This window comes from Salvelinus namaycush, unplaced genomic scaffold (assembly GCF_016432855.1).
Source record: "Salvelinus namaycush isolate Seneca unplaced genomic scaffold, SaNama_1.0 Scaffold625, whole genome shotgun sequence".
In the NCBI taxonomy this organism is placed as follows: Eukaryota; Metazoa; Chordata; class Actinopteri; order Salmoniformes; family Salmonidae; genus Salvelinus; species Salvelinus namaycush.
Window position 1 is genome coordinate 1 of NW_024061337.1, and position 68,623 is coordinate 68,623.

General features: G+C 44.2%; 3 protein-coding genes across 3 annotated transcripts; 2 read left to right on the top strand and 1 right to left on the bottom strand.

Annotated features, from left to right (window-relative positions):
- Nucleotides 1-2,452: 2,452 nt before the first annotated feature.
- LOC120042161 (kunitz-type serine protease inhibitor bitisilin-3-like) lies at nt 2,453-10,738 on the top strand (the record flags this gene model as incomplete). The annotated part of the gene is made up of 4 exons (XM_038987023.1): nt 2,453-2,659; nt 7,983-8,159; nt 9,194-9,238; nt 10,656-10,738. Coding segments are annotated over 4 exons (512 nt in total), but the record flags the coding sequence as incomplete, so codon positions are not given.
- An 11,509-nt stretch (nt 10,739-22,247) lies between these two features.
- commd4 (COMM domain containing 4) lies at nt 22,248-26,130 on the bottom strand. The gene is made up of 8 exons (XM_038987022.1): nt 26,048-26,130; nt 25,685-25,756; nt 23,769-23,834; nt 23,646-23,685; nt 23,367-23,486; nt 23,048-23,128; nt 22,574-22,750; nt 22,248-22,468 (listed from the first exon to the last, which is right to left on the bottom strand). Exons 1-8 carry the CDS (start codon nt 26,048-26,050, stop codon nt 22,428-22,430), a joined length of 600 nt encoding a protein of 199 aa, XP_038842950.1. The 5' UTR covers nt 26,051-26,130; the 3' UTR covers nt 22,248-22,427.
- A 10,263-nt stretch (nt 26,131-36,393) lies between these two features.
- Nucleotides 36,394-43,002, top strand: LOC120042158 (immunoglobulin superfamily containing leucine-rich repeat protein 2-like). The gene is made up of 2 exons (XM_038987020.1): nt 36,394-36,630; nt 40,918-43,002. The coding sequence occupies exons 1-2, from the start codon at nt 36,394-36,396 to the stop codon at nt 42,820-42,822; spliced, it is 2,142 nt and encodes a 713-aa protein (XP_038842948.1). The 3' UTR covers nt 42,823-43,002.
- The last annotated feature ends 25,621 nt before the right edge of the window (nt 43,003-68,623 follow it).

Here is a 68,623-nt window from a genome sequence, read left to right on the forward strand (position 1 = left end):
TCAATAAAATACAGGGACGTTGGGCTGTGGTTAGGGTTAGGGTTAGGGTTAGACCATCTTGGTTTCAGTTCTCTCTGGAGTTCTAGACCATCTTGGTTTCAGATCTCTCTGGAGTTCTAGACCATCTTGGTTTCAGATCTCTCTGGAGTTCTAGACCATCTTGGTTTCAGATCTCTCTGGAGTTCTAGACCATCTTGGTTTCAGATCTCTCTGGAGTTCTAGACCATCTTGGTTTCAGATCTCTCTGGAGTTCTAGACCATCTTGGTTTCAGTTCTCTCTGGAGTTCTAGACCATCTTGGTTTCAGATCTCTCTGGAGTTCTAGACCATCTTGGTTTCAGATCTCTCTGGAGTTCTAGACCATCTTGGTTTCAGATCTCTCTGGAGTTCTAGACCATCTTGGCAAAGGGACATCTTTCTACCAATGGAATCTGGTTTGGATTGGATGGAATCTGTGTTGCACTATAAGGGATTGGATACATACGTCCATAACGCTCTCGATACCATAGAACAATAATTAGACCGTACATACGTCTCTGTGCTGGATACCCTCAATTTGACTTGCTTTAAAAACAAGTAGCCAGAAAGACTCTAGGCTGCCATTTTGAAAATGTGGGACTGAGGAGGGAGTTGAGGGTGGGACTGAGGAGGGAGTTGAGGGTGGGACTGAGGAGGGAGTTGAGGGTGGGACTGAGGAGGGAGTTGAGGGTAGGACTGAGGAGGGAGTTGAGGGTGGGACTGAGGAGGGAGTTGAGGGTGGGACTGAGGAGGGAGTTGAGGGTGGGACTGAGGAGGGAGTTGAGGGTGGGACTGAGGAGGGAGTGGTGAAACTGTAGATGACATTATGTTTACAGCCATCATAAAAACTAGGAGTGGGCCTCTCTGGTGACAGAGTTAGTTAAACATTTACATTCTCAACATATTGCACGATAATCATCTGCATTCAATCGTACTCAATGTATGTAGTGCATACTCAATCGTAGTGCCTGTATGTAGTGCATACTCAATCGTAGTGCATGTATGTAGTGCATACTCAATCGTAGTGCATGTACTGTTTGCAGTGCATATTGTTTGTCTGTCTAATTCTCCACCTCATAGTGGGACATTACAACATTAGAAATACAATTGGTAATTGTACAATTGGCAATTTTCATCTTAAAATATTATATTTTTCTAAATGCATCCAACCCCTAAATGTGTACTGTCTGCTGAGTTCTCTCTACCTCTCTGATCTAATTTATCTCCATCTCTCCATGGTCCAGCAGCACACAGGATGTTCTCAGTTCTCTCTACCTCTCTGATCTAATTTATCTCCATCTCTCCATGGTCCAGCAGCACACAGGATGTTCTCAGTTCTCTCTACCTCTCTGATCTAATTTATCTCCATCTCTCCATGGTCCAGCAGCACACAGGATGTTCTCAGTTCTCTCTACCTCTCTGATCTAATTTATCTCCATCTCTCCATGGTTCAGCAGCACACAGGATGTTCTCAGTTCTCTCTACCTCTCTGATCTAATTTATCTCCATCTCTCCATGGTCCAGCAGCACACAGGATGTTCTCAGTTCTCTCTACCTCTCTGATCTAATTTATCTCCATCTCTCCATGGTCCAGCAGCACACAGGATGTTCTCAGTTCTCTCTACCTCTCTGATCTAATTTATCTCCATCTCTCCATGGTCCAGCAGCACACAGGATGTTCTCAGTTCTCTCTACCTCTCTGATCTAATTTATCTCCATCTCTCCATGGTTCAGCAGCACACAGGATGTTCTCAGTTCTCTCTACCTCTCTGATCTAATTTATCTCCATCTCTCCATGGTCCAGCAGCACACAGGATGTTCTCAGTTCTCTCTACCTCTCTGATCTAATTTATCTCCATCTCTCCATGGTTCAGCAGCACACAGGATGTTCTCAGTTCTCTCTACCTCTCTGATCTAATTTATCTCCATCTCTCCATGGTCCAGCAGCACACAGGATGTTCTCAGTTCTCTCTACCTCTCTGATCTAATTTATCTCCATCTCTCCATGGTCCAGCAGCACACAGGATGTTCTCAGTTCTCTCTACCTCTCTTTTGTAATTTTCCCTTTATCTTCTGTGGTCCAACAGCGTACTGTAGTCTATGTTCTAACCCTCCCTCTCTCTCTCCATTTTTCTCTTTGTTCCAACAACATACTGTTTCCTACCACAGGATGAGGGTACAGCTCCCTCTCCTCTCCTCTCCTCTCCTCTCCTCTCCTCTCCTCTCCTCTCCTCTCCTCTCCTCTCCTCTCCTCTCCTCTCCTCTCCTCTCCTCTCCTCTCTACAGTGTTCTGTTCTTGTCTTCTAATCTCCTCTCCTCTCCTCTCCTCTCCTCTCCTCTCCTCTCCTCTCCTCTCCTCTCCTCTCCTCTCCTCTCCTCTCTACAGTGTTCTGTTCTTGTCTTCTAATCCCCCTCCTCTCCTCTCCTCTCCACAGATTACTGTCTCCTACCACAGGATATGGGTACAGCTCCAGCCTCCGGAGCAGAGGACTTCCAGATCCTGCTGTATTATGACGCAGCTAAAGACCTGTGCTACCCCTTCAAGTACCTGGGGGAGGGGGGCAACGCTAACCGCTTCCCCCTGGAGAGGGTCTGTATGAGGAACTGTTCAGCCAAGGCAGAGGAGATCTATCCCGTGGATGGTGAGATAGGACACATTTAAAGTAGAACTGATAACATTTTAGCAACATAACATCTGATTAAAGTCTGTTCATATACAGCCCCACGAAAAATTTTACACCTTTTTTATTATTCTCTGACAAGTGAGTAGTTAGATATTTGTGGCATTTGTGAAAATTCTATATCAACAAACGCTGACACTATATCTGACCAAATGGTGGAAGACAAGCATTGTAATTTTGAATTACGTAAAGTCAGTGTGGAAGAGGGGAAAAAATTATTGTTATCTATCAACAATGACAAGTCACCAGGGTCTGACAACTTGGATGGAAAATTACTGTGGATAATAGCGGACGATATTGCCACTCCTATTTGCCACATCTTCAATTTAAGCTAACTGTGTGCCCTCAGGCTTGGAGGGAAGCAAAAGTCATTCCGCTACCTAAGAATAGTAAAGCCCCCTTTACTGGCTCAAATAGCCGACCAATCAGCCTGTTACCAACCCTTAGTAAACTTTTGGAAAAAATTGTGTTTCACCAGATACAATGTTATTTTACAGTAAACAAATTGACAAGAGACTTTCACCACGCTTGTAGGTAAGGACACTCAACAAGCACAGCACTTACACAAAATACTGATGATTGGCTGAGGGAAAATTATGATAAAAATATTGTGGTGGCTGTTTTGTTAGATTTCAGTGTGGCTTTTGACATTATCGATCATCGTCTGTTGCTGGAAAAACGTATGTGTTATGGCTTTACACCCCCTGCTATGGATAAAGAGTTACCTGTCTAACAGAACACAGAGGGTGTTCTTTAATGGAAGCCTCTCCAACATAATCCAGGTAGAATCAGGAATTCCCCAGGGCAGATGTCTAGGCCCCTTACTTTTTTCAAACTTCACTAATGACATGCCACTGGGTTTCAGTAAAGCAAGCGTGTCTATGTATGCGAATGAATCAACACTATGCATGTCAGCAACTACAGCAACTGAAATGACAACAACACTTAATAAAGGGCTGCTGTTAGTTTCAGAATGGTTGGCAAGGAATAAGTTAGTCCTAAATATTTCAAAAACTTAAAGCATTGTATCTGGGACAAATCATTCACTGAACCCTAAACTAAATCTTGTAATGAATATTGTTGAAATTTAGCAAATTGAAGAGATTAAACTGCTTGGAGTAACTCTGAATTGTAAACTGTCATGGTCGAAACATATCGATACAACAGTAGCTAACATTGGGGAGAAGTCTGTCCATAATAAAGTGCTGCTCTGCATTCTTAACAACACTATCAACAAGGCAGGTCCTACAGGCCCTAGTTTCCACCTTCTTAACAACACTATCAACAAGGCAGGTCCTACAGGCCCTAGTTTCTACCTTCTTAACAACACCATCAACAAGGCAGGTCCTACAGGCCCTAGTTTCTACCTTCTTAACAACACTATCAACAAGGCAGGTCCTACAGGCCCTAGTTTCTACCTTCTTAACAACACTATCAACAAGGCAGGTCCTACAGGCCCTAGTCTCTACCTTCTTAACAACACTATCAACAAGGCAGGTCCTACAGGCCCTAGTTTCTACCTTCTTAACAACACTATCAACAAGGCAGGTCCTACAGGCCCTAGTCTCTACCTTCTTAACAACACTATCAACAAGGCAGGTCCTACAGGCCCTAGTTTCTACCTTCTTAACAACACTATCAACAAGGCAGGTCCTACAGGCCCTAGTTTCTACCTTCTTAACAGCACTATCAACAAGGCAGGTCCTACAGGCCCAAGTTTTGTCACACCTGGACTACTGTTCAGTCGTGTGGTCAGGTGCCACAAAAAAGGACTCAGGAAAATTGCAATTGTCTCAGAACAGGACAGCACGGCTGGCCCTTGGATGTACACAGAGAGCTAACGTTAATAATATGCATGTCAATCTCTCCTGGCTCAAAGTGGAGGAGAGATTGACTTCAACACTACTTTTATTTATGAGATGTATTGTACATGTTGAATGTACCGAGCTGTCTGTCTAAACTACTGGCACACAGCTTGGACACTCATGCATACCCCACAAGACATGCCACAAGACGTCTCTTTACAGTTCCCAAGTCCAGAACAGACTATGGGAGGCACACAGATAAAAATACACCTCATGGAACAGCGGGGACTGTGAAGCAACACCCACATGCATAAAAAACACATGACAACATATGCACTCTCAACGTCAACAGTGACGAGGCGACTCCGGGATGCTGACCTTCTAGGCAGAGTTCCTCTCCCCAGTGTCTGTGTTCTTTTGCTCATCTTAATCTTTTATTTTTATTGGCCAGTCTGAGATATGGCTTTTTCTTTGCAACTCTGCCTAGAAGGCCAGCATCCCGGAGTCGCCTCTTCACTGTTGACGTTGAGACTGGTGTTTTGCGGGTACTATTTAATGAAGCTGCCAGTTGAGGATTTGTGAGGCGTCTGTTTCTCAAACTAGACACTCTAATGTACTTGTCCTCTTGCGCAGTTGTGCACCGTGGCCTCCCACTCAAATCAAATCAAATGTATTTATATAGCCCTTCTTATATCAGCTGATATATCAAAGTGCTGTACAGAAACCCAGCCTAAAACCCCAAACAGCAAGCAATGCAGGTGTAGAAGCACGGTGGCTAGGAAAAACTCCCTAGAAAGGCCAAAACCTAGGAAGAAACCTAGAGAGGAACCAGGCTATGAGGGGTGGCCAGTCCTCTTCTGGCTGTGCCGGGTGGAGATTATAACAGAACATGGCCAAGATGTTCAAATGTTCATAAATGACCAGCATGGTCAAATAATAATAATCACAGTAGTTGTCGAGGGTGCAACAGGTCAGCACCTCAGGAGTAAATGTCAGTTGGCTTTGCATAGCCGGTCATTGAGAGTATCTCTACCGCTCCTGCTGTCTCTAGAGAGTTGAAAACAGCAGGTCTGGGACAGGTAGCACGTCCGGTGAACAGGTCAGGGTTCCATCGCCGCAGGCAGAACAGTTGAAACTGGAGCAGCAGCAAGGCCAGGTGGACTGGGGACAGCAAGGAGTCATCATGCCAGGTAGTCCTGAGGCATGGTCCTAGGGCTCAGATCCTCCGAGAGAGAGAAAGAGAGAATTAGAGAGAGCATCCTTAAATTCACACAGGACACCGGATAAGACAGGAGAAATACTCCAGATATAACAGACTGACCCTAGACCCCGACACATAAACTACTGCAGCATAAATACTGGAGGCTGAGACAGGAGGGGTCAGGAAACACTGTGACCCCATCCGATGATACCCCCGGACAGGGCCAAACAGGCAGGATATAACCCTACCCACTTTGCCAAAGCACAGCCCCCACACCACTAGAGGGATATCTTCAACCACCAACTTACCATCCTGAGACAAGGCCGAGTATAGCCCACAAAGATCTCCGCCACGGCACAACCCAAGGGGGGGCGCCAACCCACTCCTCTTTCTATTCTGGCTAGAGCCAGTTTGCACTGTTCTAGTAGTACATAGCGTTTTACGAGATCTTCAGTTTCTTGGCATTTTCTTGCATGGAATAGCATTCATTTCGCAGAACAAGAATAGACTGACGAGTTTCAGAAGAAAGGTCTTTGTTTCTAGCCATTTTGAGCCTGTAATTGAACCCACAAATGCTGATGCTCCATGCTCCAGGTACTCAACTAGTCTAAAGCAGTTTTTTTGCAGTTTTCAGCTGTGCGGTCATAAACAAGGACTTTATTGTGGTGTGGTCATAAACAAGGACTTTATTGTGGTGTGGTCATGAACAAGGACTTTATTGTGGTGTGGTCATAAACAAGGACTTTATTGTGGTCATGAACAAAGACTTTATTGTGGTCATAAACAAGGTATTTATTGTGGTCATAAACAAGGACTTTATTGTGGTCATGAACAAAGACTTTATTGTGGTCATAAACAAGGTATTTATTGTGGTCATAAACAAGGACTTTATTGTGGTGTGGTCATGAACAAGGACTTTATTGTGGTGTGGTCATAAACAAGGACTTTATTGTGGTGTGGTCATAAACAAGGACTTTATTGTGGTGTGGTCATAAACAAGGACTTTATTGGGGTCATAAACAAGGACTTTATTGTGGTCATGAACAAGGACTTTATTGGGGTGTGGTCATAAACAAGGACTCTATTGGGGTGTGGTCATAAACAAGGACTCTATTGGGGTGTGGTCATAAACAAGGACTTTATTGTGGTCATAAACAAGGACTTTATTGTGGTCATAAACAAGGTATTTATTGTGGTGTGGTCATAAACAAGGACTTTATTGTGGTGTGGTCATGAAGAAGGACTTTATTGGGGTCATAAACAAGGACTTTATTGGGGTGTGGTCATGAACAAGGACTTTATTGGGGTGTGGTCATAAACAAGGACTTTATTGTGGTGTGGTCATAAACAATGACTTTATTGTGGTGTGGTCATAAACAAGGACTTTATTGTGGTGTGGTCATAAACCCTTTGGAGTAGTGTATGTATAGCGGAAGAGGTTTTCATTGCTCTGTGACTCAGCAGGGAGGGAGAGAAGGAGAGTGGGGGAGAGGTGGAGGGAGGGAGAGAGGGAGAGAGGGGGGGGAGAGAGGGGGGGAGAGAGGGGGGGAGAGAGAGGGAGAGATGGAGGGAGAGGTGGAGGGAGGGAGAGAGGGAGAGAGGGGGGGGAGAGAGGGGGGGAGAGGTAGAGAGGGACAGCGAGAGGGAGAGATGGAGGGAGAGGTGGAGGGAGGGAGTGAGGGAGTGATTGAGTGAGTGAGAGAGAGAGAGAGAGATGGAGGGAGGGAGGGAGGGAGAAATAAGTAACTAATACAACGATCAGTATAGAACTCAGGGATTACATTATAAAGAACTAATGCAACTGTAAAGAACTAATGCAACTGCAAGGGAGGGAGGGAGGGAGGGAGGGAGAGAGGGAGAGAGGGAGAGAGGGAGAGAGAAATAAGTAACTAATACAACGATCAGTATAGAACTCAGGGATTACATTATAAAGAACTAATGCAACTGTGTTCAAATGTGGGGCTGTGCATTTTACCGTAATTGCAATGTGCCACCATGTGGCAAAACATAGTACTACATCCTCTACAATAAAATTTGAGGACAACTTTGTATTGGACAAATATAACTATGATCAAATATAACTGGACAAGTATAAATATTGATCTGTGTGAAACCTCAGAATTGAACATACATGGTAGTCCCATCCCATCTTCTGAAAACATGTGGTCTCTCCCCCATGATTAATAGCTCTCTCATGGTCTGTTCTGTTGTGCTCGTGAACACATCTTAGTGTGTAATTAATGCTATCTCTCTGTACCCAACCCTTGTCCTTCCCCAGAGACAAAAGCCTGCCACTTCAAGAAGGCTCTGGGTGAATGCTTCGGCACCTACCTGCGTTATTACTACGACCCCATCCATCAGAAGTGTAAGAAGTTCCACTGGACTGGCTGTGTGGGAAACGGGAACAGGTTCATCGACCATCAGGCCTGCAATGCCACCTGTGCTGGGATTCATGGTGAGATGACATGACATGACATAAAATGGCATAGCATTACATAGCATAACAAAAAATGTATTAATGAATGATAAAATATCAAATATTCTTGTAGTTTTAAATTATACTTAAAACTAACTACAGATCAATGTCATATTGAATAATAAACTGATATTATATCTATATTAATCTGATAATATAACATCTATAATAATCTGATATCATAATAATATCTATAAAAATCTGATACTATAATATCTATAAAAATCTGATATTCTAATTTATATAACAATCTGATATTATAATATCTATAATAATCAGATATTATAATATCTATCATAACAATCTGATTTTATAAATCTATAATCTGACAATATAATTTCTAGAATCTATAATAATATGATATTATCATATCTATAATAATCTGATATTATAATTTCTATAATAATCTGATATTATAATTTCTATAATAATCTGATATTATGTTGTCTATAATAATCTGATGTTATGTCTATAAAAATCTGATATAATTTCTATAATAATCTGATATTATAATATCTATAAAAATCTGATATTATCATATCTATAATAATCTGATATTATAATTTCTATAATAATCTGATATTATAATATCTATAATAATCTGATGTTATGTCTATAAAAATCTGATATAATTTCTATAATAATCTGATATTATAATATCTATAAAAATCTGATATTATAATTTCTATAATAATCTGATATTATAATTTCTATAATAATCTGATATTATAATATCTATAAAAATCTGATATAATTTCTATAATAATCTGATATTATAATATCTATAAAAATCTGATATTATAATTTCTATAATAATCTGATATTATAATTTCTATAATAATCTGATATTATAATTTCTATAATAATCTGATATTATAATATCTATAATAATCTGATATTATAATTTCTATAATAATCGGATATTATTATATCTATAATAATCTGATATTATAATTTCTATAAGAATCTGATATTATGTTGTCTATAATATTTCTGACATGTTCTGTCATCAGATGAGGGTACTGAAGTTGAGGAGGATGAGCCCGATACTCCTGTTGGTGAGTAGAGAAATACACTACATGACCATATGAATGTGGACACCTGTCCAACATCTCATTCCAAAATTATGGGCATTAATATGGAGTCGGTCCCCCTTTGCTGCTATAACAGCCTCCACCCTTCTGGGAAGGCTTTCCACTAGATGTTGGAACATTGCTGCGGGGACTTGCTTCCATTCAGCCACAAGGGCATTAGTGAGGTCGAGCAGTGTGCTCGATGTTATACACCTGTCAGCAAACGGATGTGGCTGAAATAGCCAAATCCAATCATTTGAAGTGGTGTCCACATACTTTTGTATTGTACAGTGCATTCGGAAGTATTCAGACCCCTTAACTTTTTCCACATTTGTTACGTTACAGCCTTATTCTAAAATTGATTAAATAGTTTTTTTCCTCAACTGTCAACACACATTACCCCATAATGACGAATCAAAACCGTTCTTAAGAAATCTGTGCAAATGTATTAAAAATAAAAAACGGAAATATCACAATTATTTAAGTATTCAGACCCTTCACAGGGTTCATCAAGGATCTCTCCGTACTTTGCTCCGTTCATCTTTCCCTCGATCCTGACTAGTCTCCCAGTCTCTGCCGATGAAAACATCCCCAAAGCATGATGCCTCCACCACCATGCTTCATCGTAGGGATGGTGCCAGGTTTCCTCCAGACCTGGCGCTTGGCATTCAGTTAAATTTTGGTTTCATCAGACCAGAGAATCTTGTTTCTCATGGTCTGAGAGTCCTTTAGGTGCCTTTCGGCAAACTCCAATAGGGCTGTCATGTGCCTTTTACTGAGGAGTGGCTTCCGCCTGCCCACTCTACCATCAAGGCCTGATTGGTGGAGTGCTGCAGAGATGGTTGTCCTTCTGGAAGGTTCTCCCATCTCCACAGAGGAACTCTGGTGCTCTGTCAGCGGGACCATCAGGTTCTTGGTCACCTCCCTGAGTCTTGATGATTCCAAACTGTGGGACCTTATATAGACAGGTGTGTGCCTTTCCAAATCATGTCCAATCAGTTGAATTTACCACAGGTGGAATCCAATCAAGTTGTAGAAACATCTCAAGGATGATCAATGGAAACAGGATTCACCTGAGCTCAATTTCGAGTCTCATGTTTGAGTCTCATATATAATTTTTTTAACATTTGCAAAAATGTCTAAAAAACCTTTTTCACTTTGTCATTATGGGGTATTGTGTGTAGATTAATGAGAAAATAAATACTTTAATCAATTTTAGAATAATGCTGTGAAGTAACAAAATGTGGAAAAAGTCAAGGGTTATGAATACGTTCCAAAGGCACTGTGTAGTGTAGGTCTATTAAAAAACAATGTACTGTAGGCCTGTTCAACAGTTTGGACTTACTATTAATTTATTATCTTCTGTTAATTAAACACTGACCTGTTATTCTGTTTCCTGCAGCCCTGATTCTAGGAGTGGTATTTGGGATCACTGGAGTAATACTCATCATAGTCATTGTTGTCCTGGCCATACAGAGCAAGTAAGTACACTATTCATCATTCTCTTCTGTAATCTCTTCTGTTAGGAAACTAGTAGAACAGGAAAATTAGAATTACTCAGTTTGTTCAATTTTAGTTTTTTAGCATAATTATGCTACAAATAACTAACTGTTATTTTATATCAAATATCAGGAAGAATCACAAAAGTGAACCAAAGAAAGTGAAAGAAGTCAAGCAAGAGACACCACTGCAAGAAGAACCAATTGAGATGGCGTAGAGGAGAGGAGAGGAGAGGAGAGGAGAGGAGAGGAGAGGAGAGGAGAGGAGAGGAGAGGAGAGGAGAGGAGAGGAGAGGAGAGGAGAGGAGAGGAGACATGCATGAAAGGAACTTAGAATGACTAGAAGGCATGATTTCATTCAAGTCAACGTCCATGAGGAGTTGACGGGCAGCCATATTGAGTGTACCCATGCCAGTCATTTTAATTGTAGGGGGAAAACCAGCTAGGGCCCTCACCTGAATGGCCCCTCTCAGGGCGATATCATAGAGTAACATAGGCCTACAGTTGCAACTAACAAACTTTACATTCAATATGTTTACCTCATTTGTTGTTATCAAACTATTCACAAATCATTTGTTTCTGGGTTGACAATATCGTATCTGACTTCCCCATCACAAATGTACGCCAGGCTATTTTCCTCATGGTTATGTTTGACATCTCAGTTATTTTACAACATTTATAATGTTTTTTGTACACTCCTCTTTTACAATAAGAATGTATGTTTATTTCAGGTAAATTTGGTAACTACTCAAATATTCTCCACAGATTTGAAAGAATAAGCACTATTTTTATCAATTAGATTCAAGTTTGTATTGTCTGTTATTGAACTACTGAGTGTGCAACAAGATTTTTCTGATATTTTAATGGTTTTTAATGTCTTTTCTTGTGTTTGGTCTGTATCAACATTATAATAATAATAATATCAGCATTCACATAGGTTTTGTAGAAGCTACTACATGGTATGTTTTTGTAGGACATGATATGAGAATAAACCAATACACTGTTTAAAAACATGTTGTCTCCCATGGGACTGCTATGACATCGTACTGTACCAGGTTATCACCAACGATAGCGAGGGTGTCCAACAAGGGAGGTTTTCCTGTCCATCAGGGGGTTGTTCCTGTTAATCAACGTGGTGTTACTGTCACAAGGGGGTTTGTCCTGTCTAACAAGGGGGTTTGTCCTGTCCATCAGGGGGGTTGTTCCTGTTAATCAACGTGGTGTTACTGTCACAAGGGGGTTTGTCCTGTCCATCAACGTGGCGTTACTGTCACAAGGGGGTTTGTCCTGTCTAACAAGGGGGTTTGTCCTGTCCATCAACGTGGCGTTACTGTCACAAGGGGGTTTGTCCTGTCTAACAAGGGGGTTTGTCCTGTCCATCAACGTGGCGTTACTGTCACAAGGGGGTTTGTCCTGTCCATCAGGGGGGTTGTTCCTGTTAATCAACGTGGCGTTACTGTCACAAGGGGGTTTGTCCTGTCCATCAACGTGGCGTTACTGTCACAAGGGGGTTTGTCCTGTCTAACAAGGGGGTTTGTCCTGTCCATCAAAGTGGCGTTACTGTCACAAGGGGGTTTGTCCTGTCCATCAGGGGGGTTGTTCCTGTTAATCAACGTGGCGTTACTGTCACAAGGGGGTTTGTCCTGTCCATCAACGTGGCGTTACTGTCACAAGGGGGTTTGTCCTGTCCATCAGGGGGGTTGTTCCTGTTAATCAACGTGGTGTTACTGTCACAAGGGGGTTTGTCCTGTCCATCAACGTGGCGTTACTGTCACAAGGGGGTTTGTCCTGTCCATCAAGGGGTTTGTCCTGTCCATCAACGTGGCGTTACTGTCACAAGGGGGTTTGTCCTGTCCATCAAGGGGTTTGTCCTGTCCATCAACGTGGCGTTACTGTCACAAGGGGGTTTGTCCTGTCCATCAAGGGGTTTGTCCTGTCCATCAACGTGGCGTTACTGTCACAAGGGGGTTTGTCCTGTCCATCAAGGGGTTTGTCCTGTTAATCAACGTGGTGTTACTGTCACAAGGGGGTTTGTCCTGTCCATCAAGGGGGTTGTTACTGTCTAACAAGGAGTTCCTATCCAACAAGGGGAGTGTTCCTGTCCAACAAGGGGAGTGTTCCTGTCCAACAAGGGGAGTGTTCCTGTCCAACAAACAGGGTGTGTCCTTGTCCACCAAGGGGTGTGTCCCTGTCCAACAAGGGGTGTGTCCCTTTCCAACAAGGAGGGTGTTGCTGTCCAACAAGGGGAGTGTTCCTGTCCAACAAGGGGAGTGTTCCTGTCCAACAAGGGGAGTGTTCCTGTCCAACAAGGGGAGTGTTCCTGTCCAACAAGGAGGGTGTTGCTGTCCAACAAGGGGAGTGTTCCTGTCCAACAAGGGGAGTGTTCCTGTCCAACAAGGGGAGTGTTCCTGTCCAACAAGGGGAGTGTTCCTGTCCAACAAGGGGAGTGTTCCTGTCCAACAAGGGGAGTGTTCCTGTACAACAAGGAGGGTGTTCCTGTCCAACAAGGGGAGTGTTCCTGTCCATCAAGGGGTTTGTCCTGTCCATCAACGTGGCGTTACTGTCACAAGGGGGTTTGTCCTGTCCATCAGGGGGGTTGTTCCTGTCCATCAACGTGGCGTTACTGTCACAAGGGGGTTTGTCCTGTCCATCAAGGGGTTTGTCCTGTCCAACAAGGGGAGTGTTCCTGTCCAACAAGGGGAGTGTTCCTGTCCAACAAGGAGGGTGTTGCTGTCCAACAAGGGGAGTGTTCCTGTCCAACAAGGGGAGTGTTCCTGTCCAACAAGGGGAGTGTTCCTGTCCAACAAGGGGAGTGTTCCTGTCCAACAAGGGGAGTGTTCCTGTCCAACAAGGGGAGTGTTCCTGTCCAACAAGGGGAGTGTTCCTGTCCAACAAGGGGAGTGTTCCTGTACAACAAGGGATGTGTTCCTGTCCAACAAGGGGAGTGTTCCTGTCCAACAAGGGGAGTGTTCCTGTCCAACAAGGGGAGTGTTCCTGTCCAACAAACAGGGTGTGTCCTTGTCCACCAAGGGGTGTGTCCCTGTCCAACAAGGGGTGTGTCCCTTTCCAACAAGGAGGGTGTTGCTGTCCAACAAGGGGAGTGTTCCTGTCCAACAAGGGGAGTGTTCCTGTCCAACAAGGGGAGTGTTCCTGTCCAACAAGGAGGGTGTTGCTGTCCAACAAGGGGAGTGTTCCTGTCCAACAAGGAGGGTGTTCCTGTCCAACAAGGGGAGTGTTCCTGTCCAACAAGGGGAGTGTTCCTGTCCAACAAGGAGGGTGTTGCTGTCCAACAAGGGGAGTGTTCCTGTCCAACAAGGGGAGTGTTCCTGTCCAACAAGGGGAGTGTTCCTGTCCAACAAGGGGAGTGTTCCTGTCCAACAAGGAGGGTGTTGCTGTCCAACAAGGGGAGTGTTCCTGTCCAACAAGGGGAGTGTTCCTGTCCAACAAGGGGAGTGTTCCTGTCCAACAAGGGGAGTGTTCCTGTCCAACAAGGGGAGTGTTCCTGTCCAACAAGGGGAGTGTTCCTGTACAACAAGGAGGGTGTTCCTGTCCAACAAGGGGAGTGTTCCTGTCCAACAAGGGGAGTGTTCCTGTCCAACAAGGGGAGTGTTCCTGTCCAACAAGGGGAGTGTTCCTGTCCAACAAGGGGAGTGTTCCTGTCCAACAAGGGGAGTGTTCCTGTCCAACAAGGGGTTTGTCCCTTTCCAACAAGGAGGGTGTTGCTGTCCAACAAACAGGGTGTGTCCTTGTCCACCAAGGGGTGTGTCCCTGTCCAACAAGGGGTGTGTCCCTTTCCAACAAGGAGGGTGTTGCTGTCCAACAAGGGGAGTGTTCCTGTCCAACAAGGGGAGTGTTCCTGTCCAAGAAGGGGAGTGTTCCTGTCCAACAAGGGGAGTGTTCCTGTCCAACAAGGGGAGTGTTCCTGTCCAACAAGGGGAGTGTTCCTGTACAACAAGGAGGGTGTTCCTGTCCAACAAGGGGAGTGTTCCTGTCCAACAAGGAGGGTGTTGCTGTCCAACAAGGGGAGTGTTCCTGTCCAACAAGGGGAGTGTTCCTGTCCAACAAGGGGAGTGTTCCTGTCCAACAAGGGGAGTGTTCCTGTCCAACAAGGAGGGTGTTGCTGTCCAACAAGGGGAGTGTTCCTGTCCAACAAGGGGAGTGTTCCTGTCCAACAAGGGGAGTGTTCCTGTCCAACAAGGGGAGTGTTCCTGTCCAACAAGGGGAGTGTTCCTGTCCAACAAGGGGAGTGTTCCTGTCCAACAAGGGGAGTGTTCCTGTCCAACAAGGGGAGTGTTCCTGTCCAACAAGGGGAGTGTTCCTGTCCAACAAGGGGAGTGTTCCTGTCCAACAAGGGGAGTGTTCCTGTACAACAAGGAGGGTGTTCCTGTACAACAAGGAGGGTGTTCATGTCCAACAAGGGGGTGTTCCTGTCCAACAAGGGGAGTGTTCCTGTCCAACAAGGGGAGTGTTCCTGTCCAACAAGGGGAGTGTTCCTGTCCAACAAGGGGAGTGTTCCTGTCCAACAAGGGGAGTGTTCCTGTCCAACAAGGGGAGTGTTCCTGTCCAACAAGGGGAGTGTTCCTGTACAACAAGGAGGGTGTTCCTGTCCAACAAGGGGAGGTTCCTGTCCAACAAGGGGAGTGTTCCTGTCCAACAAGGGGAGTGTTCCTGTCCAACAAGGGGAGTGTTCCTGTCCAACAAGGGGAGTGTTCCTGTCCAACAAGGGGAGTGTTCCTGTCCAACAAGGGGAGTGTTCCTGTCCAACAAGGGGAGTGTTCCTGTCCAACAAGGGGAGTGTTCCTGTACAACAAGGGATGTGTTCCTGTCCAACAAGGGGAGTGTTCCTGTCCAACAAGGGGAGTGTTCCTGTCCAACAAGGGGAGTGTTCCTGTCCAACAAACAGGGTGTGTCCTTGTCCACCAAGGGGTGTGTCCCTGTCCAACAAGGGGTGTGTCCCTTTCCAACAAGGAGGGTGTTGCTGTCCAACAAGGGGAGTGTTCCTGTCCAACAAGGGGAGTGTTCCTGTCCAACAAGGGGAGTGTTCCTGTCCAACAAGGAGGGTGTTGCTGTCCAACAAGGGGAGTGTTCCTGTCCAACAAGGAGGGTGTTCCTGTCCAACAAGGGGAGTGTTCCTGTCCAACAAGGGGAGTGTTCCTGTCCAACAAGGAGGGTGTTGCTGTCCAACAAGGGGAGTGTTCCTGTCCAACAAGGGGAGTGTTCCTGTCCAACAAGGGGAGTGTTCCTGTCCAACAAGGGGAGTGTTCCTGTCCAACAAGGAGGGTGTTGCTGTCCAACAAGGGGAGTGTTCCTGTCCAACAAGGGGAGTGTTCCTGTCCAACAAGGGGAGTGTTCCTGTCCAACAAGGGGAGTGTTCCTGTCCAACAAGGGGAGTGTTCCTGTCCAACAAGGGGAGTGTTCCTGTACAACAAGGAGGGTGTTCCTGTCCAACAAGGGGAGTGTTCCTGTCCAACAAGGGGAGTGTTCCTGTCCAACAAGGGGAGTGTTCCTGTCCAACAAGGGGAGTGTTCCTGTCCAACAAGGGGAGTGTTCCTGTCCAACAAGGGGAGTGTTCCTGTCCAACAAGGGGTTTGTCCCTTTCCAACAAGGAGGGTGTTGCTGTCCAACAAACAGGGTGTGTCCTTGTCCACCAAGGGTGTGTCCCTGTCCAACAAGGGGTGTGTCCCTTTCCAACAAGGAGGGTGTTGCTGTCCAACAAGGGGAGTGTTCCTGTCCAACAAGGGGAGTGTTCCTGTCCAAGAAGGGGAGTGTTCCTGTCCAACAAGGGGAGTGTTCCTGTACAACAAGGGGAGTGTTCCTGTCCAACAAGGAGGGTGTTGCTGTCCAACAAGGGGAGTGTTCCTGTCCAACAAGGGGAGTGTTCCTGTCCAAGAAGGGGAGTGTTCCTGTCCAACAAGGGGAGTGTTCCTGTACAACAAGGGGAGTGTTCCTGTCCAACAAGGGGAGTGTTCCTGTCCAAGAAGGGGAGTGTTCCTGTCCAACAAGGGGAGTGTTCCTGTCCAACAAGGGGAGTGTTCCTGTCCAAGAAGGGGAGTGTTCCTGTCCAACAAGGGGTTTGTCCTGTCCAACAAGGGGAGTGTTCCTGTCCAACAAGGGGAGTGTTCCTGTCCAACAAGGGGAGTGTTCCTGTCCAACAAGGGGAGTGTTCCTGTCCAACAAGGAGGGTGTTGCTGTCCAACAAGGGGAGTGTTCCTGTCCAACAAGGGGAGTGTTCCTGTCCAACAAGGGGAGTGTTCCTGTCCAACAAGGGGAGTGTTCCTGTCCAACAAGGGGAGTGTTCCTGTCCAACAAGGGGAGTGTTCCTGTCCAACAAGGGGAGTGTTCCTGTCCAACAAGGGGAGTGTTCCTGTACAACAAGGAGGGTGTTCCTGTCCAACAAGGGGAGGTTCCTGTCCAACAAGGGGAGTGTTCCTGTCCAACAAGGGGAGTGTTCCTGTCCAACAAGGGGAGTGTTCCTGTCCAACAAGGGGAGTGTTCCTGTACAACAAGGGGAGTGTTCCTGTACAACAAGGAGGGTGTTCATGTCCAACAAGGGGAGTGTTCCTGTCCAACAAGGGGAGTGTTCCTGTACAACAAGGGGAGTGTTCCTGTACAACAAGGAGGGTGTTCATGTCCAACAAGGGGGTGTTCCTGTCCAACAAGGGGAGTGTTCCTGTCCAACAAGGGGAGTGTTCCTGTCCAACAAGGGGAGTGTTCCTGTCCAACAAGGGGAGTGTTCCTGTCTGGCACTGTGTGCTCTTTTCAAAGGATGGATCCCAGTCTCTTCAGGGCTATGGGATCCGGGGGGTCGGGGGTGGTCTGCCGGGCATTGGGATGACAACCCAACTCAGGATGAGGAGGGCTTTTAGAGGTTGGAATAGTGGGGACAAATTGGAGGTTTACTTAGTAGCAATGCAAATATCATGGTCCAGCTATATAGACACTCAATCATCATGTTACTTTTTAATGGTACGTTTACAAACATATATTTTGATAAAAATAATTGAAAGTTGTATCTCATTATGGTAAGTGGTGAAATAAGTATAGCCAGTTATAATTGTAATGGCCTGGCAGATAATAAGAAAAGACGATCAGTATTTACCTGGCTAAAAGAGAAGGGATATAATATCTATTGTTTACAGGAAACCCATTCAACAGTTTTAGATTAAGTTTTGTGGAAAAAGGACTGGGGGGCGAAATATATTTCTCCCACGGGCAAAGAAATTCAAAAGGGGTGATGGTTGTAATTAACAGTAATTTTGATCCAAATGTGCAAATTGTCTAAATAGATCATCAAGGTAGATGGATGTTTAAAAATATGCTATTGGACAATAAACAGATATGGCTTATTAACCTATACGGTCCAAATAATGATGATCCAAGCTTCTTTGAAATTTTCTTTGAATTTATCAACTCTACAAGCAACACTAGACTCTATTATTATGGTGGGAGATTTTAATACGGTCTTAAATACCTCTATGGACCGGAAATGAAATCACACTACAAACTATAACACTCAGGCACTTAAGGAAATCATCAATGTCATGGATATATTGGAATTAGTGGATATATGGAGACTTAAATACCCTGACCTAGTGAGATATACATGGCGGAGGCTTAATCAAGCTAGTCGTCTTGACTACTTTCTTATGCCATTCTCTCTGGCACCAAAAGTTGAAAAAGTGTTGATAGGGGACAGAATGCGGTCGGATCATCACATAAATGGCATATATATTACTCCTACCGAATTTCCACGTGGGCGAGGAACGTGGACATTTAATCAAAGCCTACTAGATGATAAATTGTTTAGAACTAGGACAGAAGAATGTATAAGTGACTTTTCCAGACATAACATAGGTACAGCAGATCCCCTTATTGTATGGGACACTTTTAAGTGTGCCTTTAGAGGCCATGCAAATCAGTACTCATCTATAAAACAAAAGCAATTTAGATCAAGAGTCCATATTAACAAAGGAAATTGAAGGACTAACAGTACAGTTAGATAGTAATAAAAACTGTACCATAGAGGAAAAACAAAAAGAAATGGAGGAACTTGTTCAAGATAGATCCAGTGTAATATATTATAAAAATAAAGCGAACTGGATGGAATATGGGGAAAATGTACCAAATTATTTTTCAATCTTCAATATAGAAATGCTACCAAAAAAAATGTATTAAAACCTGTTACAAATGGAGTCACGCATGATTCACCAAATGATATTTTGAAAGAGGAAGTAAATTACTTTAAGCATAGGTTTTTATGTTTTTTGTCATGCAATAAAATGCAAAATTAATTACTTAAAAATTATACAATGTGATCTTCTGGGTTTTTGTTTTAGATTCCGTCTCTCACAGTTGAAGTGTACCCATGATAAAAAATTACAGACCTCTACATGCTTTGTAAGTAGGAAAACCTGCAAAATCGGCAGTGTTTCAAATACTTGTTCTCCCCAATGTATATATGTGTATATGTATATCTATATAGGTATTTCTATATTAACCAGGTGGCGAATCGCATCTCTGCATGTCTGGCAGACATATCAGTGTGGATGACGGATCACCACCTCAAGCTGAACCTCGGCAAGACGGAGCTGCTCTTCCTCCCGGGGAAGGACTGCCCGTTCCATGATCTCGCCATCACGGTTGACAACTCCATTGTGTCCTCCTCCCAGAGTGCTAAGAATCTTGGCGTGATCCTGGACAACACCCTGTCGTTCTCAACTAACATCAAGGCGGTGACCCGTTCCTGTAGGTTCATGCTCTACAACATTCGCAGAGTACGACCCTGCCTCACACAGGAAGCGGCGCAGGTCCTAATCCAGGCACTTGTCATCTCCCGTCTGGATTACTGCAACTCGCTGTTGGCTGGGCTCCCTGCCTGTGCCATTAAACCCCTACAACTCATCCAGAACGCCGCAGCCCGACTGGTGTTCAACCTTCCCAAGTTCTCTCACGTCACCCCGCTCCTCCGCTCTCTCCACTGGCTTCCAGTTGAAGCTCGCATCCGCTACAAGACCATGGTGCTTGCCTACGGAGCTGTGAGGGGAACGGCACCTCCGTACCTTCAGGCTCTGATCAGGCCCTACACCCAAACAAGGGCACTGCGTTCATCCACCTCTGGCCTGCTCGCCTCCCTACCTCTGAGGAAGTACAGTTCCCGCTCAGCCCAGTCAAAACTGTTCGCTGCTCTGGCACCCCAATGGTGGAACAAACTCCCCCACGACGCCAGGTCAGCGGAGTCAATCACCACCTTCCGGAGACACCTGAAACCCCACCTCTTTAAGGAATACCTAGGATAGGATAAAGTAATCCTTCTAACCCCCCCCCCCCTCCCCCTTAAAAGAGTTAGATGCACTATTGTAAAGTGGTTGTTCCACTGGTTATAAGGTGAATGCACCAATTTGTAAGTCGCTCTGGATAAGAGCGTCTGCTAAATGACTTAAATGTAAATGTAGGTATGTGTATGTATATATGTACATTTACATTTAAGTCATTTAGCAGACGCTCTTATCCAGAGCGACTTACAAGTACATACATTCATACTTTTTTTTTTGTACTGTATGTCTATATAGGTATGTGTATGTATATATGTGTATACGTGCATGTATATGGATATATATATTTACCTAAAAAATATATGGGGGATTGGAAATGATGCAATTACATTGATGGAAGCAACAATATTTCTACAATATTAAGCTGATCCACTCCTTATGTTTTTATTTTATTATAAAAAAATATATATGTTCCTGTCTAGGGCTGTGGCGGTCACAAAATGTTGTCAAGTCCTACTGTACTATACCTGAAGTCCTACTGTACTATACACTATACCTTAAGTCCTATAGTACCATATATATGCCTGAAGTCCTACCATACTATACCTGAAGTCCTATTGTACTATACACTATACCTTAAGTCCTATAGTACCATATATATGCCTGAAGTCCTACCATACTATACCTGAAGTCCTATTGTACTATACCGCAAATCCTACTTCACTAAACCATAAGTCCTACTATACCAATCCCCCGACCCTAAATCAGCACCTACTCTGATACGTATGGCCTCTGGGCTAACTAGTACCCACGGCCTGCTGCTACCCAGTGCGGGGTCGCTCTTCAAGGGGGTGAGTGTGAGCCGGACCTCCTTGCTTCTGGAGGTGATGGTGTAGGCCGGGCAGGAAAAGGGGAACTCAGGGCTTTTGGTGACATCGGATTCATCTTTATTCATAACATGCTTACTAAACAACATGTGTAGACTAACAGTAAAACAAGGCAGAGAAAAAGAAAATAGAGACATTGAAAAGCAAAACACTTAATAAAAGTAATGTAATGAAACAGGCAGGGAGCAGGTCTCGAACCCTCGACCTAGCCCGAGGTCCGGCGCGCTATCGACTGTGCCGCAAAAGCATGCTCAAGCGGCAGAGTCGATTTCCGCGCTTATAAACCCAGGGTCGTTACAGTAATAATAAATACACAATGAGTAAAGATAACTTGGCTATATACACAGGTACCAGTAGAAATTCAATGTGCCTGGTTCTGAAGTCTCTGTACAGGGCCAGTGATGACCACCCACAACACGTCCTGTTGACAGACTGGCCAGGTGCATCTCTTGAACCTAAGACATCCTGGTGATTCTGGAGACAGGGGGACCAAGAGACGGGACAGAGAGAGACGGGACGGCAAGGGACAGACAGAGGAGAGTTTTAGGACACTGTATAGTATAGGCCTAACTACGCAAGTTAATTCCAAACATTACATGTTCAATTGTTTGGCGGGTACAATTTTAAAAAAAGAGGCCTTGTGGCTACACATTCAATGAAATCATATTTTGCAAAACAGCCATTGTGGGCAGTGACATTTCCATACAGCCTACACTGAAGGGAACAATACAACATGTAACTTTCACGACTTTTTAAACCAGCAGCGAGTGACGATGTCAGGAAAGTAGCTGCACGAATGTATTTACGAATAAATTCCATGCAAGTCAATATCCAAACCTCGTATGGACGCATGGAGGGTTGAGATGTGTATTAGTTGTGTAACTAGCGAACGTTAGCTAGCTACTTTCATTGTGCGTTATATTCATTTAAAAAACGTGCCAAACACAGCACTCACTTTCAGTCTGGTGGTAAATATACTTCGTGATTTTGAGCTTTTTTCGAGTGAATCTTCAATAAATATCAATGAACAATGTTTGCAATTGGAACAACGAACTTACGTGTGCTGCTTCTGGAACTGCGACTCACATCAACAGACCCACTCAGTGATGCACCTTAGTCGGCCAGTAGCGATACTTAAAAGGAGCAATGGCTGATGGGAAATGTAGTTCCACACTTAATATCTACGGTTACACGTTACCAAATGTTACTAGAGGGTAAGATCTACTCTTACACATGTTCTAATTAACAAATTGCAAGTAGACAAAACATTTTTTAATTGTAAAGTTGTAATTTTTTCAAGGAAATACACATCATAGATTCGACATGGACAAATGAGAAATACATCAACATATTTAATAACAATTATAGAATAATAAACACATATAATGTACAAAATACATTCAAAAGATCATGGTCCACTCATCCTGTATGATATTCTGTCAATGTCTTGCACTCTTGATTGACTTTCCTCTGATCCATTCACTGCATCATTATTCGATACCTTTAGAGTCTTGCTTCATTGTAGTGCATTCATCATGGCCTGTGCTTGTTTTAGTTCTGGGGGGAAGCATAGAGACATAGAAATCAGTGAAGCACTCAGGATTCTAGTCCCATATTTGAGTAGATTTCTTAAATAGTATTTATGGTACATCACAAGCTCACCTGTCAGCAGGACTCTGAACTTGTCTGCAGACACAGAGACGATGGTGGTCTCTGTGTTTCCAGTCTCTGCCCCTTGGGTCTGGAGACAGAGCTGCACTGTGGGCTCATTAACCTCCTGAAGCTCACTGGAGCTCAGGGTGTAGTCAACACGCCACGACACCCCCTCCAACCGACCCACTGAAACACAGCAATAATACATGCTATATATGTACAGAAATATGTTAATATTAAACATTCTGGGGCTCAGGATGTGGTCAACACCCTCTAGATGACCCACTGAAACACAGCAATAATACATGCTATATATGTACAGAAATATGAACTGAAAAACAGCACGAGAGAAAATGCAGTGTAACAATACAAATGTATTGCCCAATGAGAATCTGAAATCTCTTTAGCCATCTTGTGTTACTCCCCCCAGAAAACATTTAGGTATTATAGTCTTCTTCAATTAAATAAAGGTTGATAACTCACATCTCAGACTGCTCTCCCTTAGCTTCTCCTGCAGGGCTATGTGCTTGTCTTCATAGGATTTACACAGTCCTGTGGTGTGTTCTACAAGATACATGATATACCGATGAGGAAAACCAAAAGTCATGACTATCATACTACACATTGTCTTTGAGGGCTTGAAACATCCACAATGGAGTCTTCTGTACTCAAATATTATTACAATCCTTTCATTGATAAATAAATGAGCCTTTGCAGTGAGTCGTTGTAACAAACACAGTACTTTGAGGTATTCTCACTATGAATGTCTCTAGTATGAGTAACTTATGGGAGACTACTGTACCTTTAGGGAGTCCTAACTGCTGCAGCTCACTGGAGAGAGATTCACTGGCCACATCATGTTTGGCTGCACTGGACAGGATGAAGGTCAACACGGCTACACTGGCCTTCATGTCTCCATTCTCTAGACATCAGAATAACACACAGATGAGACTCAGATGTATTGATAGAATAGATGTAGAGACCAGCATCATGCATGTAGAGCTCTCTGTGTTGAAGCTGTCCTGTGTTGCAGTTTGCATCAAAGTAGCAGCACATTTTAAAAACACAGAATTCAGCTTACCAAACTTTGCATCTGCAGTTAGCTTTGAAACTTTGTCATACTGAAAAAGACAAAGGGAAAGGCACATTTTAAAGAGAATAAAATTGCAGGTGACAATAGGGAGTTCATGTATGAGATACTTACATCAATGCCCTCTCCTAGCAGATCCTTCAACACCTGGACACAGAGGAGTTTCATCTTCACACTTGACTGTTGGGAACAGAGAAGACAAACGTCAGGGGATGATTTCTACTGGACCAATGCAGTTTCAAGTATTATTAGTCGTAGGTACAGGATACACATGGCATACACCGTCCAACCAAATGCTTCCTGCAGGTTCCTTCTGGACAATGCAGCAAGAATAAGAACTAATAAAAAGATAGGAACAAAGTAAATGGCCCAGTAGAATAAGAACTAATAAAAAGATAGGAACAAAGTAAATGGCCCAGTAGAATAAGAACTAATAAAAAGATAGGAACAAAGTAAATGGCCCAGTAGAATAAGAACTAATAAAAAGATAGGAACAAAGTAAATGGCCCAGTAGAATAAGAACTAATAAAAAGATAGGAACAAAGTAAATGGCCCAGTAGAATAAGAACTAATAAAAAGATAGGAACAAAGTAAATGGCCCAGTAGAATAAACATTTTAGTAGAAGTAAGATACAGGAAGGCACAGTCCAATATTTATACATATTTTGGGGAAGGGGGGGATTGGGGGGGAAAGTTAATAAGAGACAGGTAGCAGCAGATGTGATGTTATGTGTGTGTTTATGTCAGTGTGAGTGTGTGTGTGTGTGTGTGTCGGTGTGTGTGTGTGTGTGTGTGTCGGTGTGGGTGCATGTGTAAGGTTCAGAGAATCAGAGCTGGTGGTCAGTCCAGTTCAAGTGTTCAGCAGTCTGATGGCTTGTAGATAGAAACTGTCTCTGAACCTGTTGGTATCAGACCTCATGCTCCGATACAGTCTGATGGCTTGTAGATAGAAACTGTCTCTGAACCTGTTGGTATCAGACCTCATGCTCCGATACAGTCTGATGGCTTGTAGATAGAAACTGTCTCTGAGCCTATTGGTATCAGACCTCATGCTCTGATACAGTCTGATGGCTTGTAGATAGAAACTGTCTCTGAGCCGGTTGGTATCAGACCTCATGCTCCGATACCATCTGCCCCACAGTAAGGGAGTGAACAGCTCGTGGCTGGGTTGTGTGGGGTCCTTGATGATGTTGCAGGCCTTCCTCAGGCATCATTTCACGTAGATGTCCTGGATCGGTGGGAGCCAATGGTTTATACACACACATCATTGGTGGGAGCACGTTCTCAGTGATGTACTGGGCCGTCTTCACCATCCGCTGGAGGGCCTTGCGGTCGTGGACGGAGCAATTCCAGTACAAGGCCTTGCCAAAACGTCAGACTGTTACCATGGTTACACCATGATAGTCAGTCTGAAAGAAGTAGCTGTAAAAGCCAGAATGTTGAATACAATTATATTTTACCGGTCGTCCATGCTGTTGGTCATTTTTCTGGGAGATAGTGGAGATCAAATGTCCACAGTAAAGTATTGCTTACCCAACTTTTTGCCACCAGTAGGTTCTGTTCCTTGTATTTCCCATCTCCTGACACATTTCACGTGATGCACAATATGTAAATAGCCAAATGTAACCAAACATTGTGGACCAAAGCATGTCCTTCCCAATCAGCTGAAAGTGCCACCTGGGACAACATTTGGTCTGTGCTTCAGTTAAACTCGGAAATTGAGACATATTGTGTAAGTCCCGTGTATCAGCATTGAAAATACAAACCACTGAACAGACCAGTTACTGTAAGTCAGGTTAATAACACTAATCTGTGGATATGTCTCAGATGATCTCCTACAGACGGACAAAATCAGAGGACAACATGTAAAGTACGTTCAAATTAAGTGTATTCAACATTCTGACTTGTGATGGAACTGTTAACAGAAAGTGAGCCTACATATTAGAGACGATAGGAGTCATCCACTCTTGGATTAGTAGAGGCTACAGTATAGAAGGCCGTGATGCAAACAGTCATGGCGCTAAACTTACGATTTTCGTCAAAGTGCTGATTTCGGCAAGAACCCAGTCTGGGCAGTCCAAATCCCCACAAAACCGGAATCTCTAGAAACAGTAAGAAACATTTGCACAATGTTATGGTTGCTGTTTGTGCATGTAATGAACAACGACACATTTATTTACTTGGCAGCTGGATAGCTAATTTAGCTAACAAGCATCCGAGTGATTGTTTTTAGCCAGCTAGCATTTCTTGTCTTGACTCCGTCTTTTCCAGACGGATCAACATGCTATCTATCAAATGCTCAGCTGTAGATAAGTAGTAATGGTAGGAAACACAATATTCACAATTGGTCACTTTATCGAAATAAATAGCTAGCTAGAAAGACGAGCATTTACCATTTTAGCAGTAGACCTAATGTCATGTGATAATGCTCAAGTCCCGGGACAAAAACCTTGTACCCAGAGTTTAGGGGACGGGGCAGGGCAAACCATTTATATATATTTCCCCACATCCATTAAGTAGAGACTAAACTAACGTTACACTTTTCAGCTTTCAATATGTTGTTTATTTTATTTTCTAAAGCATTTCATGTCTGTATTTCACTGTTTTTGTCCTGTCTCACACCTAGGCTTTGTGGTCCAAACACTTAAAAGACACATCCCTCAAATGAAGTGGACACTTCTGATGACGTTTCATGAGGTCTGATGAGCATACACTTTATTTATTTATTTATGTCACCTTTATTTAACCAGGTAGGCTAGTTGAGAACACGTTCTCATTTACAACTGTGACCTGGCCAAGATAAAGCAAAGCAACAAACATACAGTCAATAATACAATAGAAAGTCTATATACAGTGTGTGCAAATGAGGTAGGATAAGGGAGGTAAGGCAATAAATAGGCCATAGTGGCGAAATAATTACAATATAGCAATTAAACACGGGAGTGATAGATGTGCAGAAGATGAGTGCAAGTAGAGATACTGGGGTGCAAAATAAATCAAATGAATAACAGTATGGGGATGAGGTAGTTGGATGGGCTGTGTACATGTAACAGTACAACTTTAAACCGTCCCCTCGCCCCGACCCGGGCGCGAACCAGGGACCCTCTGCACACATCAACAACAGTCACCCACGAAGCGTCGTTACCCATCGCTCCACAAAAGCCGCTGCCCTTGCAGAGCAAGGGGCAACACTACTTCTAGGTTTTAGAGCAAGTGACGTAACTGATTGAAACGCTATTAGCGCGTACCCGCTAACTAGCTAGCCATTTCACATCCGTTACACTCACCCCCCTTTCAACCTCCTCCTTTTCCGCAGCAACCAGTGATCCGGGTCAACAGCATCAATGTAACAGTATAACTTTAGACCGTCCCCTCGCCCCGACACGGGCGCGAACCAGGGACCTTCTGCACACATCAACAACAGTCACCCTCGAAGCGTCGTTACCCATCGCTCCACAAAAGCCGGGGCCCTTGCAGAGCAAGGGGAAACACTACTTCTAGGTTTCAGAGCAAGTGACGTAACTGATTGAAACGCTATTAGCGCGTACCCGCTAACTAGCTAGCCATTTCACATCCGTTACACTCACCCCCCTTTCAACCTCCTCCTTTTCCGCAGCAACCAGTGATCCGGGTCAACAGCATCAATGTAACAGTATAACTTTAGACCGTCCCCTCGCCCCGACACGGGCGCGAACCGGGGACGCTCTGCACACATCAACACCACGTCAACACTACTTCTAGGTTTCAGAGCAAGTGACGTAACTGATTGAACCGCTATTAGCGCGTACCCGCTAACTAGCTAGCCATTTCACATCCGTTACATACAGGTGCAGTGATCTGTGAGCTACTCTGACAGCTGGTGCTTAAAGTTAGTGAGGGAGATATGAGTCTCCAGCTTCAGTGATTTTTGCCATTCGTTCCAGTCATTGGCAGCAGAGAACTGGAAGAAAGGCGGCCAAAGAGGAATTGGCTTTGGGGTGACCAGTGAGATATACCTGCTGGAGCGCGTGCTACAGGTGGGTGTTGCTATGGTGACCAGTGAGCTGAGATAAGGCGGGGCTTTACCTAGCAAAGACTTATAGATGACCTGGAGCCAGTGGGTTTGGCGACGAATATGAAGCGAGGGCCAGCCAACGAGAGCATACAGGTCGCAGTGGTGGGTAGTATATGGGGCTTTGGTGACAAAACTAATGGCACTGTGATAGACTGCATCCAATTTGTTGAGTAGAGTGTTGGAGGCTATTTTGTAAATGACATCGCCGAAGTCAAGGATCGGTAGGATAGTCAGTTTTACGAGGGTATGTTTGACAGCATGAGTGAAGGATGCTTTCTTGCGAAATAGGAAGCCGATTCTAGATTTTATTTTGGATTGGAGATGCTTAATGTGAGTCTGGAAGGAGAGTTTACAGTCTACCCAGACACCTAGGTATTTGTAGTTGTCCACATATTCTAAGTCAGAACCGTCCAGAGTAGTGATGCTGGACGTGCGGCCAGCGATTGGTTGAAGAGCATGCATTTAGTTTTGCTTGCTTTTAAGAGCAGTTGGAGGCCACGGAAGGAGAGTTGTATGGCATTGAAGCTCGTCTGGAGGTTAGTTAACACAGTTAGTTAACACAAATTAATTATGTGCTACTACACCTGCATTGCTTGCTGTTTGGGGTTTTAGGCTGGGTTTCTGTACAGCACTTCGAGATATTAGCTGATGTACGAAGGGCTATATAAAATAAACTTGATTTGATTTGATGTAACAATTAACTCATTAGGAATTTGGGCCACCGTGGGAAAAGTTTGTTTAAATAGTTACCATTTCCGGAGTTAATTCAAGAATATATCGATATCATACCAGTCATTAATGAATCATTTCCTCATAACAGTCTCATTCTGAACGTCATTGACTTGGTAAATCTGCACGAACCCTAACCTAAGTGATGAATCAGCGATACACAAACTGGCTTAATTCTTTATTTACTAACTAAATAATCACACAGAAATACATCAACACACACACAGGGTACAGGATATTGATTACTAACATAATGAAAACAGTCCCTAGTGGACTAACCCAATATGGCGGCTTGTTACAAAATTTAAAAGGGGTGGGGAAAAATAAAGAGCGGGAGAGCCAAAGAGAGTGGACTAATCGTACATACTTTTGGAAACTACACTCAGCGTAAATATTTACATTTACATTTTAGTCATTTAGCAGACGCTCTTATCCAGAGCGACTTACAGTAGAGTGCATACATTTTATTACATTTTACATTTCATTACATTTTACATTTCATTACCTTTTTTACATACTGAGACAAGGATATCCCTACCGGCCAAACCCTCCCTAACCCTCCCTAACCCGGACGACGCTATGCCAATTGTGCGTCGCCACACGGACCTCCCGGTCGCGGCCGGGAGTCTGCTGTCTGTGACCCCACTAGTCTGCTGTCTGTGACCCCACTAGCCTGCTGTCTGTGACCCCACTAGCCTGCTGTCTGTGACCCCACTAGCCTGCTGTCTGTAACCCCACTAGCCTGCTGTCTGTGACCCCACTAGTCTGCTGTCTGTGACCCCACTAGCCTGCTGTATGTGACCCCACTAGCCTGCTGTATGTGACCCCACTAGCCTGCTGTATGTGACCCCACTAGCCTGCTGTCTGTGACCCCACTAGCCTGCTGTATGTGACCCCACTAGCCTGCTGTATGTGACCCCACTAGCCTGCTGTCTGTAACCCCACTAGCCTGCTGTCTGTGACCCCACTAGCCTGCTGTCTGTAACCCCACTAGCCTGCTGTATGTGACCCCACTAGCCTGCTGTATGTGACCCCACTAGTCTGCTGTCTGTGACCCCACTAGCCTGCTGTCTGTGACCCCACTAGTCTGCTGTCTGTGACCCCACTAGCCTGCTGTCTGTGACCCCACTAGCCTGCTGTCTGTGACCCCACTAGTCTGCTGTCTGTGACCCCACTAGCCTGCTGTCTGTGACCCCACTAGCCTGCTGTCTGTGACCCCACTAGTCTGCTGTCTGTGACCCCACTAGTCTGCTCTCTGTGGGGGGAAGAGTGTGATGCAGTACTCCAGAGAGACTCTAGATGGGGTACATGGATAGTGAGTGCAGCTGGACACGGGATAGAGGGAAGAGACTGAGTAGCCAATGGATACACACAACAGGCAAATAGGTAAAATAGTATAAAACGGAAGACAGAACATGTCATTCTTTGTATGATACATTGTAAGGCAAAGGTTTTATTTCAGAATCTAGTTTCAAGTTTTATCATCTTGAAATGAGGCTGATACTGGAGAACAGCAGGTCAAACATATACCAGAAGATGGCAGTAGCTATTTGAAAATAAATCCGTTGTCGACTTTCTCCAGAAGTTGGCCTGTAGCCAACACCTCTGATATGGTGGATGATTAGATTTCTTAGGTCAAAAGGCCGATATCTTTCTGTCTTCCTTTATTCCATCAAAACAAATACAGTTTTTTTCCTTCTTCTGATTGCTTCCTTTGTACATTCATGATTCGTGGGTTTTGTTATCTGTTTTAACAAACCTTTTTTATTTTGTGCTTACTTATTGTATATAGTTTTCTTGTGGTTTTTCTATCGTCCCTGGGCGTCCAACCACGTGCACACCTTTATTATTGATTTGTTTTTATCTGTATTGTTGTTTATCAGTTATTTTATCAAATAAATTCACACTGTAGTGCTATATACACATGTTCCAATTAGCTCGATGCCTCATTATTATAATCATAATGATCAAATGTATCGTCGTGTAGCCCTATAAATTCGCCAGCAATTGCGGGACCTCACATTTTCCTGTTCTGTCAATGTGATTTTTTATTTTTGGCTTTCATCCATATATGGCAACAATAACATGTTTCGTTACAACCATCCAGACCTTTTAAATCCCCAACTCAACAGAGCACAACTCATCATGGTTACAAATAACTCCTCATCTTTTATGTTTGGGTTGGCCAAATCTCTCAAGCCTGTAACTGGAAAAACCAACTCTGGGGAGAATGGCGTCAGAGATGAGTTTAGGTCGACATAACAATGAATTAAACATTAGTGTGTAAATTATCAATATTTTTCGTGGATGGCAGGCGAACCCGGAGCCCTTGTAGGCCTATCTTTATTCCAGGACTGATGATGGTGAAGGAATGGGAGAGACTGCTTGCGCGATCACAAACTCTACCATCGCTGTGACTAACGGCAGGAGCGCGCAGTGGACCGCTCGTCCTCTCAGTCAGTCGCGAGAGGAAACTGGCTCGGATCGCACCGCATCATCCTACCGGGAAAAATATGTTTCCTCCACCGCCTACCGTTATCAGCGTGGAGAAAAGTCACGTAAAAGGATCTACTACAAAGGACGTTACTTGTTTTGACCACTAATTTGTGTTATAAAGAAGATATAATCCAGATACTGCCAAATTAGGAAAATGGCAAGGATTGGATATTTTAATTTCAGAGAGGTAAGTTGATTGAAATCAGAAAGTAAACTGGAGATAATTATGTAAATATATATATATATATATATATATAAACATGCATTATGACCCCAATATGATGTTTATTTGGCAGTAATGTGGACAGATTGGATTAGATTGATGCATTATCAGACTTTAACCATCGATCCATTCCATGTTTAATTAATGTTGCATTTCTCAGCATGAAGAACCATTACAGTTGTGTTGTCTTTAACACGAGTGTTCTCTGTTCAGAAAGAAGTGCCGTTTCGGAGGTTATACTTCGGTTGTCAAAATTACAACGAAAATATACACAAAATGTACAAAACATTAGGAACACCTTCCTAATATTGAGACCCCTTTTGCCGTCAGAACAGCTTCTATTCGTCGGGTCATGGACTCTACAAGGTTTTGAAAGCGTTCCACAGGGATGCTGGCCCATGTTGACTCCAATGCTTCCACAATGTTGTGTCAAGTTGGCTGGGTGTCCTTTGGGTGGTGGACCATTCCTAAAATTAATACACACGGGAAACTGTTTAGCGTGAAAAACCCAGCAGCGTTGCAGTTCTTGACACACCTCTGCGCCTGGCACCTACTACCATACCCAGTTCAAAGGCACTGAAATATTTTGTCTTGCCCATTCACCTTCTGAATGGCACACATACACCATCCATGTCTCCATTGTCTCAAGGCTTAAAAATGCTTTAACCCGTCTCCTCCCCTTCATCAACACCGATTGTGACATCAATAAGTGACATCAATAAGGGATCATAGCTTTCACCTGGATTCACCTGATCAGTCTATGTCATGGAAACCGTAATGTTTTGTACACTCAGCGTATTTCGAAGACAGCAACAAGCCACCCCGTTGCAGATGCGTTTCAGGACCAAGGACGGAGAGAATTTGGTGCGCTCGGCAGTTTGTGCCAAAGCCCTGTTGCAGCAGTAGCCTCGCTGACACTGAGCTTAATGTGAACTAAAGAGATTATCAAAACCACTCGGAAAATGGATCTTGCAGTTTCTCTTAATTCATTTGGAAGCTTTGTGAAATTGTAGCTGTATGAATTTGCCTGAACACGGGAAGTTGGTTGCCCTAAACCAATAAGATAACATTACGTTAAAACAGATTGAACATGTTAAACCTTTTCTTGAAGTCGTTTCACTTAGTTGAAGTGTATTTGTATGAGATCTGCTTGCTGTAATCCCTACCCCCTCTCTGAGACACAGCCCTGGTCTACTGCAGTAATCCCTACGCCCTCTCTGAGACACAGCCCTGGTCTACTGCAGTAATCCCTACGCCCTCTCGGAGACACAGCCCTGGTCTACTGCAGTAATCCCTACGCCCTCTCTGAGACACAGCCCTGGTCTACTGCAGTAATCCCTACGCCCTCTCTGAGACACAGCCCTGGTCTACTGCAGTATTCCCTACGCCCTCTCTGAGACACAGCCCTGGTCTACTGCAGTAATCCCTACGCCCTCTCTGAGACACAGCCCTGGTCTACTGCAGTAATCCCTACGCCCTCTCTGAGACACAGCCCTGGTCTACTGCAGTAATCCCTACGCCCTCTCTGAGACACAGCCCTGGTCTACTGCAGTAATCCCTACGCCCTCTCTGAGACACAGCCCTGGTCTACTGCAGTAATCCCTACGCCCTCTCTGAGACACAGCCCTGGTCTACTGCAGTAATCCCTACGCCCTCTCTGAGACACAGCCCTGGTCTACTGCAGTAATCCCTACGCCCTCTCTGAGACACAGCCCTGGTCTACTGCAGTAATCCCTACGCCCTCTCTGAGACACAGCCCTGGTCTACTGCAGTAATCCCTACGCCCTCTCTGAGAGACAGCCCTGGTCTACTGCAGTAATCCCTACGCCCTCTCTGAGACACAGCCCTGGTCTACTGCAGTAATCCCTACGCCCTCTCTGAGACACAGCCCTGGTCTACTGCAGTAATCCCTACGCCCTCTCTGAGACACAGCCCTGGTCTACTGCAGTAATCCCTACGCCCTCTTTGAGACACAGCCCTGGTCTATTGCAGTAATCCCTACGCCCTCTCTGAGACACAGCCCTGGTCTACTGCAGTAATCCCTACGCCCTCTCTGAGACACAGCCCTGGTCTACTGCAGTAATCCCTACGCCCTCTGAGACACAGCCCTGGTCTACTGCAGTAATCCCTACGCCCTCTCTGAGAGACAGCCCTGGTCTACTGCAGTAATCCCTACGCCCTCTCTGAGACACAGCCCTGGTCTACTGCAGTAATCCCTACGCCCTCTCTGAGACACAGCCCTGGTCTACTGCAGTAATCCCTACGCCCTCTCTGAGACACAGCCCTGGTCTACTGCTGTAATCCCTACGCCCTCTCTGAGACACAGCCCTGGTCTACTGCAGTAATCCCTACGCCCTCTCTGAGACACAGCCCTGGTCTACTGCAGTAATCCCTACGCCCTCTCTGAGACACAGCGCTGGTCTACTGCAGTATTCCCTACGCCCTCTGAGAGACAGCCCTGGTCTACTGCAGTGTAGTGATGTGTAGTTATGTGGTGCAGTCATATAGTTTAGTGATGTAGTGTAGTAATGCAGTGATGTAATGTAGTGATGTAGTTTAATGATGTGATGTAGTGTAGTGATGTAGTGATGTGCTTTAGGGATGTACTGTAGTGCTGTAGTGTATTGATATAGTGTAGTGATATAGTGTAGTGATATAGTGTAATGATATAGTGTAGTGATGTATTGTAGTGATATAGTGTAGTGATATAGTGCAGTGATGTAATGATATAGTTTAGTGATGTAGTGATATAGTGTAGTGATGTAATGTAGTGATATAGTGTAGTGATATAGTGTAGTGATGTAGTGTAGTGATGTAGTGTAGTGATGTAATGATATAGTTTAGTGATGTAGTGATATAGTGTAGTGATGTAATGTAGTGATATAGTGTAGTGATGTAGTGTAGTGATGTAGTGTAGTGATGTAGTGTAGTGATATAGTGTAGTGATGTATTGATATAGTGTAGTGATGTAATGTAGTGATGTAGTGTAGTGATGTAGTGTAGTGATGTAGTGTAATGATGTAATGTAGTGATATAGTGTAGTGATGTAGTGTAGTGATGTAATGTAGTGATATAGTGTAGTGATGTAGTGATGTAGTGTAGTGATGTAGTGTAGTGATGTAATGATATAGTTTAGTGATGTAGTGTAGTGTTGTAGTGTAGTGATGTAGTGTAGTGATGTAATGTAGTGATATAGTGTAGTGATGTAATGTAGTGATGTAGTGTAATGATGTAATGTAGTGATATAGTGTAGTGATATAGTGTAGTGATGTGATGTAGTTTATTGATGTAGTGTAGTGATGTGATGTAGTTTATTGATGTAGTGATGTGATGTAGTTTATTGATGTAGTGTAGTGATGTAATGTAGTGATGTAGTGTAGTGATATAGTGTTGTGATGTAATGATATAGTTTAGTGATATAGTGTAGTGATGTAATGTAGTGATGTAGTGTAGTGATATAGTGTAATGATATAGTGTTGTGATGTAATGATATAGTTTAGTGATGTAGTGATGTAGTGTAGTGATGTAGTGTAGTGATATAGTGTAATGATATAGTGCAGTGATGTAATGATATAGTTTAGTGATGTAGTGATGTAGTGTAGTGATGTAGTGTAGTGATGTAGTGTAGGGATGTAGTGTAGTGATGTAGTGTAGTGATATAGTGTAATGATATAGTGCAGTGATGTAATGATATAGTTTAGTGATGTAGTGATGTAGTGTAGTGATGTAGTGTAGTGATGTAATGTAGTGATATAGTGTAGTGATGTAATGTAGTGATATAGTGTAGTGATGTAGTGTTGTGATGTAGTGATGTCATGATTTAGTGATGTATTGATATAGTGTAGTGATGTAGTGTAGTGATGTAATGTAGTGATGTAATGTAGTGATATAGTGTAGTGATGTAATGTAGTGATATAGTGTATTGATATAGTGTAGTGATGTAGTGTAGTGATGTAGTGTAGTGATATAGTGTATTGATATAGTGTAGTGATGTAGTGTAGTGATGTAATGTAGTGATGTAATGTAGTGATATAGTGTAGTGATGTAATGTAGTGATATAGTGTATTGATATAGTGTAGTGATGTAGTGTAGTGATGTAGTGTAGTGATGTAGTGTAGTGATGTAATGTAGTGATGTAATGTAGTGATATAGTGTAGTGATGTAATGTAGTGATATAGTGTATTGATATAGTGTAGTGATGTAGTGTAGTGATGTAGTGTAGTGATGTAATGTAGTGATATAGTGTAGTGATATAGTGTAGTGATGTATTTATATACTGTAGTGATGTAGTGTAGTGATGTAGTTTATTGATGTAGTGTAGTGATGTGATGTAGTTTATTGATGTAGTGTAGTGATGTGATGTAGTTTATTGATGTAGTGATGTGATGTAGTTTATTGATGTAGTGTAGTGATGTGATGTAGTGGTGTAGTTTATTGATGTAGTGTAGTGATGTGATGTAGTTTATTGATGTAGTGTACTGATGTGATGTAGTTTAGTGATGTAGTGGTGTGATGTAGTGTAGTGATGTACTGTTGTGATGTAATGTGCTGAAGTGATGTAGTGATGTGATGTGATGTAGTTTATTGATGTAGTGTAGTGATGTAGTGATGTGATGTAGTTTATTGATATAGTGTAGTGATGTATTGATGTATTTTAGTGATGTAATGTAGTGATGTAGTGATGTGATGTGATGTAGTTTATTGATATAGTGTAGTGATGTATTGATGTAGTTTAGTGATGTAATGTAGTGATGTAGTGTAGTGATGTAGTGTTGTGATGTAGTGATGTCATGATTTAGTGTAGTGATGTAGTGTAGTGATGTAATGTAGTGATGTAGTGATATAGTGTAGTGATGTAGTGTAGTGATATAGTGTAGTGATGTAGTGTAGTGATGTAATGTAGTGATGTAATGTAGTGATATAGTGTAGTGATGTAATGTAGTGATATAGTGTAGTGATGTAGTGTAGTGATGTATTGATATAGTTTAGTGATGTAGTGTGGTGATGTAATGTAGTGATATAGTGTAGTGATGTAATGTAGTGATATAGTGTAGTGATGTAGTGTAGTGATGTAGTGTAGTGATGTAATGTAACAGGATGCATTATCATAAGGATTATTTCTGAGTAGAACATTATGATGTATGGGTTTTGTATTTTAAAGGTCTGTATAGATTAGCAGAAAATAATCTCATGAATGGTTAATTAACATCTTATCTGTGTGTTGTCAGGTGGTGAACATGGCGTCGTGGCGGCTGGTCTGTGTCCTGGCAGTGTGGACCTCTGTGTTGGGTCTGGCCCAGTGTTGTCCAGAGACCTGTAGCTGTCTGGATAAATACACCCACCAGTTCACTGACTGTGCCTACAAAGACCTGCTGTTAGTTCCCATAGGCCTCCCCTCCAACGTCACCACGCTCTCTCTCTCTGCCAACAAGATCAAACTCCTGAAGGCCAAGAGCTTTATTAACGTCACCCAGGTGTGTATGTAAATATGGTCCTAACGTCACCCAGGTGTGTATGTAAATATGGTCCTAACGTCACCCAGGTGTGTATGTGTATATGGTCCTAACGTCACCCAGGTTCGTATGTAAATATGGTCCTAACGTCACCCAGGTGTGTATGTGTATATGGTCCTAACGTCACCCAGGTTCGTATGTAAATATGGTCCTAACGTCACCCAGGTGTGTATGTAAATATGGTCCTAACGTCACCCAGGTGTGTATGTAAATATGGTCCTAACGTCACCCAGGTGTGTATGTGTATATGGTCCTAACGTCACCCAGGTTTGTATGTAAATATGGTCTTAACGTCACCCAGGTGTTTGTGTATATGGTCCTAACGTCACCCAGGTGTTTGTGTATATGGTCCTAACGTCACCCAGGTGTGTGTGTGAATATGGTCCTAACGTCACCCAGGTGTGTGTGTGAATATGGTCCTAACGTCACCCAGGTGTGTGTGTGAATATGGTCCTAACGTCACCCAGGTGTGTGTGTATATGGTCCTAACGTCACCCAGGTGTGTGAATATGGTCCTAACGTCACCCAGGTGTGTGTATATGGTCCTAACGTCACCCAGGTTTGTGAATATGGTCCTAACGTCACCCAGGTGGTTGTGAATATGGTCCTAACGTCACCCAGGTGTGTGTGTATATGGCCCTAACGTCACCCAGGTGTGTGTGTGTATATGGCCCTAACGTCACCCAGGTGTGTGTGTGTATATGGCCCTAACGTCACCCAGGTGTGTGTGTATATGGTCCTAACGTCACCCAGGTGTGTGTGTGTATATGGTCCTAACGTCACCCAGGTGTGTGTGTATATGGCCCTAACGTCACCCAGGTGGTTGTGTATATGGCCCTAACGTCACCCAGGTGCTTGTGTATATGGCCCTAACGTCACCCAGGTGTGTGTATATGGTCTTAACGTCACCCAGGTGTGTGTGAATATGGTCCTAACGTCACCCAGGTGTGTGTGAATATGGTCCTAACGTCACCCAGGTGTGTGTGAATATGGTCCTAACGTCACCCAGGTGTGTGTGTGTATATGGTCCTAACGTCACCCAGGTGTGTGTGTATATGGTCCTAACGTCACCCAGGTGTGTGTATATGGTCCTAACGTCACCCAGGTGTGTGTGTGTATATGGCCCTAACGTCACCCAGGTGTTTGTGTATATGGCCCTAACGTCACCCAGGTGTGTGTATATGGTCTTAACGTCACCCAGGTGTTTGTGTATATGGTCCTAACGTCACCCAGGTGTGTATGTAAATATGGTCCTAACGTCACCCAGGTGTGTATGTAAATATGGTCCTAACGTCACCCAGGTGTGTATGTAAATATGGTCCTAACGTCACCCAAGTTCGTATGTAAATATGGCCCTAACGTCACCCAGGTGTGTGTGTAAATATGGCCCTAACGTCACCCAGGTGTGTGTGTGAATATGGTCCTAACGTCACCCAGGTGTGTGTGTATATGGTCCTAACGTCACCCAGGTGTGTGTATATGGTCCTAACGTCACCCAGGTGTGTGTGTGTATATGGTCCTAACGTCACCCAGGTGTGTGTGTATATGGTCCTAACGTCACCCAGGTGTTTGTGAATATGGTCCTAACGTCACCCAGGTGTTTGTGTATATGGTCCTAACGTCACCCAGGTGTGTGTGTGAATATGGTCCTAACGTCACCCAGGTGGTTGTGAATATGGTCCTAACGTCACCCAGGTGTGTGTGTATATGGTCCTAACGTCACCCAGGTGTGTGTGAATATGGTCCTAACGTCACCCAGGTGTGTGTATATGGTCCTAACGTCACCCAGGTGTGTGTGAATATGGTCCTAACGTCACCCAGGTGTGTGTGAATATGGTCCTAACGTCACCCAGGTGTGTGTGTATATGGTCCTAACGTCACCCAGGTGTGTGTGAATATGGTCCTAACGTCACCCAGGTGTTTGTGAATATGGTCCTAACGTCACCCAGGTGTATGTGAATATGGTCCTAACGTCACCCAGGTTCGTATGTAAATATGGTCCTAACGTCACCCAGGTTTGTGTATATGGTCCTAACGTCACCCAGGTGTGTGTGAATATGGTCCTAACGTCACCCAGGTGTGTGTGAATATGGTCCTAACGTCACCCAGGTGTTTGTGAATATGGTCCTAACGTCACCCAGGTGTTTGTGAATATGGTCCTAACGTCACCCAGGTGGTTGTGAATATGGTCCTAACGTCACCCAGGTGTATGTGAATATGGTCCTAACGTCACCCAGGTGTTTGTGTATATGGTCCTAACGTCACCCAGGTGTGTATGTGTATATGGTCCTAACGTCACCCAGGTGTGTGTGTGTATATGGTCCTAACGTCACCCAGGTGTGTGTGAATATGGTCCTAACGTCACCCAGGTGTGTGTATATGGTCCTAACGTCACCCAGGTGTGTGTATATGGTCCTAACGTCACCCAGGTGTGTGTGAATATGGTCCTAACGTCACCCAGGTGTGTGTGTATATGGTCCTAACGTCACCCAGGTGTGTGTGAATATGGTCTTAACGTCACCCAGGTGTTTGTGAATATGGTCCTAACGTCACCCAGGTGTTTGTGAATATGGTCCTAACGTCACCCAGGTGTATGTGAATATGGTCCTAACGTCACCCAGGTTCGTATGTAAATATGGTCCTAACGTCACCCAGGTTTGTGTATATGGTCCTAACGTCACCCAGGTGTGTGTGAATATGGTCCTAACGTCACCCAGGTGTGTGTGAATATGGTCCTAACGTCACCCAGGTGTTTGTGAATATGTTCCTAACGTCACCCAGGTGTTTGTGAATATGGTCCTAACGTCACCCAGGTGGTTGTGAATATGGTCCTAACGTCACCCAGGTGTATGTGAATATGGTCCTAACGTCACCCAGGTGTTTGTGTATATGGTCCTAACTTCACCCAGGTGTGTATGTGTATATGGTCCTAACGTCACCCAGGTGTGTGTGTGTATATGGTCCTAACGTCACCCAGGTGTGTGTGAATATGGTCCTAACGTCACCCAGGTGTGTATGTGTATATGGTCTTAACGTCACCCAGGTGTGTATGTGTATATGGTCTTAACGTCACCCAGGTGTGTGTGTGTATATGGTCCTAACGTCACCCAGGTGTTTGTGTATATGGTCCTAACGTCACCCAGGTGTGTGTGTATATGGTCCTAACGTCACCCAGGTGTGTGTGTGAATATGGTCCTAACGTCACCCAGGTGTGTATGTGAATATGGTTCTAACGTCACCCAGGTGTGTGTGTATATGGTCCTAACGTCACCCAGGTGTGTGTGTATATGGTCCTAACGTCACACAGGTGTGTATGTGTATATGGTCCTAACGTCACACAGGTGTGTATGTTTATATGGTCCTAACGTCACCCAGGTGTTTGTGTATATGGTCCTAACGTCACCCAGGTGTGTGTATATGGTCCTAACGTTACCCAGGTGTGTGTGTGTATATGGTCCTAACGTCACCCAGGTGTGTGTGTGTATATGGTCCTAACGTCACCCAGGTGTGTGTGTGTATATGGTCCTAACGTCACCCAGGTGTTTGTGAATATGGTCCTAACGTCACCCAGGTGTGTGTGTATATGGTCCTAACGTCACCCAGGTGTGTGTGTGAATATGGTCCTAACGTCACCCAGGTGTGTGTGTGTATATGGTCCTAACGTTACCCAGGTGTGTGTGTGTATATGGTCCTAACGTCACCCAGGTGTGTGTGTGAATATGGTCCTAACGTTACCCAGGTGTGTGTGAATATGGTCCTAACGTCACCCAGGTGTGTGTGAATATGGTCCTACCGTCACCCAGGTGTGTATGTGTATATGGTCCTAACGTTACCCAGGTGTTTGTGTATATGGTCCTAACGTCACCCAGGTGTGTGTGAATATGGTCCTAACGTCACACAGGTGTGTGTGTGTATATGGTCCTAACGTCACCCAGGTGTTTGTGTATATGGTCCTAACGTCACCCAGGTGTGTGTGAATATGGTCCTAACGTCACCCAGGTGTGTGTGTGAATATGGTCCTAACGTCACCCAGGTGTGTGTGTATATGGTCCTGTGGGGTTCAGTTTGCAGATCGCGGTTCTTGCAAAACCATTATTGTGGGTTTGATTCCCACTGGAGCCAGCCATACGAGAAATGTCTGAATGCATGACTGTAAGTTACTTTGTCTGCTAAATGGCATATATTATATGATTATATGGGATGGGCTGGGTACAGCAAAAGACATATTAATAAAGTATTCTTCTTCAGGTGACCTCCCTATGGCTGGCCCACAATGAGATGGTGACCATCGAGAGGGACACTCTGGCCCCGCTGAATCAGCTGCGAAACCTGGATCTCAGCTACAACAAGATCATCAGCTTCCCCTGGGAGGACCTGGCCAACCTCACCGCCCTTCAGCTGCTCAAGATGAACAACAACGAGATGATCAACCTCCCTAAAGATGCCTTCTCCACTCTCAAAGACCTGAGGTCCCTGAGGATCAACAACAACAGGTTCACTACCATCGTCCAGGGGACCTTCACCTCTCTGAGCTCCATGTCTCACCTTCAGATCTACAACAACCCCTTCACCTGCTCCTGCAGTCTGGAGTGGCTGAGAGACTGGATCACGGAGTCTAAGATCTCTGTCCCAGAGCAGGACTCTATCGTCTGCGAGGCCCCAGAGCATCTGCAAGGGGCCCTGGTGACCAAGATGCCCAAACTGGACTGCAAGGCCCCGACGGTGTCCATCACCTACCAGCCAAACCTGGACAACACTGAGCTATACGAAGGGTTTATGGTGATTCTCAACTGTGAGACCAAGGGCAACCCCAAACCAGAGGTCAGCTGGGAGGTGGTGAACGCAGGGAACCAGAAGTTCACATTCAGTTTGCCCTCTGTGGTCAGCGTGAAGAATGACTCGCCCATCAACGATAAAAGCACCAACGGCCGGTTCCTGGTCTTCCAGAACGGCACCATGATCATCCCCCGTATGAGCAAGAAGGAGGATGGGAACTACAGCTGCTCAGCTGTCAACGACCTCGGTAAAGCAGACAGCACAGCGAAGGTAGTAGTGGCGGGCACCAAGAAACAAGCCACTAACTCCATGCTGGACACCACAGTAGATAAGATCCTCCGTCCGTCTGGTGGAAACAAGCCGGGGCCTAAGATGACCAACAACATCATCAACTGGCCCAAATCCGACTCTGAGAAGACCAAGAACGTTCCAATTGGGTCGTCTGTTAAACACGCCGATGGCTCAGTGCAGGCTGGCGAGGGCTCAGAGGAGCTGCCGTTTACCAGTAAGTGTGGCGTCAGCGATGGCACTCAGTACATCTCCAACCACGCATTCAACCTCAGTCTGGACCAGCTGAAGCAGTACACCTTTGATTTCGGCGTCATCGCGTTGGAAGTGTCCGAGACCGAGGCCAAAGTGCAGCTCAATCCTCTGCAGCTCCCCAATAGTAAGAACAAGCTTCAACTCAGCCACAATGAGAACCTCGAGACCGTCAACAAAGAACCGTTCAGCCTCTATCAAGCCTCAACCAAAACAGCCCCTCTGGACATGCTCTATCTGTGTTTTAACACTGGTAACGGCCACTCTGTGGTGCAGTGGTCCCGGATAGAAGAGGGGATCAATGCCTATAAGTTCCAGGGCCTACACCCAGGCACCAACTACACCCTGTGTCTGACCTACGGAGGGCAGGACTGTCAGGTCCAGGTAGTCTTCACAACCAGGAAGAAGATTCCTTCTCTGTTAATCATAGTGGTGGTTAGTACCTTCCTGTTGGTGCTGGCTACAATCCCTCTGCTGGGAGCCACCTGCTGTCATCTCTTAAACAAGTACCAAGGAAAGACTTACAAACTGATCATGAAGGCAGCGCAGAAGAACACAGATCAAATGGATAAACATATGGTTGGAGGTGATTTCGACCCCCGGGCGTCCTTTGTGGAGTCGGAGAAGAATTCTAACCCAAGTGAGATAGAAGAAGGAGAGGGGGAGGACGGACAGGACAGGGAGGAGGTGGAGGGGAGTGTGGTTACAGAGTCTATCCCGGGTTCTACATTCAAATTTGAGGTGGGTTCGGAGTACAGCAATATATTACCATTGGGCGCTGAGGCGGTGAATATCTCTGAGGATGGAAACGGTAACTACAAAGAGCCGAGTCGCTGAGCAGAGCCGTGTGATGCTATCAGAGGAGAGAGAGCTTGTAAAATAGTTACTTTCGACTACATTTTAAACCAGGTAACTCACAGATCATTATTTCACATCAAGAAGATAGCCCTGATGAAGGCGGATAGCTCATTTCACCTCAGAAAGTAAGTAACCCGTTATACCCCAAATAAGAGATTGTCAAAATGAACAGTTGTGAATACTTACTGTGCATTCGGAAAGTATTCAGACCCCTTGACCTTTTCCACATTTTTTACGTTACAGCCTTATTCTACAATTGCTGAAAAATATATATATTTAATCCATTACACACACAATAACAATGCAAAAACAGGCTTTTAGAAATTTTAGCAAATGTATTAAACATAAAAAACAGATACCTTATTTACATACAGTGTCTTTAGAAAGTATTCCAACCCCTTGACCTTTTCCACATTTTGTTACTTTACAGCCTTATTCTAAAATGGATTAAAAAATATATATATTCTCATCAATCTACACACAATACCCCATAATGACAAAGCAAAAACAGATTTTGATTGATTTTCGCAAATGTATTAAAAGTAAAAGAAAAGAAAAAATACATTTACATAAGTATTCAGACACTTTACACAGTACTTTTGTGAAGCACTTTGGCAGCAATTACAGCCTCAAGTCTTCTTAGGTATGATGATACAAGCTTGGCACTCTTGTATTTGGGGATATTTTCCCATTCTTCTCTGCAGATCCTCTCAAGCTCTGTCAGGTTGGATGAGTTGTGTCTCTGCACAGTTATTTTCAGGTAGAAGCTGTTGAGGAGCCTTTTGGTCCTAGACTTGGTGCTCCGGTACCACTTGCCGTGCGGTAGCAGAGTAAACAGTCTATAACGTGCGTGACTGGAGTCTCTGACAATTTTATGGGCTATTATATAGGTCCTGGATGGCAGGAAGCTTGGCCCCAGTGATGTACTGGGCTGTACGCATTACCCTCTGTAGCCCCTTACGGTCAGATGCTGAGCAGTTGCCATACCAGGCGGTGATGCAACCGGTCAGGATGCTCTCGATGGTGCAGCTGTAGAACCTTTTGAGGATCTGGGGACCCATGCCAAATCTTTTCATTCTCCTGAGGGGGAAAAGGTTTTGTCGTGCCCTCTTCACGACTGTCTTGGTGTGTTTGGACCATGATAGATCGTTGCTGATGTGGACACCAAGGAACTTGAAACTCTCGACCCACTCCACTACAGCCCCGTCGATGTTAATGGGGGCCTGTTCGGCCCACGTTTTCCTGTAGTCCACGATCAGCTCCTTTGTCTTGCTCACATTGAGGGAGAGGTTGTTCTCCTGGCACCACAAGGCCAGTTCTCTGACCTCCTCTCTATAGGTCGTCTCATCGTTGTCGGTGATCAGGCCTACCACTGTTGTGTCGTCAGAAAACATAATGATGGTGTTGGAGTCGTGTTTGGCAACACAGTCGTGGGTGAACAGGGAATACAGGAGGGGACTGAGTACACACCCCTGAGGGGCCCCAGTGTTAAGGATCAGCGTGGCAGACGTATTGTTGCCTACTCTTACCACCTGGGGGCGGCCCGTCAGGAAGTCCAGGATCCAGTTGCAGAGGGAGGTGTTTAGTCCCAGAGTCCTTAGCTTAGTGATGCGCTTTGTGGGCACTATGGTGTTGAACGCTGAGCTGTAGTCAATGAATAGCATTCTCACATAGGTGTTCCTTTTTGTCCAGGTGTGAAAGGGCAGTGGGGTGTGTGATTGAGACTGCGTCATCTGTGGATCTGTTGGGGTGGTAGCAAACTGGAGTGGGTCTAGGGAGTCCGAGAGGATGCTGTTGATGTGAGCCATGACCAGCCTTTCAGGGCACTTCATGGCTACGATAGTGAGTGCCACGGGGCGGTAATCATTTAGGCAGGTTACCTTCAATTCCTTGGGCGCAGGGACTATGGTGGTCTGCTTGAAACATGTAGGTATTACAGACTCGGTCAGGGAGAGGTTGAAAATGTCAGTGAAGACACTTGACCGTTGGTCCGTGCATGCTTTGAGTACACGTCCTGGTAATCCGTCTGGCCCAGCGGCTTTGTGAATGTTGACCTGTTTAAAGGTTTTGTTCACATCGGCTACCGAGAGCGTTAACACACAGTCATCCAGAACAGCTGGTGCTCTCCTGCATGCTTCAGTGTTGCTTGCCTCGAAGCGAGCATAAAAGTAATTTTGCTCATCTGGTAGGCTCGCGTCACTGGGAAGCTCGCGTCTGGGTTTCCCTTTGTAGTCCGTAATAGTTTTCAAGCCCTGCCACATCCGACGAGCGTCAGGGCTGGTGTAGTAGGATTCAATCTTAATCCTGTATTGGCGCTTTGCTTGGTTTGATGGTTTGTCTGAGGGCATAGCGGGATTTCTTATAATCAAATCAAATGTATTTATATAGCCCTTCTTACATCAGCTGATATCTCAAAGTGCTGTATAGAAACCCAGCCTAAAACCCCAAACAGCAAGTAATGCAGGTGTAGAAGCGTCCGGGATTAGTCTCCCGCTCCTTGAAAGTGGCCGCTCTAGCCTTTAGCTCGATGCCGATGTTGCCTGTAATCCATGGCTTCTGGTTGTGATATGTATGTACGGTCACTTTGGGGACGACGTCATCGATGCACTTATTGATGAAACCGATGATTGAGGTGGTGTACTCCTCAATGCCATTGGATGAATCCCAGAACATATTCCAGTCTGTGCTAGCAAAACAGTCTTGTAGTGTAGCATCCACGTCATCTGACCACTTCTGTGTTGAGCGAGTCACTGGTACTTCCTGCTTTAGCTAACAGTACACTTTAACTTGAAATGAAAATTACTTTCTGACAAAATTAGAAACGTGTAATATCTGAAAATGTAGCTAGCTAGACTATTGTGCCCGTATACATGGATGGACTCAGATGCCACGGTTGTTTGTTATTAAGGCACATGAAAGTACACAATTTTCCAGAAGGCATTTCTGCCCAAAAACACATTTTGATTAAAGAAAAGTTTACATTCAAATGGCTCTCCTGTGAAGTAAGAAAAATAAATATATATATATATGTTTTCGCTTTGTCATTATGGGGTATTATGTGTAGACGAATGAGGAAAAAGTTGAGGGGTCTGAATACTTTCCGAATGCACTGTAAGTATTCAGAACCTTTGCTATGAAACTCGAAATTGAGCTCAGGTGCATCTTATTTCAATTGATCATCCTTGAGATGTTTCTACAACTTGGTTGGAGCCCACTTGTGGTAAATTAAATGGATTGGACATGATTTGGAAAGGCACACACCTGTCTATATAAGGTCCCACAGTTCACAGTGCATGTCAGAGCAAAAACCAAGCCATGAGGTCGAAAGAATTGTCTGTAGAGATCAGAGACAGGATTGTGTTGAGGCACAAATCTGGGGAAGGGTACCAAAAAATGTCTGCAGCATTGAAGGTCCCCAAGAACACAGTGGCCTCCATCATTCTTAAATGGAAGAAGTTTGGAACCACCATGACTCTTCCTAGAGCTGGCCGCCCAGGCAAACTGAGCAATTGGAGGAGAAGGGCCTTGGTGAGGGAGGTGACCAATAACCTGATTGTCACTCTGACAGACCACCAGAGTTCCTCTGTGGAGATGGGAGAACCTTCCAGAAGGACAACCACCTCTGCAGTACTCCACCAATCAGGCGCTTATGGTAGAGTGGCCAGACGGAAGCCATTCCTCAATAAAAGGCACCTGACAGCCCGCTTGGAGTTTGCCAAAAGGCACCTAAAGACTCTCAGACCATGAGAAACAAGATTCTGTGGTTTGATGAAACCAAGATTCAACTCTTTGACCTGAATGCCAAGCATCACGTCTGGAGGAAATCTGGCACCATCCCTACAGTGAAGCATGGTGGTGGCAGTAGGGACTAGGAGACTAGTCAGGATTGAGGCAAAGATGAATGGAGCAAAGTCAGAGAGACCCTTGCTTAGAACCTGCTCCAGAGCGCTCACGACCTCAGACTGGGATGAAGATTCACCTTCCAACAGGACAATGACCCTAAGCACACAGCCAAGACGACTCAGGAGTGGCATCGGGACAAGTCTCGGAAGGTTCTTGAGTGGCCCAGTCAGAGCCCAGACTTGAACCCGATCGACATCTCTGGAGAGACCTGAAAATAGCTGTGCAGCGACGCTCCCCATCCAACCTGACAGAGCTTGAGAGGATCTGCAGAGAAGAATAGGAGAAACTCTCCAAATACATGTGTGCCAAGCTTGTAGCGTCACACCCAAGAAGACTCAAGGCTGTAATCACTGCCAAAGGTGCTTCAACAAAGTACTGAGTAAAGGGTCTGAATACTTATGTAAATTTGATATTTCAATTTTACATTTTTAATAGATTTTCAAAAATGTCTAAAAACCTGTTTGTGTTTTGTCATTATGGGGTATTGTGTGTTGATTGATTATGGTTAAAAAACTGTTTACTCAATTTTAGAATAAGGTTGTAATGTAACAAAATGTGGAAAAAGTCAAGGGGTCTGAATACTTTCTGAATGCATTGTATATAAAACTTACGACATTCCTCTTGCAGTTACAATAGACTACTGAAAGCTGTTCTACAGTTCAAACAGACCTCATAACTTGTAAAAAGCAGAAGACATTGAAATGTCCCCTTTATGCAGCGCGTATTCTAGCCTTTAAATGTACGCTTCACCTCAGCAGGATGCTAGCCAGCACAGTGCTTCCCAACTGTTATTTCCATTGTGCTGATCAAAGGGGGAACATCACGTTGTGTGGTTTTAAGGCATGTTCCCGGTTCACTGTCAACGGATGTTGTTTAATGTAATGTGAGGGCTTTGACATGTGACCTTTTTAACCTCTAATGAATCTGAACATGTCCATGGCATGTCACACAGATGACTTATATCCTTCGTGTGGTTTTTTAGCGTAGGCCTATTCTATAGGACTTTAGATATTGTTCTTAATGTCGAAATGTGATGTAAAGACCCAGTGAAATTGAAAGGATTTTTCTCTTTTTTTGGGGAAAGCATAAATGATCCGTTTCTACAGTATCATCACCTGACGCTTTAAAGAGCAGCTGGTGGCTTTGAGTGTCCTGTATTTCTATGCATCGTTTGTGAGCTACTGTCCCAACGATGTTGTACAAATATCTCCCGACCTTTCAAGATTTTTTATATGATTTTATGTACGTGAAATTAATAAATTATCTAAAAATATGTTTGCATCCTCAGATTTCCTGTCATTGGTTCAGCACAATGTTTTTCAACTTTTGACCCCCTTTTTCTCCCCAGCCTGGGATCAAATCAGGTCTGTTGTGACGCCTAAAGCACTGCGATGCAGTCCCAGCTCCGCCACTCCGGAGACATTCGACTTGGCGGTTGTATATCTTTAAACTGCTGTGCATTAGAGGAGGAAACGGTGTTTTATATAAGGTTAATGATATTGGGCCTGTTTGTGGTCAAGCGCACCTGAAGCTTGTTTTGTATTCTAGGCATATAACAAAAAGTTTTTATTTTCTTCACATTTGAACACATTTTTCCTACTGATATGAAAGAGCTATATCGAGAACAAATGCATTGTGGGATAAGAGTTGGCTATTTAGACTGGGTTCTAAATTGTAAATACATGCTATGATATTACATTTAGCAGACAAAGTGAATTTAACAAATAAAGCCTTTTTTATTTATTTAGACATAATAATATACCTACCCTTTTGTGCGTCATCATAATATAGCGCTGCTTTTGACCAAACTCAACACCGCCGCAGCCTGGGAAATGGGCAGCACTACATTCCCGTTATCCACATGGTGGACTATGAAGTGCTACTGCGACTCAGTAGTTCATTCACAAACATCATATTATTGTTATTCCTATTAATCATCCATTTTCATCAGCAGAGTGTTTTCTTTTACAACTACATGCACGTCCATAAGAATATATTATAATATAATAATAATTGTTCAAATTAGCATCTCCATGTGAGAAAACATAGGAGTGGCTTCGGGACAAGTCTCTGAATGTCCTTGAGTGGCCCAGCCAGAGCCCGGACTTGAACCCGATCGAACATCTCTGGAGAGACCTGAAAATAGCTGTGCAGCGACGCTCCTCATCCTACCTGACAGAGCTTGAGAGGATCTGCAGAGATGGCAGGCCCAACTGCCTGTAAACACACAGTCCAGTTCAAAGTGAATGATGGCAGGCCCAACTGCCTGTAAACACACAGTCCAGTTCAAAGTGAATGGTGGCAGGTCCTACTGCCTGTAAACACACAGTCCAGTTCATAGTGAATGATGACAGGCCCTACTGCCTGTAAACACACAGTCCAGTTCATAGTGAATGGTGGCAGGTCCTACTGCCTGTAAACACACAGTCCAGTTCATAGTGCATGATGACAGGTCCTACTGCCTGTAAACACACAGTCCAGTTCAAAGTGAATGGTGGCAGGTCCTACTGCCTGTAAACACACAGTCCAGTTCATAGTGAATGATGACAGGCCCTACTGCCTGTAAACACACAGTCCAGTTCATAGTGAATGATGGCAGGCCCTACTGTCTGTAAACACACAGTCCAGTTCATAGTGAATGATGGCAGGTCTATACCTAATTACCCAACTTTCTAAGAATTTATGAAAATGTGTAAATGAGAATATCTAAGTGATCGCTTGTCAGAAAATGTTTAAAAACGGTACTATTCTTCCTGGGGGTGTATATGAACAGATTGTCATAATATTTCATTTTGCTAAAATGCTGTCAGTTCCACTTTAACATCAATGCCAACAAACTCAGACTTTCAAAAAAATCATTACATCGTTTGAGTTTTCAACAAATCGTAAACGGTTCATTGAGTCAACAGACATGCAGTCAGATCTTGGCATTGACATACAGTAATAATACTATAGAGACAATCTGCCTTCATTCGGTTTCACTTAGCCGCTGCCTCTGTCTTCTTCCTGCCTCCTTCTTGCTCCCCTCCTTGGCGGGTCTGTTGAGGCTTCTACTCTGACGCTGAAAGTGCTTCCTGGAGCCAATCAGTGAAGGGTTGTTGACCAGGGTGTAGAGGAGCAGCCAGGTGCCCCGTTTAGAGATAGATACCTTATGCTGCTGCTTCTCCTCCTGATTGACATGGATGGAGAGACACACACACACACACACACACCACACACACACACACACCACACACACACACACACACACACACACACACACACACACACACACACACACACACACACACACACACACACACACACACACACACACACACACAGAGTATACATATGACAGACACATAGGTTGTTCACAATAATCAGACAGTGTAACGTCCTGACCAGAGTTCTTATGTGTTTTGCTTGTTTAGTGTTGGTCAGGACGTGAGCTGGGTGGGAATTCTATGTTGTGTGTCTAGTTCGTCTGTTTCTATGTTCAGCCTGATATGGTTCTCAATCAGAGACAGCTGTCAATCGTTGTCCCTGATTGAGAATCATATATAGGTGGCTTGTTTTGTGTTGGGGATTGTGGGTGGTTGTTTCCTGTCTCTGTGTTTGTGTTCTGCACCAGCTAGGACTGTGACGGTATGTTCTTTTGTTATTTTGTATAGTGTTTTTGTTTTGTCCATTAAATTCATAATGTCAAATTACCACGCTGCACATTGGTCCTCTGATCCTTCTCGCCTCTCCTCGTCTGAGGAGGAGGAGGAAGTAGACTGCCGTTACAGACAGACAGCATGTTCACACAAAAGGACAGACAGAGACAGAAAGACAGCATGTTCACAATAATCAGACAGACAGCATGTTCACACAATAATCAGACAGACAGCATGTTCACACAATAATCAGACAGACAGCATGTTCACACAATAATCAGACAGACAGCATGTTCACACAATAATCAGACAGACAGCATGTTCACACAATAATCAGACAGACAGCATGTTCACACAATAATCAGACAGACAGCATGTTCACACAATAATCAGACAGACAGAGACAGAAAGACAGGATGTTCACACAAAAAGACAGACAGAGACAGAAAGACAGCATGTTCACACAATAATCAGACAGACAGAGACAGAAATACAGGATGTTCACACAAAAAGACAGACAGAGACAGAAAGACAGCATGTTCACACAATAATCAGACAGACAGAGACAGAAAGACAGCATGTTCACACAAAAGACAGACAGAGACAGAAAGACAGCATGTTCACACAAAAAGACAGACAGAGACAGAAAGACAGCATGTTCACACAAAAAGACAGACAGAGACAGAAAGACAGTATGTTCACACAAAAAGACAGACAGAATGTTAAAACACCAGATGTAGCTCTACCAGTCTCATGTACTTCATCCAAAGAGAAACCAGTCTTTTCAAATGCAGTATTCGTAGGCTTGTATGCTTTGAGACAAGCATGCAGACTCATCTTGTTAAATCAATAAATGTCTGATTTCTGTTAGTTTGGATATTGGTTAGGTTATAATCAGGCAATAAATGTCTGATTTTTGTTAGTTTGGATATTGGTTAGGTTATAATCAGGCAATAAATGTCTGATTTCTGTTAGTTTGGATATTGGTTAGGTTATAATCAGGCAATAAATGTTAGCTACGTTGCTCACGATCATCTTTTCTAGTTGGCTCATTTTTCTGAACATTTTGCCAGCATGTTATATAGTTTACCAAGTTGATTATTTTACTGCTCACTCGCTTAGATGCCTAGACCTACTCCCAACCAAAAGTCTGTGACTTCCCTGACTTGCCTGATAATCAATCAATGGGATTTTGTTTCACTGAATTTCTGTCTGTATAGGCCATTTGGTTAATTGGTTTCTGTCTGGGCATATAAGTGGTAGCCCATCTATCACTAAAAAATGTAGCATGTTGTAATGTAGCCTAAATCAAGTGTTATTTTGCTCAATCTCATATAATGTAGGCAACTCCAGAAGCCTGCGGATGTGAAATAGGACACTCACATGCTTTTGAAAATAGAATTGCAATTATTTTCTATGGGTATTATGATGATACCCTCATTGTAAGACTACGCCTTCTCCCTAACAAAGCAGAGCGAGGGTAAGACTATACACCTTCTCCCTTACAAAGCAGAGCGAGGGTAAGACTCTACGCCTTCTCCCTAACAAAGCAGAGCGAGGGTAAGACTCTACACCTTCTCCCTAACAAAGCAGAGCGAGGGTAAGACTCTACGCCTTCTCCCTAACAAAGCAGAGCGAGGGTAAGACTCTACACCTTCTCCCTAACAAAGCAGAGCGAGGGTAAGACTCTACACCTTCTCCCTTACAAAGCAGAGCGAGGGTAAGACTCTACGCCTTCTCCCTAACAAAGCAGAGCGAGGGTAAGACTCTACGCCTTCTCCCTAACAAAGCAGAGCGAGGGAAAGACTCTACACCTTCTCCCTAACAAAGCAGAGTGAGGGTGAGACTCTACACCTTCTCCCTACCAAAGCAGAGCGAGGGTAAGACCCTACGCCTGATCCCTAACAAAGTAGAGCGAGGGTAGGGCAGAGATGAAATGTGGATGTTTAAGCAGAGCGAGGGTAGGGCAGAGATGAAATGTGGATGTTTAAGCAGAGCGAGGGTAGGACAGAGATGAAACGTGGATAATAAAGCAGAGCGAGGGTAGGACAGAGATGAAACGTGGATAATAAAGCAGAGCGAGGGTAGGACAGAGATGAAACGTGGATAATAAAGCAGAGCGAGGGTAGGACAGAGATGAAACGTGGATAATAAAGCAGAGCGAGGGTAGGACAGAGATGAAACGTGGATAATAAAGCAGAGCGAGGGTAGACAGAGATGAAACGTGGATAATAAAGCAGAGCGAGGGTAGGACAGAGATGAAACGTGGATAATAAAGCAGAGCGAGGGTAGGACAGAGATGAAACGTGGATAATAAAGCAGAGCGAGGGTAGGACAGAGATGAAACGTGGATAATAAATGCAGAGCGAGGGTAGGACAGAGATGAAACGTGGATAATAAAGCAGAGCGAGGGTAGGACAGAGATGAAACGTGGATAATAAAGCAGAGCGAGGGTAGGACAGAGATGAAACGTGGATAATAAAGCAGAGCGAGGGTAGGACAGAGATGAAACGTGGATAATAAAGCAGAGCGAGGGTAGGACAGAGATGAAACGTGGATAATAAAGCAGAGCGAGGGTAGGACAGAGATGAAACGTGGATAATAAAGCAGAGCGAGGGTAGGACAGAGATGAAACGTGGATAATAAAGCAGAGCGAGGGTAGGACAGAGATGAAACGTGGATAATAAAGCAGAGCGAGGGTAGGACAGAGATGAAACGTGGATAATAAAGCAGAGCGAGGGTAGGACAGAGATGAAACGTGGATAATAAAGCAGAGCGAGGGTAGGACAGAGATGAAACGTGGATAATAAAGCAGAGCGAGGGTAGGACAGAGATGAAACGTGGATAATAAAGCAGAGCGAGGGTAGGACAGAGATGAAACGTGGATAATAAAGCAGAGCGAGGGTAGGACAGAGATGAAACGTGGATAATAAAGCAGAGCGAGGGTAGGACAGAGATGAAACGTGGATAATAAAGCAGAGCGAGGGTAGGACAGAGATGAAACGTGGATAATAAAGCAGAGCGAGGGTAGGACAGAGATGAAACGTGGATAATAAAGCAGAGCGAGGGTAGGACAGAGATGAAACGTGGATAATAAAGCAGAGCGAGGGTAGGACAGAGATGAAACGTGGATAATAAGCAGAGCGAGGGTAGGACAGAGATGAAACGTGGATAATAAAGCAGAGCGAGGGTAGGACAGAGATGAAACGTGGATAATAAAGCAGAGCGAGGGTAGGACAGAGATGAAACGTGGATAATAAAGCAGAGCGAGGGTTAGGACAGAGATGAAACGTGGATAATAAAGCAGAGCGAGGGTAGGACAGAGATGAAACGTGGATAATAAAGCAGGAGCGAGGGTAGGACAGAGATGAAACGTGGATTAATAAAGCAGAGCGTGCGGCGTAGGAACAGAGATGAAACGTGGATAATAAAGCAGATGCTGAGGGTTGGACAGAGAGTGAACGTGGATAATAAAGCAGGAGCTGAGGGTAGGACAGGAGATGAAACGTGGATAATAAAGCCAGAGCGAGGGTATTTTTTAGGACCAGAGATTGAAACGTGGATAATAAAGCAGAGCGAGGGTAGGACAAGAGATTGAACGTGGATAGATTAAAGCAGGAGCGAGGGTAGGACCAGAGATGAACCGTGGATAATAAAGCAGATCGGAGGGTCGTACAGAGATGAAACGTGATAATAAAGCAGAGCGAGGGTTTAGGACAGAGATGAAACGTCGGATTGGATAATAAGCCAGAGCGGAGGGTAGGACAGAGATGAACGTGGATAATAAAGCAGAAGCGAGGGTAGGACAGAGATGAAACGTGGATAATCAATGCAGAGCGAGGGTAAGGACAGAGATGAAACGTGGATAATCAATGCAGAGCGAGGTTAGCGGACAGAGATGAAACGTGGATACATAATGCAGAGCCGAGGGGGACAGAGATGAAACGTGGAATAATAAAGCCGCAGAGCGAGGGTAGGACAGATGATGAAACTGTGGATAATAAGCAGTAGCGAGGGTAGGCCAGAGATGAACGTGGATAACAATGCAGAGCGAGGGTAGGACAGAGATGAAACGTGGATAATCAATGCAGAGCGAGGGTTAGGACAGAGATGGTAGCGCTCGATAGCTTCGGCCAGGAGCATGTCTAGGACCAGACTAGTACTGTTGCCCATGGCCTCTGCTTCAGCGCCATGTTCTAGGACCAGACTATTACTGTTGCCATGGCCTCTGCATTCAACGCATGGCTAGGACCAGACTATTACTGTTGCCATGGCCTCTGCATCAGCCGCTTCAGCAGCATGTCTAGACCAACTATTACTGTTGCCATGGCCTCTGCATTCAGCACATGTCTAGGACCAGACTATTACTGTTGCCATGGCCTCTGCATTCAGCGCATGTCTAGGACCAGACTATTACTGTTGCCATGGCCTCTGCATTCAACAGCATGTCTAGGACCAGACTATTACTGTTGCATGGCCTCTGCATTCGCAGCATGTCTAGGACCAGACTATTACTGTTGCCATGGCCTCTGCATTCAGCCGCATGTCTAGGACCAGACTATTACTGTTGCCATGGCCTCTGCATTCAGCGCATGTCTAGGACCAGACTATTACTGTTGCCATGGCCTCTGCATTCAGCCGCATGTCTAGGACCGACTATTACTGTTGCCATGGCCTCTGCATTCAGCTCATGTCTAGGACCGAGACTATTACTGTTGCCAATTAGTGTTGTTGTAGTGTTGTGTTGTTTAGTGTTGTGTTGTTTAGTTGTGTTGTTTATGTTGTGTTGTGTTGTTTAGTGTTGTGTTGTTTAGTGTTGTGGTTTGTTTAGTGTTGTGTTGTTTAGTGTTGGTTTTTGTGTTGTTTATGTGTGGTGTTGTTAGTTGTTGTGTTGTTTAGTGTTGTTTAGTGTTGTGTGTTAGTGTTGTGTTGTGTTGTTTAGTGTTGTGTTTGTGTTGTTTAGTGTTGTTTAGTTTTGTTGTTGTTTGTGTTGTTTAGTGTTGTTTAGTGGTGTGTTTAGTGTTTGTGTTTGTTTATGTTGTGTTGTGTGTTTAGTGGTTGTGTTGTGTTTTTAGTGTTGTGTTGTTAGTGTTGTGTTTGTTGTTTAGTGTTTGTGTTGTTTAGTGTTTGTGTTGTGTTGTTGTGTTTTGTGTGTTGTTTTATGTTGTGTGTTTTGTTAGTGTTGTGTTGTTTAGTGTGTGTTGTTGTGTTGTGTTTTAGTGTTGTTTGTGTGTGTGTGTGTTGTTATGTTGTGTTGTTGTTTTAGTTAGTGTTGTGTTGTGTTTTGTTTAGTGTTGTGTTGTGTGTGTTTGTGTTGTTTAGTGTTTGTTGTGTTGTTTAGTGTTGTGTTTTGTTGTGTTGTTTAGTGTGTTTGTGTTGTGTTGTTTAGTGTTGTGTTGTTTAGTGTTGTGTTGTGTTGTTTAGTGTTGTGTTGTTTAGTGTTGTGTGTTTGTGTGTGTTGTGTTGTGTTTGTTTGTGTTGTTTGTGTTGTGTTGTTTAGTGTGTGTTGTTAGTGTTGTGTTGTTTAGTGTTGTGTTTGTGTTGTTTAGTGTTGTGTTGTTTATGTGTTGTGTGTTGTTTAGTGTTGTGTTGTGTTGTGTGTTGTTGTTGTTTGTGTTTAGTGTTGTGTTGTTTAGTGTTGTGTTTGTTTAGTGTTGTTTAGTGTTGTGTTGTTTAGTGTTTGTGTTTGTTTAGTGTTGTTTAGTGTTGTTTAGTGTTGTGTTGTTTAGTGTTTGTTGTTGTGTTGTTGTTTGTGTTGTGTTTGTGTTGTTTGTGTTGTGTTTGTTAGTGTTGTGTTGTTTAGTGTGTGTTGTGTTGTGTTGTTTAGTGTTGTTTGTGTTTTTAGTGTTGTTTGTGTTGTGTTGTTTAGTGTTGTGTTGTGTTGTTTTAGTGTGTTTGTTTATTGTGTTGTTTGTGTTGTGTTTGTTTAGTGTTGTGTTGTTGTGTTGTGTTGTGGTTGTGTTGTTTAGTGTTGTGTAGTGTTTTGTTTTGTTGTTTTGTGTTGTTTAGTGTTGTTTAGTGTTGTGTTGTGTTGTTTAGTGTTGTGTTGTTTAGTGTTGTGTTGTGTTGTGTTGTTTAGTGTTGTGTTGTTTAGTGTTGTTTAGTGTTGTTTAGTGTTGTTTAGTGTTGTTTAGTGTTGTGTTGTTTAGTGTTGTTGTTGTGTTGTTTTAGTGTGTGTTGTTTAGTGTTGGTGTTGTTTAGTGTTGTGTTGTTTGTGTTGTTTAGTGTTGTGTTTAGTGTGTTTAGTGTTGTGTTTGTTTAGTGTTGTGTGTTTGGTTTAGTGTTGTTTAGTGTTGTGTTTTTTGTGTTGTGTTGTGTTGTTTAGTGTTGTGTTGTGTTAGTGTTGTTTAGTGTTGTGTGGTTTTGTGTTTTTAGTGTTGTTTGTGTTGTGTTTGTGTTGTGTGTGTTTTGTTTAGTGTTGTTTTGTGTTGTTTGTGTTGTGTTGTTTATGTTGTTTAGTGTTGTTTGTGTTGTGTTGTTTATGTTGTGTTGTTTGTGTGTGTGTTTAGTGTTGTGTTTAGTGTTTTGTTTGGTGTTGTTTAGTGTTGTGTTGTTTGGTGTTGTGTTGTTTGGTGTTGTTTGGTGTTGTGTTGTGTTGTGTTGTTTGGTGTTGTGTTGTTTGGTGTTGTGTTTGTGTTGTTTAGTGTTGTGTTGTTTGTGTTGTGTTGTTTTGTTGTTGTTTTAGTTGTTTGTGTTTTTTGTTGTGTTGTGTTGTTGTGTGTTTGTTGTGTTGTGTTGTGTTGTTTAGTGTTTGTTGTTTAGTGTTGTGTTGTGTTGTTTAGTGTTGTGGTTGTGTTAGTGTTGTGTGTTTGTGTTGTGTGTTGTTTGTTTAGTGTTGTTGTTTTTGTGTTGTGTTGTTTTTGTTGTGGTTGTTTTGTGTTGTGGTGTGTGGTGTCATGTTGTTTGGTGTTGTTTTGTGTTGTTTTGTGTTGTGTTGTTTTGTGTTGTTTTGTTTTGTTTTGTGTTGTTTTGTGTTGTGTTGTTTGGTGTTGTGTTGTTTTGTTTGTGTTGTTGTGTTGTTGTGTTGTTTGTGTTGTGTTGTGTTGTTTTGGTGTGTTGTGTTGTTTGTGTTTGTGTTAGTGTTGTTGTGTGTTGTTTTGTTTGTGTTGTGTGTGTTTATGTTGTGTTGTTTGTGTTGTGTTGTTTGTGTTGTGTTGTTTATGTGTTGGTGTTTGTGTTGTGTTTAGTGTTGTGTTGTTTGTGTTTGTGTTGTGTAGTGTTTTGTGTTTTGTGTTGTGTTGTTTAGTGTTTGTGTTGTTTTAGTGTTGTGTTGTTGTTGTTTAGTGTTTGTGTTGTTGTGTTGTGGTTGTTTGTGTTGTTGTTGTGTTGTAGTGTTGTGTTGTTTGTGTTGTTGTGTGTGTTTTTGTTTGTGTTGTGTTGTTTAGTGTGTGTTTAGTGTTGTGTTTGTTTTTTAGTGTTTTAGTGTTGTGTTGTTTAGTGTTGTGTTGTTTAGTTTGGGTTTTTTAGTGTTGTTTGTGTGTTTAGTGTTGTGTGTTTTAGTTTTGTGTTGTGTGTAGTGTTGTTTGGTGTAGTGTTGTGTTGTGTTGTGTTGTGTTGTTTGGTGTTGTTTGGTGTTGTTTGGTGTTGTGTTGTTTTGTTTGGTGTAGTGTTGTGTGGTGTTGTGTTGTTTGGTGTTGTGTGGTGTTGTGTTGTTGTGTTGTGTTGTGTTGTTTGTGTTGTGTTTGGTTGTTTTTGTTGTGTTGTGTTGTTTGTGTTGTGTTGTATGAGTGTTGTGTTGTGTTGTTTGTGTTGTGTTTGTTTAGTGTGTGTGTGTTGTTTGTGTTGTGTTGTGTTTAGTGTTGTGTTTTGTTTGTGTTGTGTGTGTTTGTTGTTAGTGTTTGTGTTGTTTTGTGTGTGTTAGTGTTGTGTTTGTGTTTTGTTTGTTGTGTTGTGTTGTTTGTGTTTGTGTGTGTTTGTTTTTATGTTTGTTTGTGTTGTTAGTGTGTGTTGTTTAGTGTTGTGTTGTTTGTGTTGTGTTTGTGTGTTTGTTTTGTTAGTTGTTGTGTTGTGTTGTTGTTTGTGTTGTTGTTTGTGTTGTTTGTTGTGTGTGTGTTAGTTTGTGTGTTGTTGTGTTTTGTTTAGTGTTGTGTTGTGTTGTTTGTGTGTGTTTGTTTGTGTTGTGTTGTTTGTGTTGTGTTGTGTTGTGTTGTTTGTTGTGTGTTGTTTGTGTTGTGTTTGTGTTGTTTAGTGTTGTGTGTTTGTGTTGTGTTGTTGTGTTGTTTGTTGTGTTGTTTGTGTGTGTTGTTTGTGTGTGTTGTAGTGTTGTTTAGTGTTTGTGTTGTTTGTGTTGTTTGTGTTGTGTTGTTTGGTGTTGTTTAGTGTGTTTGTTGTTCGTGTTGTGTTGTGTTGTTGTTGTTTGTGTGTAGTGTTTGTTTAGTGGTGGTGTTGTTGTTTGTGTTGTTGTTTAGTGTTGTGTTGTTTTGTGTGTATGTGTTGTGTTGTGTGTTTGTGTTGTGTGTGTTGTGTTGTTTGTGTTTGTGTTGTGTTGTTTATGTTGTGTTGTTAGTGTTGTGTTGTTTGTGTTGTTTGTTTGTGTTGTGTGTTTGTGTTTGTTTGTTGTGTTGGTTGTGTTTTTGTGTTGTTTGTGTTTTGTGTGTTTGTGTTGTTTGTGTTTGTTGTTGTTTGTGTTGTGTTGTTTGTGTGTTGTTGTGTTGTGTTGTTTGTTTGTGTTGTGTGTTGTGTTGTTGTGTGTGTTGTTTAGTGTTGTGTTGTGTGTTGTGTGTGTGTGTTGTGTAGTTGTTGTGTTGTGTTGTTTGGTAGTGTTTGTGTTGTAGTGTGTGGTTGTTGTTGTGTGTGTGTTGTGTTGTGTTGTGGCTTTGCTGGCACTCATCCCACATCATTTTCTTTTTGACCCAACAGGATTCCTGGTAAATGGCCCCTGACACGGGGACAGCTGCTCTCCTTGGGAAAGCAATCTGCAAAGCCAGAAGTCCATCTCATCAATGTTAATGTGTAATCTAGAGACTCAAAACACTGCCTAACCTTCAGACATGCTACAATGTAAATATTTCATGTGTCCACAGTGGAAATGGGTTTCAGCCAAGAGGCCCTGTATTGACATTCTGATTCGGTTACCATTTTCAAGATGAGTCAGTTTATATATATATATATTTATTTATTTATTTCTCTAGAGATTAAATGTTATTTTATTCTCCTGTTTCAAATGGTGTTTGCTGCTTTTCATTACTAAAATAATGTGTTTGTTTCTCAGAATTACATTTTAATTTAACCAAAAATCCAACTCAATCATTTTCAAACAATATGACTCATTCAATTTGTGACATAGATGTGTCAACTCAATAATTGATTGATCTCCATCTACATTTAATAACCCGCTACAACATATAATCAGCTGGAATTACTTTTCACCCAATTCTCTGACTGAAATGTGCCGTCCTGTACCTTAATATGCAAAGACTGCTCCTAGCTACAAAATATTGGAGTGCCTTTGAATGGGGTAGTAGGTGCCAGGGTTAGGGTTAGGGTCAAGAACTGCAACGCCGCTGGGGTTTTCACACTCAACAGTTTCCTGTGTGTTTCAAGAATGGTCCTCCATCTCTACATTTGAACTTTATGTAGTGTTGTGATATCTCTCTTGTTGTAATGTCTTAGGTCTCTCTTTATGTAGTGTTATGATATCGCTCTTGTAATGTCTTAGGTCTCTCTTTATGCTATGTTGTGGTATCTCTCTTGTTGTAATGTCTTAGGTCTCTCTTTACGCTATGTTGTGGTATCTCTCTTGTTGTAATGTCTTAGGTCTCTCTTTATGCTATGTTGTGATATCTCTCTTGTTGTAATGTCTTAGGTCTCTCTTTACGCTATGTTGTGGTATCTCTCTTGTTGTAATGTCTTAGGTCTCTCTTTATGCTATGTTGTGATATCTCTCTTGTTGTAATGTCTTAGGTCTCTCTTTATGCTATGTTGTGGTATCTCTCTTGTTGTAATGTCTTAGGTCTCTCTTTATGCTATGTTGTGGTATCTCTCTTGTTGTAATGTCTGGTCTCCTTAGCTATGTTGGATATCTCTCTTGTTGTAATGTCTTAGGTCTCTCTTTACGCTATGTTGTGGTATCTCTCTTGTTGTAATGTCTTAGGTCTCTCTTTATGCTATGTTGTGGTATCTCTCTTGTTGTAATGTCTTAGGTCTCTCTTTATGCTATGTTGTGGTATCTCTCTTGTTGTAATGTCTTAGGTCTCTCTTTATGCTATGTTGTGGTATCTCTCTTGTTGTAATGTCTTAGGTCTCTCTTTATGCTATGTTGGGTGTATCTCTCTTGTTGTAAATGTCTTAGGTCTCTCTTTGTCTATGTTGTGGTATCTCTCTTGTTGGTAATGTCTTAGGTCTCTCTTATGTCTTGTTGTGGTACTCTCTTGTTGTAATGTCTTAGTCTCTCTTTACGCTATGTTGGTGTATCTCTCTTGTTGTAATGTCTTAGGTCTCTCTTTATGCTATGTTGTGGTATCTCTCTTGTTGTAATGTCTTAGGTCTCTTTATGCTATGTTGTGGTATCTCTCTTGACGTGATGTGCTTTGTCTTACTTTATTTTTTATCCCACACCCCGTCCCAACAGAGACCTTTGTGTTCTTAACTGACTATTAGTAGTTTCAATAGAAAAAACAAAAAACAGGACATCCAGCCACTGACACAAACTGTGGGAAGCATTGGAGTCAACATGGACCAGCATCCCTGTGAACGCTTTCTACAACCTTGTAGAGTCCATGAATTGAAGCTGTTCTGAGCAGTGGTGTGAAAGTACTTAATTAAAAATACCTTAAAGTACTACTTAAGTTGTTTTTTGGGGTACTGTACTTTACTTTACTATTTTTATTTTGACAACTTTTACTTCACTACATCCAAAGAAAAGAATGTGCTTTTTACTCCATACATTTTCCCTGACACCCAAATAACTTGTTTACATTTTGAAATCATAGCAGTGTAAGAATATGTCTAGGATAAATACACAACGCAGACAGAGTACGAGAGGTCAAAAGGACGAGATTCGATAGAGAACTAACGATCAATGTAAAATAGGGTTTTTTCTCTCATAGTGAATTATGATGATGGTTCAGAGACATGGGAGAACATGTCTTCTGAATAGGATACTTGTTTATTTGCCATTGGCTATTTTTTATTTGCAGGAATTCTAATTCACAGCTAGGGCCGGGATATAAAACACATGCTGTTCCTTTGTTCTAGGGAGGGAACCACTGGAGATAATCACTGAGAACTAGGGAGAATGACCATCTACCTCCCCAATGATTTATCCTCTTTGAAGAACCGATTTTCCATCCTCTGATTTGCTTTGGGGTTTGTGTTATTGAAGAGTTACATAAATTGCTGACAGCAGGACAGGAAAATGGTAAATTTACACACTTATCAAGAGAACATCCCTGGTCTCCCTACTGCCTTCTGATCTGGAGGACTCACTAAACAGAGACATCCCTGTTCATCTCTACTGGCCTCTGATCTGGAGGACTCACTAAACGAGAACATCCCTGTCATCTCTACTGCCTCTGATCTGGAGGACTCACTAAACAGAGAACATCCCTCGTTCATCCCTACTGCCTCTGATCTGGCAGACTCACTACCAAGCAATCCCTGGTCATCCCTACTGCCTCTGATCTGGCAGACTCACTAACAGAGAACATCCCTGGTCATCCCTACTGCCTCTGATCTGGAGGACTCACTAACAGAGAACATCCCTGGTCATCCTTACTGCCTCTGATCTGGAGGTCTCACTAACAGAGAAACATCCCTGGTCATCTCTACTGCCTCTGATCTGAGGACTCACTCAACAGAGAACATCACTGGTCATCTCTACTTCCTCTGATCTGTAGGCCTCACTAACCGAGAACTCCCTGGTCTCCCTACTGCCTCTGATCTGGAGGACTCACTAAACAGAGAACATCCCTGGTCATCTCTACTGCCTCTGATCTGGAGGTCTCACTAAACAGAGAACATCCCTGGTCATCCCTACTGCCTCTGATCTGGCAGACTCACTAAACAGAGAACATCCCTGGTCATCCTACTGGCCTCTGATCTGGCGGACTCACTCAACAGAGAGATCCCTGGTCTCATCTCTACTTCCTCTGATCTAGAGGACTCACTAAACAGAGAACATCCTGGTCATCCCTACTGCAACTGATCTGGAGGACTCACTAAACAGAGAACATCCTGGTCTCCCTACTGCCTCTGATCTGGCAGACTCACTAACAGAGAACATCCCTGGTCATCCTCACTGCCTCTGATCTGGGACTCACTAACAAGAACATCCCTGGTCATACCCTACTGCCTCTGATCTGGAGGTCTCACTAACAGAGACATCCCTGGTCATCTCTACTGCCTCTGATCTGGAGGACTCACTCAACGAGAAATCCATGGTCATCCCTTCTGCCTCTGATCTGGAGGACTCACTAAACAGAGAACATCCCTGGTCATCTCCACTGCCTCTGATCTGCCGGACTCACTAACACGAGACATCCCTGGTCATCCCTTCTGCCTCTGATCTGGAGGACTCACTAAACAGAGAACACCTGGTCATCTCTACTGCCTCTGATCTGGAGGTCTCACTAAACAGAGAACATCCTGGTCATCCCTACTGCCTCTGATCTGGCAGACTCACTAAACAGAGAACTCCCTGTCTCCCTACTGCCTCTGATCTGGCGGACTCACTAAACAGAGAATCCCTGGTCATCCCTACTGCCTCTGATCTGGAGGTCTCCTAAACAAGAACATCCCTGTCATCTCTACTGCCTCGGATCTGGAGGACTCACTCAACAGAGAACATCCCTGTCATCTCTACTGCCTCTGATCTGGAGGACTCACTAAACAGAGAACATCCCTGGTCATCACTACTGCCTCTGATCTGGAGGACTCACTAAACAGAGAACATCCCTGGTCATCCCTACTGCCTCTGATCTGGAGGACTCACTAACAGAGACAATCCCTGGTCATCACTACTGCTCTGATCTGAGGACTCACTAAACAGAGAACATCCCTGGTCATCCCCACTGCCTCTGATCTGGAGGACTCACTAAACAGAGAACATCCCTGGTCATCTCTACTGCCTCTGATCTGCCGGACTCACTAAACAGAGAACATCCGGTCATCTCTACTGCCTCTGATCTGGAGGACTCACTAACAGAGAACATCCCTGGTCAGCCCTACTGCCTTCTAATCTGGAGGACTCACTACCACAGAACTCCCTGGTCATCTCTACTGCCTCTTGATCTGGAGGACTCACTAAACCAGAGAACATCCCTGGTCATCTCTACTGCCTCTGATCTGGAGGACTCACTAAACAGTAGAACATCCCTGGTCATCCCTACTGCTCTCTGATCTGGCAGACTCACTAAACAGAACATCCCTGGTTATCCCTACTGCCTCTGATCTGGAGGACTCACTAAACGAGACAATCCCTGTCATCCCTACTTCTGCCTTGATCTGGAGGACTCACTAACAGAGAACATCCCTGGTCATTTCTACTCTTTCTTGCCATTCTGACTGGTGAACTCACTAAACAGAGAACATCCCTGGTCATCCTACTGCCTCTGATCTGAGGTCTCACTCATCAGAGAACATCCCTGGTCACTCTACTTCCTCTATCTGGAGGACTCACTAAACAGAGAACATCCCTGGTCATCTCTACTGCCTCTGATCTGGCGGACTCACTAAACAGAGAACATCCCTGTGTCATCTCTACTGCCTCTGATTTACTGCACTCTAGTTGAGCTACGTTAGTATGTGACGAAATCACTGCCCATCTCTCTCGCTCTCTGTGTGTGTGTGTGTTTGGAGAGCGAGAGAGAGAGGAGGAAAAACGTGCTCGCTTCAAATCAAACCCTCAGCCACAGTTATCTCTGCTACGACACACACGACATGCATCTGTCAATACCCCTCAGACAGTTTCCTCTGCTACACACCACAGATCTGTCAATAACCCCTCAGACAGTTATCTCTGCTACGACACCCAAGATCTGTCATAACCCTCGTCCAGTTATCTCTCCGGAACTATCTCTGTGCTCTTGCGTGACACCACATATCTGTCAATAACCCCTCAGACAGTTATCTCTGCCGTGACCACACATATCTGTCAATAACCCCTCAGCCGTTTATCTCTGCGTGACACCACATATCTGTCAAAACCCTCAGACAGTTATCTCTTGCTGTGACACCACAGATCTGTCAATAACCCTCAGACAGTTCCTGCTGTGACACACAGATGTCATATACCCCTCAAGTTATCTATGCCGTGACACAACATATCTGTCAATAACCCCTCAGACAGTTATCTATGCCGTGACACCACATATCTGTCAATAACCCCTCAGACAGTTATCTCTGCGACGACACCACAGTGTCAATAACCCCTCAGACAGTTCTCTGCTGTGACACCAAGATCTGTCAATACCCTCAGACAGTTATCTCTGCTGTGACACCAACAGATGTCATATATCCCTCAGACAGTTCTCTGCTGTGACAACCACAGATTGTCAATACCCCCAGACAGTTATCTCTGCTCTGCTGTAACACCACAGGTGTCAATAACCCCTCAGCAGTTATCTCTGCTGTGACACCACAGGTGTCAATAACCCCTCAGAGACAGTTATCTCTGCTGTGACACCACAGATCTGTCCAATAACCTCAGACAGTTATCTGCTGTGACACACAGATGTCATAACCCTCACAGTTATCTCTGCTGTGACACCACAGAGCTGTCAATAACCCCTCAGACAGTTATCTCTGCTGTGACACCACAGACCTGTCAATAACCCCTGAACATTTATCTCTGCTGTGACACCACAGATCTGTCCAATAACCCCTCAACAGTTATCTCTGCCGTGACACCACAGAGCTGTCAAACCCCTCAGACAGTTATCTCTGCTGTGACACCACATATCTGTCAATAACCCCTCAGACAGTTTCTCTGCTGTGACACCACCATCTGTCAATAACCCTTCAGACAGTTCTCTCCGCGTGCACCACAGATTCTGTCAATAACCCCTCAGACATTATCTCTGCTGTGACACCACAGATGTCAATATCCCCTCAGACAGTTCTCTGCTGTGACAACCACAGATGTCAATAACCCCTCAGACAGTTACTCTGCTGTGACACCACACCAATCTGTCATAACCCTTCAGACAGTTCTCTGCCGTGACGCCACAGATCTGTCAATAACCCCTCAGACAGTTTTCTCTCCTGTGACACCACAGATCTGTCAATAACCCCTCCAGACAGCTTCTCTGCTGTGACACACAGATCTGTCAATAACCCCATATACTCTCCTCAAACTCGACCTATTCCCCAATCTCATTTCCAACAATACAGAAATCCATGCGTGTGTGTGAGCGTTTCCATTTCACAATAAAATCACTTACAGTTGACTGGGCAGCTCTAGTAGGGGCAGACATTTTATGATTCACTTGTTGGAAAGATGGCAGCCTATTACGGTGCCACGTTGAAAGTCACTTAGCTCGTCAGTAAGGCCAATCTGCTTCCAATGTTTGTCTATGGAGAATGCATGGACGTGTGCTCTCAATATATACACCTGTCAGCAACGGTGTGGCTGAAATAGCTGAATCCCACTATTTAAGGGGTGTCCACATACTTTGTGTATATTTAGTGTAGCTGGAGTACATGAGTTAACATAACAAACAGAAGTCAAAAACCAAGCAGGGAATCGTGGGTGGAATATAAATCATATATTATCTGTCTGTTTGTGGGTGGCCAATTGGGCTGTGTCAGAGCATTAATGTGTGTTGTTTAACTATCCTTACGGGTACAAGAGACCTCACATGATAGTAAAAACAAGAATAATTAGGATTAAATGGGGACATTTTGCCCATCGCAACGAGGAAAAATGCAGCTCAGCTCACAGTAGCGCTGCAAAGCCCTAGCTCCAGTATGCTGCTGACAGCCCACTCCTACTAGTGCTGCTGCACCAGTCCCAGCTCAACAGTATGCTGCTAGACGCCCCAGCTCACTATATGCTGCTGAACAGCCCAGCTCACAGTATGCTGCTGAACAGCCCCAGCTTCCAGTATGCTGCTGAACAGCCCAGCTCACAGTACTGCTGCTGAACAGCCCAGCTCACAGGAGCTGCGAACACCCGCTCCAGTACGCTGCTGACAGCCCAGCTCACAGTATGCTGCTAGAACACTCAGCTCACAGTACGCTGCTGAACAGCCCAGCTCACAGTACGCTGCTGAACAGCCGCTCACATGTGGGCGCTACACCATCACAAGTATCTGCTGAAAAGCAGCTCCAGTCCTCGACAGCCCTTCCGTATGCTGCTGAACAGCCAGCCTCAACAGTATGCTCTGAACGAGCTCAGTCTGCTGACAGCCCCAGCTCACGTAGTGCTGCTGAACAGCCCCATGCTCCAGTATGCTGCTGAAAATCCAGCCCATACTTCGCACGTCCAGTCCGTGCTGCTCCAGCACTAGGATGCTCTAACTGCCACTCACAGTAAGTGATCGACTCCCAGCTAAGTAAGCTAACCCAGCTCATCAAGTATTCGCTGAAACAGTGCTGATCGCTAACCAGCCCAGCTCTATCAGTATGCTGCTGAACAGCCAAGTCACAGTAATGCTGCTGACCGCCCAGCTCACAGTATGCTTCTGAACACCCAGCTCACACAGTATGCTGCTGAACATCCCAGGACGAACGGTATGCTGCTGAACATGCGCCAACTCATCACGTTGCTGCTGAACAGCCCGACTCACGGTAGCTCTGAACAGCCCAACTCAACTCACGGTAATGCTGCTGAACAGCCAACTCATCAGTATGCCCTGCTAGAACAGCCCAGCTCACAGTATGCTGCTGAAACAGCCAGCTCACAGTATGCTGTGAAACAGCCCGAGCTCACAGTATGACTGCTGAACAGCCCAGCTCACATGTACGCATGCTGAACAGGCCCAGCTCCAGTACTTGTAAGCCGCTCGCGATGCTGCTAACACCAGCTCACGGTATGCCTGCTGACACCCAATCTCACGGTATCTGCTGAACACTCTGCACTAGCCATGCTATGCCCAGCTCACGGTATGTGCTGCTGAACAGCCCGCTCACGGTATGCTGCTGAAGCAGCCACAGGGCTGCAACAGCCCAGCCATCGGATTATGCTGCTGAAAGCAAGACCACTCACGGTATGCGCTGAACATCCCAGCTTCACGGTATGCTGCTGAACATATTTCATAACCAGCTCACAAACGGTAATTTGCTAAAGAGCTAACACAGGCCCAGGCTCACTGGTACGTCGCTGCTGAACAGCCAAGCTCACAGTACGTGCTGCGGAACAGCCAGGCTCACAAGTATGACTGCTGATACACCATCTCACAGTTATGTGATGCTGCTGAAACAGCCCAGCCACGTATTTGCTGGCTGAACTCAGCCGCATAGCCCAGCTCACAAGTATGCTGCTTGAAAACAGTCCCAGCTCACCAGTACGCTTGCGTAGAACGCCCAGTCTCACAGTAACCTCGTACACCTGCTGCAGCAGCCCAGCCAGCTCATTAGCTTCTAATGTACGCTGCTTGAAAACAAACAGCCCATCTCACAGTACGCTTGCTGAAACAGTCCAGGGATGAGCCCAGCTCACAAAAAACAGTACGCTGGCTGTGTGCGACTTCTGAAAACAAGAGGTACAGAGTGAAACACAGCCCAGCTCACACAGTAGCGCTGAGGCGGAGGCGCTTGTGATGGCTGAACAGAAACCGCACAGCTCACAGTATACGCGAAACGCGCATGCTACATTGCTATGAACATCCCCAACTCAACAGTAACGGGGCCTGCTGGCATGAACATCCCAAATCACCAGTACGCTGTGCTGGACAGAGCCCCAGCTCCACATACGCTGCTGAACAGCCCAGCTCACAAGTAACCTGCTGAACCAGTCCCAACTAAACCACAAAGTACGCTGCTGTCCGCTACGCTGCTGGTGGGCTGCTAACGGCGCTTGCTGCACATAGCAAGTAGACCCAGGCAGTCCCGAGCTCTCAACAATACGAAGCTTGGCTGCTCAGCGCTGCTGACCAGCCCAGCTCACTACGCTTACGCTGTCGACGCTGCTCGATAGGCTGTCTTTCGGCTGTGGTGCTGAACAGCCCTCAGAGCTCCACACAAGTACGCTGCTGAAACCCATATCCCAAAACCGCTCACAAGTTAACGCTGCTGAACCGCCGCCCAGGCTCACAGTAACCGCAACAGCTGCGAAACGCCTAATAACGGAAGTGCTGCTG

What these genes read in the sequence shown, in the direction of transcription:
- commd4 (XM_038987022.1), bottom strand. An exon ending in AACTGCAGATGCAAAGTTTG is followed by an intron (nt 23,487 to 23,645) that starts GTAAGCTGAATT and finishes TCTGATGTCTAG; the next exon opens with AGAATGGAGACATGAAGGCC. An exon ending in GTTCAGAGTCCTGCTGACAG is followed by an intron (nt 22,469 to 22,573) that starts GTGAGCTTGTGA and finishes GCTTCCCCCCAG; the next exon opens with AACTAAAACAAGCACAGGCC.
- LOC120042158 (XM_038987020.1), top strand. Translation starts at nt 36,394, where the DNA reads ATGGCGTCGTGGCGGCTGGTCTGTGTCCTGGCAGTGTGGACCTCTGTG. An exon ending in GCTTTATTAACGTCACCCAG is followed by an intron (nt 36,631 to 40,917) that starts GTGTGTATGTAA and finishes ATTCTTCTTCAG; the next exon opens with GTGACCTCCCTATGGCTGGC.